The sequence below is a fragment of the Brachypodium distachyon genome, chromosome 5 (genome assembly GCF_000005505.3).
Source record: "Brachypodium distachyon strain Bd21 chromosome 5, Brachypodium_distachyon_v3.0, whole genome shotgun sequence".
NCBI classification, from domain to species: domain Eukaryota; kingdom Viridiplantae; phylum Streptophyta; class Magnoliopsida; order Poales; family Poaceae; genus Brachypodium; species Brachypodium distachyon.
The window spans coordinates 4,435,958-4,506,381 of NC_016135.3; the positions used below are offsets into that span (position 1 = coordinate 4,435,958).

The 70,424-nt window shown below is 43.4% G+C and overlaps 5 protein-coding genes and 2 long non-coding RNA genes across 8 annotated transcripts in view; 4 read left to right on the forward strand and 3 right to left on the reverse strand.

Annotated features, from left to right (window-relative positions):
- The first annotated feature begins 7,920 nt into the window (after positions 1-7,920).
- LOC112269445 lies at positions 7,921-11,014 on the forward strand. The gene is made up of 3 exons (XR_002961292.1): positions 7,921-8,597; positions 8,688-8,797; positions 10,642-11,014. It is a non-coding gene; the product is annotated as an uncharacterized LOC112269445 (long non-coding RNA).
- A 14,352-nt stretch (positions 11,015-25,366) lies between these two features.
- On the forward strand, positions 25,367-34,913 carry LOC100826414 (wall-associated receptor kinase 3). Its single transcript, XM_003581216.4, has 4 exons — positions 25,367-26,126; positions 30,707-30,975; positions 32,179-32,370; positions 33,471-34,913. Exons 1-4 carry the CDS (start codon positions 25,459-25,461, stop codon positions 34,595-34,597), a joined length of 2,256 nt encoding a protein of 751 aa, XP_003581264.2. The 5' UTR covers positions 25,367-25,458; the 3' UTR covers positions 34,598-34,913.
- A 149-nt stretch (positions 34,914-35,062) lies between these two features.
- On the reverse strand, positions 35,063-37,306 carry LOC100825789 (probable L-ascorbate peroxidase 3, peroxisomal). Of its 2 annotated transcripts, none has more exons than XM_003581214.4 (8): positions 37,095-37,302; positions 36,875-36,999; positions 36,672-36,787; positions 36,531-36,579; positions 36,317-36,399; positions 36,142-36,221; positions 35,553-35,655; positions 35,063-35,474 (listed from the first exon to the last, which is right to left on the reverse strand). In XM_003581214.4, exons 1-8 carry the CDS (start codon positions 37,211-37,213, stop codon positions 35,265-35,267), a joined length of 885 nt encoding a protein of 294 aa, XP_003581262.1. In that variant the 5' UTR covers positions 37,214-37,302; the 3' UTR covers positions 35,063-35,264. The 2 variants fall into 2 exon arrangements, with proteins under 2 accessions (XP_003581262.1, XP_010239709.1); XM_010241407.3 differs by having other exon boundaries at positions 35,101-35,474; positions 35,575-35,655; positions 37,095-37,306.
- Positions 37,307-44,411: 7,105 nt separating this feature from the next.
- LOC100845661 lies at positions 44,412-50,818 on the forward strand. The gene is made up of 7 exons (XM_010242436.3): positions 44,412-44,538; positions 45,409-45,807; positions 46,578-46,681; positions 47,249-47,339; positions 48,020-48,088; positions 50,054-50,158; positions 50,498-50,818. Exons 1-7 carry the CDS (start codon positions 44,412-44,414, stop codon positions 50,521-50,523), a joined length of 921 nt encoding a protein of 306 aa, XP_010240738.1. The 3' UTR covers positions 50,524-50,818.
- LOC112269360 lies at positions 50,615-52,340 on the reverse strand. Its single transcript, XM_024456032.1, has 4 exons — positions 52,316-52,340; positions 51,656-52,239; positions 51,371-51,430; positions 50,615-50,899 (listed from the first exon to the last, which is right to left on the reverse strand). The coding sequence occupies exons 1-4, from the start codon at positions 52,338-52,340 to the stop codon at positions 50,867-50,869; spliced, it is 702 nt and encodes a 233-aa protein (XP_024311800.1). The 3' UTR covers positions 50,615-50,866.
- Positions 52,341-52,410: 70 nt separating this feature from the next.
- On the forward strand, positions 52,411-56,364 carry LOC112269322. Its single transcript, XR_002961013.1, has 2 exons — positions 52,411-54,454; positions 56,019-56,364. It is a non-coding gene; the product is annotated as an uncharacterized LOC112269322 (long non-coding RNA).
- A 12,265-nt stretch (positions 56,365-68,629) lies between these two features.
- The window catches only part of LOC112269299, a 2,043-nt gene continuing 248 nt past the window's right edge, over positions 68,630-70,424 (reverse strand). The window contains exon 1 of the mRNA XM_024455770.1: positions 68,630-70,424. This exon is cut by the window's right edge and continues 248 nt beyond it. Within this exon, the coding sequence (XP_024311538.1) occupies positions 69,049-70,424 (1,376 nt within the window). The 3' untranslated portion in view covers positions 68,630-69,048.

A 70,424-nucleotide genomic window follows, 5' to 3' on the forward strand; every position in this document is an offset into this window, starting at 1 on the left:
TCGGGTGTTGTGCACACTTATTCATTGTTATTCACACAGGTTAGTTCGGAACCTTTAATATGATCGTAGGAAATATTTATCTAATATAATTATCTACTGGCATATTTAAAAGGGACTTCTGGATTCTGATCTCAGTTGTGGAATTTTATTTTATTTTTGAATAAGGAGCGATGCCCCAACCTGGCATACTACAGAGTTCAACAGTGGCATAAAAGAGGTTCCAGCGTTTCCTCTGCCGACATAAAACTGGAAATAAAATCACAGTAGAGCCAGGCCTCCAACCTGCTCTACCAAGTTGTGGAATTTTATGATCTTACTAAGCCCATGTGGCTTTGATATTTCGTGGTTGGATCCACTAGTAGAATTTGTCCAGGATGGAATTCAGATCTACAATCCAAATAATCTCCATTTTTCTTCTATCTGATTCTTTATTGAATGCTTATGGATTTTGGCTGATCTATGCAGACATAGTATCCAGCTTACATCGTTACAAATGTACATTAATTTATCTAGTTTGTTGGATTCCGGTTGCTCTCTGTTACTTTTCGGCAAAATGCAGAACTTGCTGCGGAACATCCGGATATTCAAGATTAGCGGAAGTTCCGGCCTCCAACAAGAACTTCCGGTGTGCCCGTTGCGGATCTGACTTGCCCTAATGCTCCTGCTATATATATCTCTTGTAAGCCGCCGTTTTGGGAAGAGTTCGCACGAGTTGCATCTGTAGAACCTCCCTAGCGTGTAAACACTCCACATATAGTGAGATTTCGCTGGCTGGCGCCCGTGGATTTTTCCCTCTAGTTGTTTGAGAAGGTTTTTCACGTTAAATCCGTGCTGTGATTTCTTCTTCGTTTTTCGTTCTTGCTTGTCGCATTCATAACAAGTGGTATCAGAGCCCCAGGTTCCGCCTAGGGTTTGCGACATGTCTACTTTGAAGTTCCATCTGCCGCAGCTGGACTACACCACACGATTCTCGTTGTGGTAAGTAAAGATGCGGGCGATTCTCGCCCAAACTTCAGATCTGGATGAAGCGCTTGATTCCTTCGGCAAGAAGGATGCAAAGGAGTGGACTCCCGAAGAGAAACACAAAGATCGTAAGGCTTTGTCATTGATTCAACTTCATCTTTCCAATAATATTTTGCAGGAAGTGTTGGAGGAGAAATCCGCAGCAGCCCCGTGGCTGAAACTGGAATCGATCTGCATGTCTAAAGATCTAACCAGTAAGATGCATGTAAAGATGAAGTTGTTCACCCATAAGTCGCAAGAAGGTGGATCGGTAATATCTCATATAACTGTTTTTCGAGAGATAGTTTCTGACTTGCAAGCTTTGGAGATCAAGTATGATGATGAGGATTTAGCCATCTTACACTTCTGCTCGTTGCTTAGTTCCTATTCAAATTTCCGTGATTCAATTCTTTATAGCCATGACTCTCTAACCCTTAATGAGATTTTAGAGGCACTTAAACAGAAAGAGAAGATGAAGTCTATGGTGCAGGCCGATGGGTCGTCCTCAAAGGCAAAAGCTCTGCAAGTTTGTGGCAGGACCGCGGAGAGGAATAACAACTACGGCAACCGAGATAAGAGCCGGGACCGAAAAGTTCATTCAAAGTTCCGAGGAAAAGATAAGTTCTGTAGGTATTGTAAGAAAAATAATCATGTTATTGAGCATTGTTATAAACTGCAGAACAAGGAGAAAAGGAACGGTACCTACAAACCGAAAGACAAGTTCGATGATAATGGTAAGGCCGCTGTCGTTTCTACCGACAGCTCTGAGGGTGATTGCTTTGCTATTCTTGTTGCTTGTGCTTCCCGCGATGATGAATGGATTCTTGATACAGCATGTTCCTTTCATATTTGTTGTAACATGGATTGGTTCAGTTCTTATGAGTGTGTGCAGACTGGAGATTTTGTGCGTGTGGGCAATGACAATCCTTGTCATATTGTTGGCGTTGGGTCCGTTCAGATCAAGACCCATGACGGCATGACACGCACGTTGAAAGAGGGGAAGCACATAACAAGCATGGCCAAAAATTTGATCTTGCTTAGTATCATGGACTGTGACGGGTACAAGTACGCCGGAGGGCGTGGACTTCTGAATGTATCTAGAGGTTCTCTCATTCACATGATAGGTGATATGAATTCTGTCAAATTATATGTTTTTAGAGGTAGCACTTTGCCTAGTTTTGCTGCTGCCGTTACACCTAATGATTCTGATGATTGTGCAAAAACGAATCTGTGGCATATGCGTCTTGGGCATATGAGTGAACATGGGATGGCAGAGTTGGTCAAGAGAGAGTTGATCGATGGCTGCAACTTAAGTAAGCTTGAGTTTTGTGAGCATTGCGTTTATGATAAGCACAAAAAGGTTAAGTTCATTTCTTCCGTTCATACCACCAAAAACATATTAGATTATGTGCATGCTGATGTTTGGAGACCCTCCCATAAGACTTCTATTGGTGGTGCTAATTATATGCTTTCCATTATTGATGATTACTCAAGAAAAGTTTGGCCTTATTTTCTAAAACATAGATCTGATATTTTTGGTGCGTTCAAGAAGTGGAAAGCTATGATAGAAAAGCAAACTGAAAGGAAGGTAAAAAATTTGTGTACTGATAATGATGGTGAATTTGTTTCTGATGAGTTTGAGGAGTTTTGCAGTAATGATGGTGTGATTAGGCACTACACGGTTGCCTGTACTCCACAGCAAAATGGCGTGGCTGAGCGCATGAACAGAACCATAATATCGAGGGCCCGTTGCATGCTGTCCAATGCAGGTTTGGGCAGGCGTTTTCGGGCTGAGGCAGCTTCCACCGCATGCTACCTTATAAATAGGTCACCTTCTGTTCCACTTGACAAAAAAACTCGCATTGAGGTATGGTCTGGTAAACCTGCTGATTATTCACAGTTGAGAGTTTTCGGTTGCACTGCTTATGCTCACGTTGATAATGGAAGCTAGAGCCTCGAGCTGTTAAATGCATTTTTCTTGGTTATGGTTCTGGAGTTAAAACTTTCAGGCTGTGGAATCCTGAAGCTAAAAAGATTTTGCTGAGCAGGAATGTTGTCTTTAATGAAAAAGTTATGTATCATGATACTTTGTCAACTGATGCCTCTCGCATTGAAGAGGAGAGACTTAAAGTATAGGTGGAGCATGTTGATGAAATTGTTGACAACGATGATGCTCAGGTTGATCATGGTAATGATGATGGGAACAATGATGATAATAATGATAATATTGTTTCACCCTCAACACCTGTTTTGCAGCAACCCACATGGTCTATTGTAGCTGACCGCCCAAAGAGGAATAAAGGTCCACGCCCACGTTTAATTGAAGAGTGTGATCTTGTTTATTATGCTTTGAGTTGTGCAGAACAGATGGAGCATGATAGTGAACCGGCCACATATAATGAAACTGTTGTTTCCGGCGACCGTGTGAAGTGGTTGTCTACCATGCAAGAGGAGAAGCAATCTCTTGAGAAGAATGGCACATGGGATGTTGTGCCCTTGCCTAAACAAAAAAAGGCCGTTCGCTGCAAGTGGATTTTTAAGAGAAAGGAGGGTTTATCTCCTAATGAGCCTATGAGGTTTAAGGCAAGGTCAGTGGCAAAACGTTTCAGTCAAATACCAGGTATTGATTATAATGATGTGTTCTCTCCAATGGTAAAACATAGTTCCATCCGTACTTTCTTTGGTATTATTGCTATGCATGATCTTGAGCTTGAGCGGTTAGATGTGAAGACTGCATTTTTGCATGGAGAGCTTGAGGAGGAAAGATACATGGACCGGCCTGAAGGGTTCATAGTTCCTGTTAAGAGGAGTTTGTTTGCAAGTTGAAGAAGTCCCTCTATGGTTTGAAACAATCTCCTAGACAGTGATATAAAAGGTTTGATTCATTTATGATCTCACGTGGCTTTAGTAGATCTCAGTATGACAGTTGTGTCTACATTAAATTTGTTGATGAATCACCTATATACTTGCTGTTATATGTTGATGATATGTTAATTTCTGCCAAGAGCATGAAAGTAATCACTACTTTGAAGGCACAACTAAGTAGTGAATTTGAGATAAAGGATCTTGGTGCTGCTAGGAAAATCCTAGGTATGAAAATTAAAAGGGACAGAAAATCTAGATTGCTATTTCTTAGTCAGCAAAGTTACATTGAGAAAGTTCTTCATCGTTTTAATATGCATGATGCAAAGTGTGTTAGTACTCTCATTGCTTCTCATTTCAAATTGTCAGCGTTGCAATGTCCTACTTCTGATGAACCTATTGAGTATATGTCACGAGTTTCCTATTCTAGTGTTGTTGGTTCCTTTATGTATGCCATGGTTTGTTCACATCCTGATTTATCATATGCTGTGAGTTTGGTCAGTCGTTACATGGCTAATCTCGGTAAAGAACATTGGAAAGCTGTTCAGTGGATTTTCAGATACCTCCGTGGCACATCCAATGCTTGCTTGAAGTTTGGCAAGACCGATGAGGGACTCGCTGGCTTTGTGGATTCAGATTTTGCTGCCGACTTGGATAAGAGGAGATCCCTCACAGGTTATGTGTTCACGGTAGATGGATGTGCTGTGAGTTGGAAGGCAACACGGCAACCAGTTGTTGCCTAATCTACAACCGAAGCAGAATATATGGCTATTGCTGAAGCTTGCAAAGAGTCTGTTTGGTTGAAGTGTTTTTATGCTGAGCTGTGTCAAGATGTTTCTTGCATTAACCTGTTTTGTGACAGTTAAAGTGCTATTTACCTTACTAAGGATCAGATGCTCTATGAGAGAACCAAGCACATTAATGTCAAGTACCATTTTGTTCGTGACGTTGTTGCACAAGGTATTCAGGAATTAGCGGAACTTCCGGATATTCAAGAATTAGCGGAACTTCCGGCCTCCAACCGGAACTTCCGGTGTGCCCGTTACAGATCTGACTTGCCCTAATGCTCCTGCTATATATACCTCTTATAAGCCGCCGTTTTGGGAAGAGTTCGCATGAGTTGCATCTGTAGAACCTCCCTGGCGTTGTAAACACTCCCCATATAGTGAGATTTCGCTGGTTGGCACCCTTGGTTTTTTCCCTCTCGTTGTTTGAGAGGGTTTTTCACGTTAAATCTGTGTGTCCTTGTGCTGTGATTTTTTCTTCGTTCTTCATTCTTGCTTGTCGCGTTCATAACAAAAGCAACTGTATCAAGCTGGTCATATTTTATAGCCTCTCAGTGGATAAGGCATCATCCAAAAAATTGATTATATGCTCCATGTTGTGGCAGCTGTGGTTTGCTTAGTTCTGATATCTGTGTAGTTAGCTCTATCAGAAAATGTACTTTTGTCCCCTGTCACTACGAACGGAAGTCTTCTTAGAACACATGGATATATTTAACAGTAGATTATAAGTGGAGGGATTCCGTATTTGCTGGGTGCCCATTGATATTTCAATGGTTAATTCAAAGGTGGTTCCTGACTTAAGTGTTTATTATCTTGCCTTAAATTATCCTATTTTGAGTTACTACTTAGTGTTGATCACGGTTCCTCCCTTTTCAAAAGAAAAAGGGATTCATGTTTTCTCCTTAAGTGTTTTTAGCTTTAAGTAGATAGGCTGATACGAGCATTGATAAGGTCTTCATGATACCGAGGCATGTAAGTTTACTTATTGAACATTCCTCAACTAATTTGAGTATTTATTTTTCGGGAGCGGCTATACCTCAGTCGATTGAGAAAAACAGTTTCTCAGTCGACCAGTTTCCCTCGATCAATTCTCTCCTCTAGATCCCGATCCTCTCCCCTATGGAGCCCATCGGTGTTCAGGGTGGATGGCTCGTGGGCTTTTCTTTCGTGGGCTGGCCTGTTTATGGGATTTGTGAGAGTATTTGTAGCTAGTATTTGGATATGGTTCTATAAAAGACAAAAAATAACTTTAGTTTCACATTAGTAATATTTAATTTTAATGTGCAACTTTCAAAAATTAAAATTGCACATCTGATTTTATATGCAACTTTAATTTTAAAAATTGCACGTGAAATTTAGTGTGCAATTTTAAAAACTGCACATGAAACTTAAAATTGCACAAGAAATTTTATGTGAATTTTTAGAAATTGTACATGAAATTTATATGCAATTTATTGAGACTGAAACTATACATCGCACATTTCTAAAAATGAAAATAATAGTCGTCCCTTGGTATCCTCCTAAAACGGGTCTCTCATTAATGGCAGCAGTTTTCAGATCACCGTGCAATGAGCATTGGACTCAAGTCTTTCTTATATGGTTGCAAGACCAATATAACACACAAAAAAATTCGGATAGTATCAACTTCAAAAAATTACAGTTGAAAAATTATAATTGCACTCATTTCCAAGTGAAATTTTATAAAAGTTAGTTGTAACCTCACGCACGGAAAAATACGGTTGAAACCCCACAGTTAGAATTAGAGTTGTATATAAAATTAAGGAACAATGAAACAAGAAAAATCAAGAGATAAAAAAGCAAATTGTAAATAAGAAAACGGAAATAATAAATAAGAAAAGAAATATAAACAAAATAAAAAAAGAAACGAAATGAAAAAAATGAAGAAGAAACATAAACAAAAGAAAGAAAAGAAAATAAACGAAATGAAAAGAAAAACAGGAAGAAGAAACATACACAAAAGAAAAAAAAAAGAAACGAAATGTGAAAAAACATGGGAGACAAGACTCAAACTTGCAACCTCTACATCCAAACAAGTAGACAACAGGTAGCCACTGCACTAACCCATTCGTTCTGATTTTACACAGTTTTTAGTCTATATATGTTTTTGTCTATCCCTGCTTCTACGCCCGCACGAATCTCAAAGATCATCCGACGGCGGAAAACACGTCGACTGAGAAAAGGACCATCTCCGGCGACTGAGCCCAAGCAATTCCGTTATTTTTCATATGTGCAGATATGTCATGTTACTTGATTCTGCTCATTTTGTTGTCGTGTTGGTTCTCTTTTATCAATTGATACATGTGAATGGCTTGTTTTTCCCCTCTGTTTTGCATGCAGGCGCCTCTCTTTTCACATGTGCCAGGACTGCTCATACAGATGAACTGAAGATTTCAAACCCTTGCTGCTTAGTTGTGTTACCGCACTAGGCAAGTGCACTTGATGTATAATTTGTATAACACCATCTGCATTTGTATCGTCATATGCTCGTGGATTCTGAATTGTAACACCATCTGCATTTGTCATATTGATCAGCAGCGATCTATCTGTGCATTTACCAGTATGGTTCGACGTTTGTCAGCTGCTGCTGCTATTGTGTTTTCGTTCATGAATCATACGCGGTGACCTACACAACTTGCCATACTTGCTCGTGAATCCCATTGTCTCCCTTGTGTCGTCCTGTTCCTTCCACATTCTCATACTGTGTTCACCACCTTCCTTTCATTCCATCCCCGCTCCTGTCGCGTCTCAGTCCCAAGAATACCGCGCTAGACGAAAGTAAAAAAAATAAATACAAAGGATCGGAAGTGTTGTGAAGCTTTTTCAAAGGACCAGCACGCGCCCGGGTCCTCGACGCGGCGGACACGAAACCCTCCGCTGCACCGCGAGCTGCCACCTGTGGTCGCCAACACGGAAAGTGCAGTCGTCCTCATCACGTGGACCAGCGAGGGGCCGTCGGACCCAGTGAGATCGTCCGCGGCGGCGCTGCGGCCCGCCGTCGAGGAGCCGTTGGGGTTAAGAACAACTAACATCTGATCGCATCTCCCGTCAATTACGCAACAAGAGGCTTGCCCCTCAACTCTCCGGTAGTCCAGTCCGGTCACCAAATCCATCACTACACGCCTGGTGCACGTCTCGTTAATTCTTGCACGAGATCATCGATCACACCTCTCCGGTTGGCACGTCTCGATCCGTCCACGGCTGAATTGCCTTGGCCTTCGCTACTGCGTGGCTGCTTCTTCTCTTGGCTTATCAGCTTTCTTACCCGTGTGTGTGTGCTGTGTCCTTGTTTTCTCCGTTGAGAGTGGGCACGCACAGCACAGCAGCAACACCTCCAGGCTCCAATGGCGTCCTCCTACAAGATGAAGGGATGGTGTCTTTGGAGGCATAGAAACTCGGTGGTCTTTGATGGAGCGCCTCCTAGAATCGATCAGGTTCTTCGGGTTATTAGAAGAGAGGGCAGTGCTTGGGCTAAGGTGGCGCTTTTCAAAGGGGCTAACTTTGGGTTTGGTAGCTTTGTGGTTTCGTGGTGGGTTGTAAGTGAGTAGTCGCTTGTTTGTGGCCTATGGGCTTGTAACCGCGTCGCGGTAACTCCTTCTTCAATATATAATACACATACTGTGTATTCTAGAAAAAAAAAAGGGATCTTCGAGAGCTTCAAGATCATATCGCAGATCTTCGGTGAGCAGAAATAGCTCCGGTGTTTCAGTTTCTGAATTCGACTGTACTGGTGAAGAGAACAGGACAGGGACAGGGACAGTGCAGTGCAGTTCAGGGCCTCCTGATCTTTGCTCGTTTATCTGAATTGTTCGATTGTTGCATTGCAGCGGCCAAGGAGGAGCAGGGGATGGAGATCGGCTCCCCAACGGACGTGAAGCACGTCGCGCACATCGGCTGGAACAGCTCGACGCTGCCGCCGGCAACCAAAGGGTACTCAAATCCAACCCTGAATATATGTCCAGTGCATAGAAAGTCTCTCTGGTTTCATCTGCCGAAATTGCGTGTCATCTCGCGTACTAGGTTTTCTTCGTAGATGGATGGCTCAGCCCTGGGAATATCATGCGATTTTTCGTCTCTGGGCAACTTGGCGCCGTCGGCAGCGGCGGCAACCTCCTGGGCTTCTTCCCAAGGTATTATGGTGGTCAGAGTTCAGACTTAAGACAAACCTACGAAAAGATGAACAATTAATTCTCTGTTCGGTGTTATTGCTTCCTGTGATTAACCGTGCATTGCTTTTTCGGATAACATATCCTAACTGTGCGTTGCCTAGGAAGTAGGAATGGTTCTGTGATTTTGTCAGTTAAGAACTGCTCCCTCCATTCCACAATACAACGTGTATAGATTTTTCACATTTGTTTTACAATACATCTCATTTTCTCTTGGTACCCGCACCCGACCAATAACTACACACATTAATTAATTATTAACTCAATATGAGTGGTCAGGCACTAGAAAACGAGAGTTGCCTTGGTCCAAGTGCACAAATCTATATGAGATGTATTTTGTAATAAAGGAAGTATATATATGCGGTTTGATTCTTGAGCAGATTTCGACCAGCACCAGGCCGCCCGAGACGCACAGTCGTCTCTCGGCTTGGTAGTTTCAAAGAACACAGCGCAAGACACAGGAGGTGTTAGAATTTGAGTCGTGGGCGTGATAGCCCAAACCCAATTTTAATAAATTCTGAATAATCTCAAAAGCCCATTCATTAAGTGGGATGAGGAGAGTGCAAATGGGAATAGTCCCACCTTACTAGCTTAGAGTGAGTGAGACCAACATATAAGAGATGTTGCTTCTCACCTATTGAGCAAATGAGCAAGGGAAATCCCCACACGCGCTCCGCCTCCTCCGCTCGCCTCGCATCGCCTCATCACGACGCGCGTGCGCCGCGTTTCGTGGATCGATTTCGAGTTCGAGCCGTGCCGTGCCGTGCCGGGTCGGTGCGGGGCCGGGCTTCGCCTGTCTCTTCGATCGGTACGCAACACAACCGCGCTAGGGTTTTGCCTGTCTCTCGCTTTTGCGCCGTCCTTGTAGTCTACTCCATGCCGAGCGCCGGCATGAACCAACGATCGGGAGAGCAGGTCTCTGGAACCTTTCGCCTTTGCGATCCTGTATGGGAGAGGGCGAATAAAGTTTTTGGGAAGCGCTCCGCGTGACTGCTCGCTTCCGTCACCACGGGTTGTCTACCGTCCAAGTCAATAAATCTTCCGGGATGTATTTCAAGATATGGCAATTAAAGGCCATGCTCTGGTTGCAGATTCTGAAAGTATTCTGGGTGACAGACGGCAAACCAGAGCGAGATTTATTTGAGAAAGCTCAGAAATTTTTTCAGGATGCCAATGTTGCCTTTAGAGGATGCATTCTGAGTGTTCTTTCTGACCGTCTTTGTGATGTGTATATGCACATAGAAGACGGGAAGGAGCTGTGGGATGCACGGGATGCCAAATTCGGTGCAACCGATGCAGGTAGTGAATTGTATAACATGGAGTCGCTGAACGACTACAAGATGGTGGATAACCGTTCTGTAGTTGAACAGGCACATGAGATACAGATCATTGTGAGAAAGCTCAAGCTTCTCAAGTGTGATTTACCCGACAAGTACGTGGCTGGGTGCATTATTGCAAAGTTACCTCCCGCGTGGAGGAACTTCGCCACGTCTCTAAAACACAAGAGACAAGAGATATCAGTTGAACAAGTGATAGCATCCCTTTATGTTGAAGAGAAAGCTCGGGCTAGGGACACCACTGAGAAGGCTGCTGATTTTCCGTCTAATGCCAATATGGTATAGAGGAACTTTCCTGGCAACGGAAAGAACAAAGGGAAGAAGACTGTCAACGTCGTGACCGCTAGCAACACTGACATATACAGTATTTTTCCTACTGTCCTTTCAGTATTTCAATCTCCATGTTGGTGGATTGATACGGGTGCTAATGTTCATGTTTGTTCTGACATCTCTTTGTTTACTTCTTACCAGCATGGAAGGCATTCAACTGTCTTGACGGGAAACGGGTCGCATGCAGCTGTTCGTGGTGTTGGTACGGTCGATCTGAAGTTTACTTCGGGGAAGATCGTGCGGCTAAGGAACGTGATGCATGTCCCCTCCATGAACAAGAATCTCGTTAGCGGTTCCCTTTTATGCAGAGAAGGTTTTAAGGTAGTTTTAGAGTCTAATAAAGTAGTTGTGTCTAAACATGGAAAATTTATTGGTAAAGGTTATGAGTGCGGAGGCTTGTTCCGTTTTTCCCTTTCTGATTTTAGTGATATGTCAGTATTTAGGTCGGATCGTGGTGGCGAGCATTTCTCCAATGTATTTGATGAGTTTTGTGCAGAACATGGTATTATTCACGAGAGGACGCCTCCCTATTCTCCCCAATCAAACAGGGTCGCCGAGAGGAAAAACCGCATGCTGACTGACTTGGTGAATTCCATGTTAGCCACTGCCGATTTATCTAAGACATGATGTGGGGAGGCGTTACTGACTTCATGTCATGTCCTTACAAACAAAAATAAAGAGAAAACTCCCTACGAGGAGTGCATTGGAAGAAAGCCATCACTTTCTTACTTGCGCACTTGGGGATGTTTGGCGAAGGCCAACATTCCAATTCCCAAGAAACGCAAGCTCGGACGAAAAATAGTGGATTGTATCTTTCTAGGCTATGCTCAGCGGAGCGTGGGCTATAGATTTTTGGTAGTTAAATCCGAGGTACCTGATATGCATGTTGATACTATTATGAAATCTCGTGATGCAACATTTTTTGAAAATATTTTTCCTATGAAAGATATGCATAGCATTGCTAGAATTTACTCTGAAATATTACCTGAGTCTAGCATACCTGAATCTAATACATCTGATAATGAATTTGAACATCTTGAGGATGATGTTGAGAAGGATGACAATGAAGCTGCTTCCAGGAGTAAGAGACGAAGGATTGCAAAATCCTTCGGTGATGACTTCATTGTGTACCTTGTGGAGGATACTCCCAAAACCATTGCAGAGGCATATGCATCTCCGGATGCAGATGACTGGAAAGAAGCTGTCCAGAGTGAGATGGACTCCATTCTTTCTAATGGGATTTGGAAGCTATCTGAACGACCCCACGGTTGTAAGCCAGTAGGCTGCAATTGGGTGTTCAAGAAGAAGCTAAGGCTTGACGGTACTATTGAAAAGTATAAGGCACGGCTTGTAGCAAAAGGCTACACTCAGAAAGAATGCGAGGATTACTTCGACACCTATTCACCCGTTGCTAAACTTACTACCATTCGAGTACTACTATCCCTAGCTGCCTCCTATGGTCTTGTCGTCCATCAAATGGACGTAAAGACAGCTTTCCTTAACGAAGAGTTGGAAGAGGAAATTTACATGGAACAGTCAGATGGATTTGTGGTAAAGGGTGAAGAGAGAAAGGTGTGCAAGTTACTAAAATCTTTGTATGGACTAAAACAAAAACCTAAGCAATGGCATGAGAAGTTTGACAGAACTTTAACTTCTGCAGGCTTTGTCATTAACGAGGCTAATAGATGTCTGTACTATCGCCATGGTGGGGGCGAAGGTGTTATTTTGTGTTTATACGTCGATGATATTCTGATTTTTGGTACAAATATAAAAGTGATAAATGAGGTCAAGTCGTTTGTATCAAATTGCTTTGATATGAAAGATCTGGGAGAGGCTAATGTTATTCTTAACATTAAGCTGGTTAAGGATGAGAGTGGAATTACTTTGTTGCAATCCCACTATGTTGAGAAGGTCTTGAGTCGCTTCGGTTTTACTGACAGCAAACCTTCACCAACACCTTATGACCCCAGCGTGATTGAGATACTCTCAAATAATCGGTTCCCTTATGTACTTAGCTAGCGCTACGAGGCCTGATATCTCTTTTGCTGTGAGCAAATTGAGTAGGTTCACGTCAAACCCGGGTATAGATCATTGGCGTGCACTAGAAAGGGTATTGCGCTATCTAAAAGGTACGATGAGTTATGGAATACATTATTCAGGGCATACAACTGTGCTTGGGGGACATTGTGATTCGAACTGGATCTCTGAAGCAGATGATCTCTACGCCACAACCGGGTATGCCTTCATACTTGGTGGTGGTGTAGTATCATGGAGATCTTGCAAACAGACCATATTGACGAGGTCAACTATGGAAGCAGAGCTTGCTGCTTTAGATACAGCCACCTTTGAGGCAGAGTGGCTGAGAGATCTTTTGATGGACTTGCCGGTGGTTGAAAAACTAGTGCCGGCTATTCTGATGAACTGTGATAATCAAACGGTTATTACTAAAGTGAACAGCGAAGTCATCAAAACACGTGAGGAGTCCGTCAGGAAATTGAAAAACTCCGGAGTGATAACTGTTACATATATTCAAACAGAGAAAAACCTGGCAGATCCCTTTACCAAGGACTATCATGTAATGTGATAGAGAGTGCATCGAGGGAGATGGGGTTGAGACCCATGAACATTGTGCCATAGTGGTAACCCAACTTATGTGATCGGAGTTCACATGAAGTAGGATCTGGGAAGAACGAAGCTGTCGGTATAACAGAAGAGAGTATGTTATAACCCTCTCTATGTGAAGATGTGCGACTCTCAAATTGCTGTAAGGCAGGTTGACGACATGCCTTAATGTGTTCATTGCGGCTATGAGTAGCGAAAGATGCTGTCCTACAGAGTATGTTTGAAAGAACACACCTATATGAGTCTGACTATCTAACGTCGCAGTCTATGAGATTTGGATGACCTCTAGTAACTCATGAAGAGACCATGAAGTATAACGCATATGCTCCACCCGCGGGGTAGACCACTGATAGCCCAGTACTGATTGACATTGAGTGAAGTCTATTTCACGTCAGCTTGCAATTCAAGGCTTAGTTCATTGTGAGTGTGGATGGATGTAACTTAAAGTTCTAGGCAGAATTTCAACTTAACAGTCTCTGCTGAAACACTAGTATATAAAAAAGTAGCGGAAACAGGTAAATGTCTAAATGGGTATTTTAGATCTGGTGGGGGATTGTTAGAATTTGGTGGTCCTGATCAGCCCAAGCCCAAGTTTTAATAATTCTGAAAATCTCAAAGGTCCATTCATGAAGTGGAATGAGGGGAGTGGGAATGGCAATAGTCTCACCTTGCTAGTTTAGAGTGAGTGAGACCAACATATAAGGGACGTTACTTCTCACCTATTGAGCAAGTGAGCAAGGAAAATCCCCACACGCGCTCCTCCTCCTCCTCATCCGCTCGCCTCGTCATGACACGCGCACGCGCCACGTTTCGTGGATCGAGTTCGAGTTCGAGCCGTGTCGGGTCGGGTCGGGGCCTCTTATCCTTTTGTCACGCGCGAGGTATTTTTGGAATCTGTTACGGACGCGTGCATATTTTATGGAGTCGGTTCAGGTTTCCTAAACCAAACCGACCTATACCTGCGTGACTATATATATACAGCCGCCCCGTCCCTCCGATCGCTCCATCCCGAGCGCCGGCGTGCACTAGTGATCGGAAGAGCAGGTCTCTAAATGGGTATTTGAGATCTGGTGGGGGATTGTTAGAATTTGGTGGTCCTGATCAGCCCAAGCCCAAGTTTTAATAGTTCTGAAAATCTCAAAGGCCCATTCATGAAGTGGGATGAGGGGAGTGGAAATGGGAATAGTCCCACCTTACTAGTTTAGAGTGAGTGAGACCAACGTATAAGGGATGTTGCTTCTCACCTATTGAGCAAGTGAGCAAGAAAAATTCCCACGCGCGCTCCTCCTCCTCCTCCTCCTCCTTCGCTCGCCTCGCCTCGCCTCGTCACGACGCGCCGCGCCGCGTTTCGTGGATCGATTTTGATTTTGAGCCGTGCCGGGCTTCTTACGCGTGCAGATTTTGTGGAGTCGGTTCAGGTTTTCTAAACCGAACCGACCTATACCTGCGTGACTATATATACAGCCGCCCCGTCCTCCGATCGGTACGCAACACAACCGCGCTAGAGTTTCGCCTGTCTCTCGCTTTTGCGCCGTCCTCGTAGTCTACTCCATCCCGAGCGCTGGCGTGCATCTCCGGAACCTTTCGCCTTTACGATCCTGTACGGGAGAGGGCGAATAAAGTTTTTGGGAAGCGCTCCGGGCGACTGCTCGCTTCCGTCACCACGGGTAGTCTACCGTCCAAGTCGGGCGGTGCTACATGCCGCTGTCTTCATCGTCAGGAACGTCGTCAAGTCAACTCGATCGTCATCACGGCTTCTTCATCTTCATCGAAATAGTACGTAATCCGTGATCCGATCTACTGTTTAGTTATGATCTGCGAGATTATACTATTGTTGATTGTGATATTGAATACCTCTAGTATATTCGAGATGCATATGTTAGTTGCTACTATAGCCATGATCTATATTATGAAATTATCATTAATTTGTTATTCTCGAAATTGCTTAATTTTTCAAGAGGAGGCGCCGCGCCGTGACATGCCGCGGACGCCGCCAGCTGGCGAATCTCCGGTGGATTGGTCGATGTCGGAGGACTCGGTAGCATCGGCTTCGTTGGCTCCTCCTCCTGCTGCTGCTGCCGGTGACATTGTTGGCGCCAGTGGCAGGTTCCAGTGAGTCCAGCTGAACTGAACCGGGGTCCGGATTGTACAGGCCAAGGATGCAAAGCGTGCCCGTGTACATGAAGTCGAGTCTGGCTTGATTAGCGTCAATTGTAAATGTACTACTGATTTGGAGTGCGGGTGAGAGTGTGCATTGATCTGTTCCAAAAATGGATTGACTTTTTTTTAACCTGATTGTAAGAAGTCTGACAGAGAAAATTCTAATCATTTCTATTTTCAAAGTCGATGATCCTCATGGTTGATTCTTTGTCTGATAAACAATTGCACATTTTAGAAACGGATTTGCTAGCGAACAGTCTCCTGAGAAATCGACGGCGGAAACAAACATAGATAATAGGGCGAATGACTCAATAAAACAGCAACTCCTACTTGGTTTGGTGGTTTGTGGGCATTTGTGCTAGTACAGAGGTCGCGGGTTCGATTCCCATCTTTTTTCTTTTTCTATTTTTGGTTTCTAATTTATAACTCCTTTCGTTTTGTAAAATAGCAATATAATAGTGAAATTCTAAAATTGCACGTGAAATTTTAGATGCAATTCTAAAATTGCAAGCAAAATTTTATGTTTAATTTAAAAATTGCACGTGAAATTTTATGCACAATTGTAAAAAATGCACGTGAAATTTATGTGCAAATTTATTTTTGATTTCTCTTCTATAGCTTGTTCTTTTGTCTACAAATTGAGCGTCCACCCCATGGCAATTCGTATATGTCAATAATACAAAATATTCTTCATTTAAAGAACTTATTTTTAAAAAAAATATCTGTCCAATTTAACCTGAAATTTTTAGAATCGCGCATAAAATTTCACTTGTAACTTTTAGAATCCCGCATAAAGTTTCACTGCAATTTTAAAATCGTGCATAAAATTTTGCCTGTAATTTTTAAAATTTGATTGTTATTATTTTTGTTGCATTTTTCCTTTTTCCATGGCGTTGGCTGTGCCGTGCGAGTGTGCTTTCGTCAGGATCGGTCATTTTTCAAACTTCAAATTTTTAGCAGCGTTTTAAAATTTATAGCAATACACATGAGAAACATATAAGTGGGAATTGGAATTATGTTACTATAAGGACGAATCCGTTTTATTGTAATCTCAAACTCCAAAAAAAACAAACACACACACATGTACACACATGCATGTACCGTTGCATGCATGCTAATGAGGCCGGGCTAGGCTGTCGACTGAGAAATAAAAGTTCTCAGTCGACTGAGCCCTAGTCAGTCCCTTTTAGAAATCATGTGTGACTCTAATTTATTGACCTAGAACTACATATGCCTCTCTCTTTTTGCAACTTTAGGCTTGATGAGGTGACGAGGCATGTCAATCTAAAATAAAATAATTTCTCGGATTATTTAGTTTTTTTCTGAGAGGGAGAAAACCCGGCCTGCCTGACATTCTTATGAGTCAGCCCAAGTGCTTCTCACCCTGCAGTCGTCAGTCCGGCCCAGCATGGCAAAGCATTTTCTGTACCACTGTGAACTGTCTTAGCCCAGCCCAGACCCACTGCCGCGACCGGCTTGACGAACAAAACGCGAGCCTCTTCAGTTCGTCTCGCATTTCAGCCAAGGGGAGATGACGACGCCGCTCCACGGACGCCAGCAAACCAAGGGCGACCGGCTCTCGGCGGCGGGGTTTTCCGCCGCATCGCCGGAGAATTACTACCATGTGTGTCTTTGTGAGTGTCTTCCACTCTTAGCTCTCCTTCCCGCTTCCCCATTTTCATTTTGGTTTCTGTACTAAGTTTTCTCATTTGGTGGCCAATGGTCGGCATAGGAAAAAATGTATTTTCAGCCTTCAGCACGAAGGGGATATTATCCAAGGTGCTGGTCCTCTCAGAAACCATATCACTGAATATTATCGGCAATTGTTTGGCCCGTCAGAACCAAGCTCTGTGTCAATGATTGACTCGAGATTGGATGACATTCCTCAGGTCTCTGAGGCTGAAAATGAGTTCCTCACGGCCCCTTTTACGGAGAAGGAGGTTAGGAAGACATCTTCCAGATGGAACACAATAAGGCCCCGTGACCGGACGGCTTTCCGGCGGAATTCTATCGGGTTTTTTGGGAGGTTATCAAGGATGATTTAATGGCTATGTTCCATGATTTTCATAATGGTACCCTTCCCATGTTTAGCTTCAACTTTGGCGAAATCACCCTTGTGCCCAAAGTAAAAGACGCTAATCGCATCCAACAATATCGAACTATTTGCCTCTTGAATGTGATATTCAAAATATTCATGAAAGTTGCTAATAACCGTTTGTATAGTGTGGCGGATAAAATCGTTCACCCGACTCAAACAGCTTTTATGCAAGGTCGTAATATTCTTGATGGGGTGGTGCTTTTACATGAGACCATTCATGAGCTCCATCGAAAAAAATTAAGTGGCGTGATCTTTAAAATTGACTTTGAGAAAGCCTATGATAAAGTGAATTGGTCATTTCTTTTACAGACCCTACGGATGAAGGGTTTCTCCTCCAAGTGGTGTTCTTGGATTGAGAGCTTCGTCTCGGGGGGGGGGGGGGGGGGTGTGGCTGTCAAGGTCAATGACGTCACTAGTAATTTTTTCCGAACTCGAAAAGGTCTGCGGCAAGGGGATCCTCTGTCCCCTATTCTTTTTAACATTGTGGTAGATATGCTTGCAATATTTATTGAGAGAGCGCGCAATGAAGGCTTAATTGGTGGAGTGGTCCCTCATCTTGGTGACGGTAGTTTGTCTATTTTGCAATATGCAGATGACACGATCCTCTTCATGGACCATGACTTGGAGAAGGCTCGAAACCTGAAGCTAGTGCTTTGTATTTTCGAGCAGTTGTCGGGCCTAAAAATCAATTTTCACAAGAGCGAACTCTTTTGCTTCGGCAAGGCTTTGGACTCTGCCCGGCAATACTCTGAGTTGTTCGGTTGCGCGATGAGTTCTTGGCCCATTCGTTACCTAGGCATTCCAATCCATTATCGGAAATTGCGAAATTCTGAATGGAAGGGGTGGAAGAACACCTTGAGAAGAGACTTGCGAGTTGGAAGGGTAAACACCTCTCGATGGGGGGACGGCTTGTGCTCATCAACTCAGTTCTTAGTAGCATGGTCATATTTATGATGTCTTTCTTTGAGATTCCACGTGGAGTTATCAAGAGGCTCGACTATTTTCGGTCTAGATTTTTCTGGCAGAATAATAGTCAGCAAAAGAAATATAGGCTCGCAAAATGGAGTATCCTTTGCAAGCGAAAGGACGAAGGGGGGTTAGGTATTCAGGATCTCGATGCCAAAAATACTGCGCTTCTTAGCAAATGGTTGTTCAAACTTTTGTCTGAGGACAGTATGTGGCAGGACTTGATACGTAATAAGTACATTGGTTCACAGGCTTTGTCTCAGGTTGAATGGAAACCAGGTGATTCCCATTTTTTGGGAGGTCTGATGAAAGCCAAACATTTTTTTTTCGTTTTGGCTCGTTCACTATTAAAGACTGCTCTCAAGTGAGATTTTGGGAGGATTCTTGACTTGGGGGTCATCCCCTCCCCAAGTCGTCCTCTCCAAGAGCAATATCCGGCCCTAACTCATTGTGCGCAATAAGAGTGACACCTTGGCTCATGTTCTCACTTCCTTTCCTCCGAATGTGTCTTTCAGGCGTAACCTTATTGGACCCAAATTGGTTGCCTGGACTGAGCTCCTTAATCGCCTTATTTATGTGAACCTATCCCCTGGACGAGACGAGTTCCGATGGAATCTGCATCTCAATGGCGTGTTTTCGGTCAAATCGATGTACCAGGCTTTGGTTCATTCCGATGTCCCGATTGCCAACGATGGGTATGGAAACTAAAGGTTCCTTTAAAAATTAAAATTTTCCTTTGGTTCTTGCGGCGTGGGGTCACATTAACTAAAGACAACCTGTTAAAGCGGAACTGGAAGGGAAGCCGAAAATGTATTTTCTGTCGTGAAGACGAGACTATTACGCACCTTTTTTTCGGTGTCGTGTCTCTCGCTTTGTGTGGTCAATGGTCCAAATAACTTCTAATCTTTTCCCCCCTCGTGATGTTACTCATATGTTTGGGTCCTGATTATGGGGGGTTAATCTAAGATTGAGACCGCTTCTCATGGTTGGGGCGGCTGCTTTATGTTGAGCAATTTGGTTCTGCAGAAATGATATTGTTTTTAATCGAAAGAACTTAACTTCTCCAATGCAGGTCTTCTATTCGTCCACTCATTGGCTCCGTACTTGGTCTACTCTCCTCAAACCAGTGGATCACCAACTGGCTTTGATGGCGTGCAACACTTTGTAACAATTGGTCAGGGACTTTTTTACCCACACTGGGTGACGGTTTAGTTTGCGAATTGAACATGCATAGAGATGTTATTTTTCTACCGTCGTAATTTTTGACTTTTGTTTCGTACTTGTGTGGCTGTGTGCGTTTCGACGCAGAGACCGGAAGTATGATACTCTTTCGTTGCATCGCTTGATATAGTTATGAGATCAATAAAAAGTTTCCATTTTCGAAAAAAAAGTAGCAGTGCTTCTACAAGCCTCCACGGGCCGCGAGACCTACCTACCACCAGCACCAACCTGTTAAATTACTTGCAGACTCGCAATAGGGGGACTAGAAAATTGCCGCGGGGCCAAGAAATTCGGAAAAGATCCAAAACCGCGGCAACTTTCGCAGTACGGTAGGGTAGCCAGTGTGGCGTCGTATGGGCGCCGGCTCGGCATGCAGCCTGTCGGAAACATCAAGTTGCGCAAGTGGTAGTATAAATTTGATTTTTATTTATTTACTTCAATCGAAACAGAAGAAAGATGCCACTGAATGGTGGGTTGTTTGTTATTTTATATGTGTGCTTGTGCTTGGTCTGGTCTGCATGCAGTTCCAGCCTAACTGTAAGTTCCTTTGTCTCTTTCAGAGCAGGTGATGCATGATGCTGATGCTTTGGTTGGCTAGCCTATGATGAATTGATGATGATAACTGATAAGATGCCACCAATGGTGTTCGCTGAACCTGTCTCGCTTCTGGTTCGTCCTCTGGTATTATCATTTAGTCTTCTTGCTGATTTAAGTATTGAACTAAACAGCAGAGGGATTTAGGTGCACCTTTCGCTTCTGATTAATGGTGAGTAGGAGATTAGCATTGACATTTTCAGTTCGGTGTGTTGTCAGTAGGTCTTCTTTTGCTCTCTTACTTCAGTGTCCCCGTTGTCAAATTACTGTAAATATAATGGTGCTGGCTTGATGTAAGGATTGCTTCAGAAGTTGATATCTCAATCCAACCTTGACAGATAATAATGTGCTCACCCAACTGTCAAACGTTCTTAGCTAGATAACTCTCATGTGCCAAATGATTTCAACCTTGAAATACATTCTGGTTGTCATCTCCAGTTTAAAGTAATATATATACATTCTGTTTGTTTTTTTCAATATTGCTCACTTTTACCTTCAATATCTCTGAACCAGTCCTTGTCAGGGATGTCTTGAAAGTGATCCGCTATCCTAAGAATTTCCCAACAACTTATTATCTTACATTTTACAATTGCCAGGTTGTCATTGAAAAGTTCGGCATATTCAAGATGAATTAAGGATAACAGTCAGACCTGCCAAGTGGGCTTGTTTAAGACTCCTACACTGTATTCTATGGAATGAGACTGTCCTGGCAGCGCTACATATCATTTAGCATGGAACATGTAAAATGCTAGAAATTGACAAACAACATAACTGTGACTTTTTCAGCCAAAGAGGTAAATGCACTGTCAGTAACTTGGCGCGTATGTGCAGATTAGTCACCATACTTGCAAAATGCTAAATTCGAGTGTTGTAACTTGGCACGTACGAGCACGCGAGGTCAAAAATACGAATCTGTAGGTTTCGACGCTGACGTGGACAACCACGTGGACATGCCGCCATGTAATGTTTGCAAATAGCCCCTCCTCTTCTAGTCTCAACATGGAACACATCCTCAAACACGTGGCTGTCCGTGGCCACGGCGGGCTCATCGGTGCTGCCGCCGCCGAGCCATCGGGCGAGCATCTCCAGGAAGGCGTGCTGCAGCGACTTCGTCTTGAAGTTGGCGGTGAAGGAGAGGAGGTAGAGGTTCCAGAGCAGCTGCCCGGCATTCCGACGATGGGGCCCAACGCCGGCAACGAACTCGCTGAGCTTGCATTACTTGCGTCAGGAGATGTAGGCCAACACGATGCTGCGGAGTTAGTTGAACTCAAGGTCGACCCACTCAAGTGCCGCAGAGTTGGGAATTGCCGGCGAGATCGGGCTGGAGAGGTAGTTCGACCTAAGGAGGAGATACCGGAGGCTAAGGAGGTGGCACTTGTCGGCGTAGGGGATGCACCGACGAAGGAGTTGTTGGCGAGGTCCATGTACTGCACGGCGGAGCAGTTGCAGAAAGAGCGTCACCGGGATGCCGCCGGTAGGCGGTTGGCGGAAAGGTCGAGGAAGTAGAGCTCCGGTAGGAGCCTGGTGCGGGCAAGTATCGTGCCGGAGAGGAGCTTGTTCATCAGGCTCAGCTGCCTCTCCCTGGCACGCACAGCTTCGATGGGATCTGCCCGCCCTTGCAGTACCTGTGACGGGAGATGCAGGTCGACGCGATGGGGCGGATGAGCTTCAGGAGGCGCGGGAGGAAGACGGTGGTCGCGCGCTGCAGCCTGCAGGAGGTCAGCAGCCTCGGGCCTGGGACGGCCTCAGGCTAGGGATTTGGAGGAGAAAGAAAATGAAACCTCTTTTTTTCATTCGTCATGATTTTGCAATTAACCCCTCGCATATGAATTCAAGGTCTTTTTTTTTAAATATGTCCAATTGTTTAAATAAGTCAAAAAAAATTAGTCCACGTCAGCGTAGAAACATACGAATTCGTATTTTTGACCTTACGTGCTCATACGTGGCAAGTTGTAACACTTGAATTTAACATTTTGCAAGTACGGTAACTAATCTGCACATACGTGCCAAGTTAATAGACCGATGGTGCATTTACCTCTCAGCCAAATTAGATGGACTATAATCACATACATGCGAGAATCCTATCCTTTAAAATGCCAGCACTTTGTACTTCTAGGAGGAATGAGGAATCTAAGGAATGTGCTTCACATTGCCTAGTATTGAAGGCGCACATGGGATTTTCTTATTATGTATTTATGTCAGAGAAAATATGTTGCTAGTCGCAACCTCTGTAATACCGTAACATGTATATATACTACTGGAGTAAACTTATTCAAAGCAGAGTAGCAGACTTTAAAAACTGGTTTTGGTTTAGTACGTTTTTCGATGATAGAGCAAATTTCACGAAACCATATTTTTGAGGCAGCTTTCTCACGGAGTCACAGTTAACGCAAAACCGTCCTCGAAACCACATTTTTTGTGTCAAACCTTCTTACTTAACCCGAAACCGCTTATTTTGGTGGTTTTGCTTCAATCCTGACCGGTGGGCCTCACCTTTCGCGTTAGCCCGCAATTACCCCCGGCCCCTTCTTCTCGCAAATTCAATAACTTTGTTCGCTGGCAGCCATCGACGGCGATGAAGAAATTGGAAGGAGTAGGGCGGGCACAGTGGGTATCGACGGCGGAGTACCTCGCCGGAGGTGGGGACAACGGGCTTTAATTTGAGGCTGCTTTGGGGTGGGATTGGGGAGGACTGTAGTGCTGTGTAGGTCTTGGGAGGCTCGGGGTGGCCTTAGTAGCCGCGGCGTCGGGACGAAGTCCATGGCGAGCGCGGCGGAGCTCTATTCGGGTGTAGCAGAGCGGAAAGGGAGAAACCGTGGGTGCCTGGGTGGCGCAGCGGTTTGGGCAATACCCCCGCCGGCCGCTCCTCTGCCAAATCGGCCGAGCTCCTCTCCCGAATCAGGTGTAGGCGTCGGCTGCGGAGGCGAGCGGCAGAGCAGCCACGGGCTTAGGCGGCGGTGCAGGCGCAGGCGGACGGGTCTGCGGCCTCCAGAGCGACCTCGACATCCCGGCCTCCTCGCTGTCGCTCCTCCTGCACGACCGCAACCTGCTGCAACGCTAGCTCGGGCCTCCTCTAATTGATGGCGTCCTCCCCCAACGCCATGGTGCTGCAGGTGCAAGGCCACGCCACATCCCAGATTCCTTGCTTGTACGCTGATTTTTTTTCTGAAATCTTGCGATAATTGATGGCTGAAATCTTGCGATAATTGATGGCTCGGTAGGATTCGTTGCTCGCTAATTCATGGCTAATTGGCTAATTGATTTTGTGCTAATTTCTGATTATACGGTTAATGCGGGCCAATGGGTTGGGTTTCCACTGCCACTGGGCTTTCTATTAATTTCTCTAAGAGCACCTTTGCCCCAATCCACGTCGAGGCCTCGGTGGCAGCTGACCTCGCGACAGTCCTTGGCTGCCAGGTTTCTTCCTTCCCTCGGTCCTATCTTGGTCTCCCCCTCTTCACGCACAAGCTGAAGCTCTCCGCTTTCGCTCCTATCATCGATAAACTTGACCGTCGTTTAGCCGGCTGGAGAGGAAAAATGTTGTCCATTGGGGGGGGGGGGGCTATTCTGGTTAGATCTGCCCTTAGGGCCATGCCCACTTATGCGATGGGCGCTCTTCTTCTTCCTAAGGGTATCTTGCATCAAATTGACAAACGCTCGCGTGCTTTCTTTTGGACCGGGGAGGAGCATGCAAACGAGGAGAACTGTAAGGTAGCCTGGCACGAAGTTTGTGCACCTCGTAAAAAAGGTGGCCTTGGCTTCTGGTGTCTTCGTACGCACAATACTTGTCTTCTCCTTAAGCACCTGTCTAAAGTTCACCAACCGGGATCTACCCCTTGGGAGCAACGCTTCTCTTCGTCTTATGGTTGGGGAGGCCACAGGGATCTTGGGGATTCTCACGCCCTCGATTCGACAATCTGGAAAGAAATTTCTGCCGGCCTCGAGTTCTTTCGTTCCATCTCCAAAGTTGAAATTGGGAACGGCCTCTCTATCGCCTTCTGGCTTGATCTCTGGATTGGGGACTTCACTTTGGCCTCCCGCTTCCCAGCCTTATTCTCCCACTCTCTTCGGCCTAATATTTCAGTGGCTTCCGCCCTCAACACCATTGCTAACTTAACCACCTTCCAGCCTCGGCTCTCCTCGATGAGCTTGGCGACTTGCAAACTATTCTGGCTTACGTGTCCTTAAACTCGAGGTACCAGATCATCGCATAGGATGATCAGATGGGAAGGTCCTCTCCACTTCCTTGGCATACTTGGCTGCCTTCCAAGACCGCCTGGATGACCAGATGGGAGATGCCGTTTGGAAGAACTACGCCACCAACCGCTGTCGCATTTTCATCTGGCTTGCGCACCGTGACAGGCTCGCCACCAACGATCGTCATTTTCTGACAAGTGCCCTTTTTGCAATCACATGGAGACGACTGGTCATTTATTTCTTCAATGCTCCTTCCTCCAACATTTTTGGCTGGAGCTTCAAACTATTCACCCGGCTGCTCCGTCTTGTTTTCGCATCGCCGACCTTTGGGAATTCAGTCGCAATGACAAGGTCCGCTCTACTGTGCTCATCTCGCTGCTATGGAACATCTGGAAACGCAAGAACGCCATGGCTTTTAATCAGGAACTCGAAGACCTTCATACCATGGTCCTGCGTTGCGCCAACAAGCTTCACCTCTGGGCATCCCGGTGCTCGACGGCTGCTCGACGGCTACTCGAAGGGTTCTAATTACTGATTGGGCTGTAATGTTGACACACTTGGCTCAACAATTGTAACCTCCATCTCCTGTAAATTCTAGATCCTCTCCTTCTGTAATTGCTATAAATTTATACTTGTCGCGTTCATAACAGTTATACTATTTGAGAGCTTCCTCAGAAACAAACAAAAGAGAAGTACCGTACGTATGTGAGGTGAAACTAATCAATACACGTGCGCATGGATAATCAAGGCAGTTGACGAGAGGACAAAGAAGGAGCGGTTGGCGTGCTCTGATCAACCAAGCTCACTCCGCCAGAGAGAATAGAGCTAGCTAGTACGACAAGTTGGGATGCGCGCGGTTAGACAATTATTGAACGGCTGCAGATGCGCATGTGTATTGAACGACAATTATTGGGCAAAGCATTTCCGGTATATATATTATTGGGCAAAGCATTTCCGGTATGTATATTATTGGACAATTATTGCGCGGTTAGACAATTATTGAACGACAATTATTGTGGCATGAGCAGAGTTATCAGTTGAACTAGCTAGCTACATCCTGTCCATCTAAGATTCTAGATATTCTGAGGGGCAAACCAGCCATGCCACAAGCGCTCTTCCTCCTCCTGGTTATGTCATGTGCCGCTCTCCTCGGCGAGGGTGTGTCGGGCTCCGGCGACTCAGCGTCAACAGCACCGGCCATGTTACCTGTGCCGCCGCCGAACTGTCCTAGTAATTGCGGAAAGGTAGACATCCCTTACCCTTTCGGCATCGGCGCCTCTGAGTGTTTTAGGGCACCCACCTTCGAGCTGACATGCGACGAGACGACGAACCCCCCGGGATTATACTCGGGTGACCTCTTGGTCGCCAACATATCGATGGAAACGGCAGAGATAACAGTGTACTACCGCGGCCTCACCTCCACGTGCAACGATCCGGACAACCGGACGGCGCCGCCCTCGAACGTGGGCGTACGATTAAGGTCGGGCACCGCTTTCCTGATCTCAACGGCGGGCAACACGTTCACGGCCGTCGGGTGCGGCGCGGAGGCGAGGATCAATGGCAACTACGGCACCTACCGCACCGGCTGCATGACCTACTGCGCCCGTGCGAGTGAAAGCGCGGGCGACGGCACGCCGTGCAGAGGCAACGGATGCTGCGAGGCATCTCTTACGGCTGACCTCAAAGAATTTTCCGTGAAGTGGGTGGACGACTTCAAAAGTCCAGCTTTCAACCCGTGCCAATACGCCTTTGTGGCCAAGAACGGCTGGTACGTACCTCAAACGTTTTTTCAGATTCCTCATAAATACATGCATTTGAGTTGAATAGAAAATCCGTGCAAATATATTACTCCCACACCTTAAAATATAGGATTTATATTTTTGTTGACCGTTAACACAAAGCCTCTAGAAAAAAGTACCAATAATTCAATGTCAAATCAAGATTTATGAAAATATAATTCAAAATGGATATAATGATCTTACTTTGAAACTGTATGCATTGATATATTTTTTTATATTAGGTTGGAATAGAATTTGACAATCAACAAAGATTATATGTCTTACATTTTAGATTTGTAGCATCGCACGCATACTATAATTAACTTTGAACATGTGTATAAATGACTATGTATTCAACTCGGAAATTGTCCCCTTTCATTATGCAACACACAACGGGCATACAAAGTCTTTTACCAGCTATAAACATATAAGGTAGAGGAGAATATAGTAAATTGCAGAGAAACACATATCTAGCTGCATGTGTAACAGAAAACCACGAACCCACGTAATTTTAACTGATACCCTACAAGACTAATGAATAACAAAACACCCAAAACTTGCAGTTTTGGCCAAGTTAATGATGTTGGCCCACCTGTCATACGCACAAGCCATTTATGTGGCTCAATTCTCACTCCCGACGGAGCCGTACCTTGAGCAGAAGCCGTTCACTTGTCCTCCCCCCCCCCCCCCCCACCCACCCCCACACCTCTCTCTCTCTCTCTCTCCCTCTCCGGCGATAGGATGGATCGTGGTGGAGGAGCTCGAGCCGCACCGGATCTTGAGGGGAGCCTCGTGGTGGAAGTGCACGAGTGCCCTTGACGGAGTCAGACGGGAACGCGCATGCGCCAGTCGCGCCAGCAGCGGAGCCATCGCAGTAGCTGCGAGAGAAAGGGAAAAACTCGACGACAAGCACAAGGAAGAAGATGGGGCGCGAGGTCTCGGAGTGCGGCTCGACGTGCAGATCTTGGCCCCGCGTGCGCGCTGGGAAGGGGAAGAGGATGGCGGCGGTGTATGCGAGGTTGCAGGGCCGGAGGAGGCGCGCGCCGCTCGCCGCCGGCGCTGCCCGCACCGCCCGCCTGCATGCGCCCCCGCGCCCGTCCCAGCTCTTGCGCGTGCGCCACCTGCCCGCGCGATGTTTCTGTGTGGGTGGGTGTCATGGAGGAGATGAGGATGGCGGCGTGGGACCTGGAAGCGAAGAAGAAGTCGAGACCACCGTCAGCGCTGGGGATGATGACACGGGTCGTCGAGCCGCTGCTGGAGGTGGAGCAGCATGCAGCGGTGCGACACGCTCTGCCGGTTCTGCACGACGGCGGACCAACCGCACTGGTCCGGGTAGGCCATGGCACAGCGAGCCCTGCCACCGCAGGAGTCACAGAGATGGTCGTGGACGGTGAACTTGACGGCATGGTCATATGCTCCCTCAACTCCATCGGAAGCCGGTAATTAGAGCTACACTCGACCACCACAGGCAGAACAATTCCCATGCACCCGCGTCTACCCTAACGAGCTCGTCGCCTCCTCCTCCCGTTCGCCGTGTTTCTCTTTTCGGTTGGGAAGGGGATATCCTAAGCCGGCTCGGCTCGGCTCGTGCCTCGGCTCAAGCCGTTTTCGTTGCACTTGATTCAGAAATTATGCTCTTGTGTATGACATGTGGGCCACGGGCGATTAACTTGGGCAAATCTGTCACTTTTGGTTTTTTTTGTTACTCAGCGTACAAGTTGTGGGTATCAGTTAAAAATCTTTGGGTTCGTAGATTTTTGTTACGAGAGGCGCTAAATATGTATCTTTATGCAATTTACTCAGAAGAATAAGAGAGAAAAGCAACAGTCACGCTACCTGGGAAGGAAACTCTCGCTGATGAGAGCCCTCGATCTGCACCCGACTGACTACCAGACAAAAATCTGCCCTACACTACAGGCCCTACTAAAAGTCGAAATCCAACTATTACAAAAATACCCACAGCCGGGCACAACAAAGTTTATGAAACAGTGGCAACAAAATTACTAGAGAATAACACTGCATTGAAGCATCAGTCAGACACGGCGCATCCAAAATGCTAGACGGCACAGCAACAGACATATCTCCTTCCCTTTTCCGACACATCATCTCTTGAGCATTGACCACCAGCTGCTTGGCACCTTCCTTAAGAAATTCAGCATCCATAGTCTTTTAAGACCCCGCCCAAGATAACAGAAACGAGCAAGTAGCAAAAATAATCTCAAGAGGAGATCTCAACGTCCATACTTATCAAAGGTATATAACCGTGTTCCTGCAATTCCAGATTGCCCACAGAACCACAAACCACCACAAATCTGTCCCCTGGAGGTAAAAAAGCATGCATCCATGAGTGATTTTTTGCCATAACAAGGTAGGAGTTAAAGAAGTGTGAAACTGAGAACCAGCCACCCTCCAAACGACTCTAGACACAACACAAGCGGAAAAAAATGGTTAGCAGATTCCATCTGATCACAAAAGCAACATAGGTGAGCCGGTCCAACTTTTCACCTTCATGTTATCCCTACGAGCACAACATCATGAAACATAAGCCAAAAAAGATATGAATTTAATGGTATTTTAGTCTTCTAGATCCACTTGTGATGAGCACCATATAAGTTTCTCTCTAGACACTTATACATAGATTTCACGGAATATTGACCCGTTTTATCCAGATTCCAAGCTACCTGGTCATCCTCATCACCTAGCTCAATACTTTCAAGCTTCAAACAAATCCTCTACCATTGCTCAGCCATCACAAGGGACATCCTTCAACTAAAACTAGTGATACCATGCATGGTGTTGCGGGTCTTGACAAGGATATACCAGCCGGGTACCCTTGGACCAACTTAAGGATAAGGCCGACTTAGTGTACAAGTCAGGCCCTGAAACTCCGCTCAGTTTAGGGACTGTCATATAAAAGAAGAAAGCCTAGTTTATATATTTCAAAAATTATGAAAAATAGATATTTGCTATGGAGGGCTTGCACAAAAGGGGCATTTGAAGACTTCGACTGTGGCTGCTCGCCAATTCGTTCTCAACTGGCCCACCATCAGACTCCGGTTGCAGTGTTCGCCGTCTTCGGTTTGCTAGTTGCTGCTCTTATGTTCAGATTATGCAAAGCAGCACTCGTGTTTACTCTCCTTGTGAGAGCCTTGTAATCCCCTAGTTTATTTATATATATTTCCTTCCAAATTTTTTTGGCTCAAATACACCCCGGATGGATTTGCTCCAAAATATAGGCGCTACAACTCTATCAAAATATGTTCCCAAATTAGAGAGTGGATTTTTTACTCTCAAGAGTGTTGGTCCTCTTACCTCTGCCCTTCAATTTGCATCGTGATCCGTGCCCAAAAGCACATAAGGGCATCTCCAATGGTGCTTGATACTAAATTTTTTCTCTCCCTCTTTCAATATGTTTTTTTCTTATTCATTTCTTTTTCTTGATGGACCCATCTGTCATCTTATTTTCTGTCTTGGTATCCGTGTAATACCTGTTAATTTTTTAAAAAACCACTACTTAGTTATTCATCTCTTCTTCACCTTGGCCACTAACTTTTTGGTAACAGTGTAGCACCTCTTGTTGAAAACGCGGTAATAACCTGCCTCCTCTCCCTGCCCCTCGGGTCCCAACCCATCACCCACCTCACTCGAGTTTTTTTCCTGGCGGCATCCCCTTCCCCTTCTTTGCGGCGGCGCAGCGGGCGCGGGCGCGGCTCCCGGCGGCGCGCGGGTCATCGGAGCTCCCTGCAGCAGCTCCATATGGCTGCTCCATGTGGCCGCGGTATGTGGCGTCCGGCGATTCTCAACCTGTGGAGGCGCCTCACATGGCGGCGGCGGTTATTGACTACAACGCGTCGACACCATGGCCCCTCTCTCTCTCTCTCTCTCTCTCTCTGTTTCTGCGTTTCTCTCTGGGCACTGTAGAACGCGGGTGCACTATGCTCGGGAGTAAGTGAAACTTTTCCTCCCAAATTATTGTGTTCCATGTTGGGTTCGTTTAAGGATCAATCACATGAAGACGCATACGCACACGACGATCACCGGATTATTGACAAGGACACGTGACGTAACCTCTTTTCTTTATTTCTCTGAACTCAAAACTCACGTTACAACCTAGCCGTATGTGCATGTATATATACACACCCGGCCGGCCACAACACCTAAACACACACGGATTAGTACTCACACGTGACTAACTCCAATCCTAATTACACAAGGACTCCAACACGCAGGCTAGCTTAAAAAAGAAACTAACTTGATTACAACTCACAAACTCACCTAATCCTAGTAGAACTCATACTCAAGATTAATTCCTAACATTCCATCCATCACCTATAACTTAATCTTACAAAAAGAAATAAATAAAGATCTTGTCTCCATTCATTCTGACTAAATATGATGGTATCTTGACGGTGTTTGGTAGCTTGTCAGTGTTTAAGTACTAATCGTTTCTTCGTAATCAAGAACCTGCTGCTACAAACCATAGCTTTATCATTAATTCTTTCTTTCATTTTTCTGAGATGAACCATAGCTTTGTTTAACTCATACTGGTGGTGACCGTTTTGTCAAACAGGTACAGTTTCAACAAATCAGACCTTACTGGGAACATGACATTCAGTGAAAGATACAAACAAGGCACAGTTCCAATTGTTTTTGACTGGGCTATTAGGGATGGGACGTGCACCCCACCATCAGATGGCAGTGACGAGGCAAAACCGGTTGTTCCTTCCGCCTGTATTAGCAAGCACAGCTCTTGTGCTAATGCCAGAAATGGTCCGGGTTATTTTTGCATCTGCGACGAGGGATACGCCGGCAATCCCTACACCAAAGATGGATGCACAAGTTTGTCTATAACTTCACCCTGGCTCTATTCTTTTTGGAATGAAACTTAACTTTAATTTTCACCCTGAAGGCGACCTTTGGAAGATTGGTATTTCATGGTAAATTTTCGGTATTTAAGTCGAAACTAGGACTAAAACTTTACCAAGAAATACTCTTCCAAATAGGGCTGTTTATTCTACTCCTAGAGAAATTAAATATAACTCTACACATATATACATCACTACAGAGTATAATTTGTCATAGCTGAAGTTTGGTTTCTTTTTTTGTAACACTGCTCTCATCAAATTTGGATCAGTACTCCCTCTGTTCCAAACTATAAGATGTTTTAACTTTGTCCTAATTCAACTTTTAAATTTTTATCAAGTTCATAGAAAAATCAACCAATATCTGCAACTCCAAATTAGTTTTATTAAATCTTTCATGATATACATCTTCCTGGTATACTTTTTTGACAGTATACACTTATCTGATATTATAGACGATATTAGTACATTTTTCTACTACTTTGGTCAAAAAAGTTTGACTTAAGACAAAACTAGAACATATAATTTGAAACAGAGTGAGTAGTAAATACTCCCTCCGGCCCATATTAAGTGACTTTCTATTACATGTATCTAGACGCTTTTTAGGTATAGATACATTCATATTTGGGCAAATTTGAGTCACTTAATATGGTACGGAGTAATGATTAAATACTACACCGCACATTTTTTAACACCTGGCATGCTTGCATGTACTTTAAATGACAACTATGACCTTTGTAGTGGCAAAAATCTTTACTGGTTGTAGAATTCATAAGCGGACAAATATTGGCAGCAAAATGGTACTTGGAAGTTTTTTTCCACTTCAAACAGGACTACGGTCAGCATGTAGCAACAACGGGAAAGTAGTGCATTATTATTGTATTTTGACTGAAAACAATAGGAAAGATTCCGACAAAGTAATGCATTATTACAGAGAATCTATGGAGTTTCAGTCACTCTATGCAAGAATAAAAGCTCAATAGCAATCACTAGTAAATCTCTCCGATCCATATTAATTGTTTCAAATTTGCCCAAATATGGATGTATCTATGCATAAAAAACGTTTAGATACATGTAATATGTCGACAATTAATATGGCTCGGAGGGAGTAACTTTTTCTTTCATTGTGTTTCAGACTTTTAGTACAATTTAAAGCCACTGATTTTCATACATTTTTCAGATATTAACGAATGTGATCATTTGATATCACCAAATTCGACATTCCGCAAGAAGTCATATCCTTGTCATGGAGGAACATGCCAAGATGTGGAAGGTGGTTATAACTGTAAATGTAGCTTCGGACGAACAGGAGACGGTAAAAGTGACAAAGGTTGTGAGGCCATAGTGTCCCTGGCTGCAATAGCAGCAATAGGTAAGATGTGTACATACTGTATACACTCCCTTGACTGGGGGGATTCCTTCCTTTTTGGAAAGAAAAAATACACTTCCTTGTAGGAGAAGATTTCATTACCAACATGTCGTTTTTTTAGTGCATAAAGGATGCAGTGTGATCCTATAGAACATAGCATGTCCATCTATACCAGATTTCCAAGCTTCAGTGGAGGTTTTCTGTTTCGTGACGGATAACTGGAGCACCAAGCCAAAAGAAAAATGATGTTGTTCCTCACGGTCTTGTTGACACCGAGTCACCGACACAAAAATTGGTAATTTCGTGTCCAGGTCATGTAGACCGTCAGATACATACAATATATTGTCATGCCCTATCCGCAGCGCGAAAACCATTTTTTCTGATGGGTTTGGCCATTTTTCTGATGGTTTTTCCCCATCACGTACTAAAGCTTGGTATTCTGGTAACGTTATATGTGTATGAAATCTAGGTTTGTGGCCTACCCCTATTCCTCGGTCTTATCGGTGGTGCCGATCACAATGCATATTGAGGCTAGGGGTGGGACCTCTTATACTGCTAATTCCAGAGTCCTGGTCTGTATGCAGATAAGATTCCAAGTTTAAACAAACTTGTTCCAAATTGAGTCCAGGTATAATCAACAACGACAACACAATTAACCTTTAATCGGACACTTATCGGTGATGTCCTAGGGGACACGCATGTGTGAGTCATGCGCCATAATTAAATAGTATACAATTTAATAATGTAGGTTAATTTCCATTAGGTCCTTCCAATTAGTATTCCAATTAGTATTGTACACGGGTAATTTTTCCAATATAAAAATATTGTATTCCAATACTAATCTTCCTTAAGTATTTACTTAAGTACACCTTGAGTATGTATAAATTCCTCAAGTACAAATTCCATCACGTAATCATTCCAAGTCAACAATAATTCCATATTGAGGTACTATTTCCAAATGAGATTAAGTAGTTGCAGAACATAAAATTCCTACAATACGCATTACCTACATGTTTTTGTCCTATGTAATCTTCTGTTAGTGCTCAACCTTACACGAACTGCCCTAAAACGGAGGCATTTAATGACATGCTATTTTTCAACAGGAACAATCAGTGGCATCTCATTGTTAGCGGTACTGCTGCTATTCTTGCACATGGATCGTCAGAGAAGAAAACTCAGAGATCATTTCAACAGGAACGGTGGACAACTTCTGAAAAGTATCAAGATTGAAATTTTCACGAAGGAGAAACTAGACCAGATAACAAAGAACTACAGTCACATTATTGGAAGAGGTAATTTTGGTAAGGTTTACAAGGGAACTACTAGTGATAACGTGCAAGTCGCGGTCAAACGCTCCATTGCCATCAACGAGGACCGTCGAAAGGACTTGTTTGCGAATGAGATCACAATCCAATCCCAAGTTAGTCACAAGAATTTAGTGCAACTATTGGGATGTTGTTTGGAGAGCGAAGTTCCGATGTTGGTTTACGAGTTCATTCCCAGAGGGAGCCTTTACGACGTGCTTCATGGTAAAGATGGAACAGGAAGAACACACCCTCTTCCGCTTGGAGCACGTTTGGACATTGCTATCTACTCTGCAGATGGCCTTGCTTATATGCATTCAGAGGCTAGCCATAAGATCCTCCATGGTGATGTGAAAACTGGCAACATATTACTCGATGATGAATTTGTGCCAAAGGTCTCGGACTTCGGGACATGCAGGCTCATGTCCATTGGGAAAGAACACACCAACTTTGTGATAGGGGATAGTAGCTACATAGATCCTGTGTACATGAAGACCGGCCTTCTCACGGAGAAGAGCGATGTTTATAGCTTCGGAATTGTTCTTCTGGAGCTCATCACTGGGAAGATGGCAAGGTATGATAAGAACAATAGCCTTCCATTAAACTATATTAAGGCTTTCAAAGATGGGACTACAAAACAGATGTTGGACACAGATATTGCGTCCACTGATGAAGACATAAACTGCCTTGAGATGGTTGGTCGGGTTGCTGTTAAATGTCTTGAAGTTGACGTGAATGATAGGCCCACCATGGCCCAAGTTATGCAAGAACTTAAAATGCAAAAAATTCAGTGGTTGCACAGCCATGATAAGATTGGGGATGCTGAGATATGTACTACCTCCGTTTCAGTATACAACTCTCATCTCCAAAATCCTGAAATTTCAGTATACAAGGCCCTTCTCTCCTCCCACCCACTCTCATCTTAAATCATCCAGTGCATGTTCTACAAAGTTTTTGACTAGCAATAGCAACGCATGAAAAGGGTAATTGATACATGATGTTTAATGCTTTGTCCAACTCTTTATTAGGCTCTCTTTGGTTACTGTGATTTTGAAGATGAGCCTTGTTACCGAACAGAGAACTTAATATGTCCTCTATGTGTCCCCTAGCTACACCCTGTTGTGAAGTTGTCGAACTGTTTACCAAGGTTTCTGTACTAAAAGTGTGTCAATGCCTTTAAATTGCGGCGTTGAAGCCATTGTATCATGTTACTGAGATAAATGCGTAAACGTTCAACTGGAATGGCAGCAAAGTGCCACTAGTGTACTGTAAGTATGTAAGCTCTCTGGTGTATCTTTACTTCCAGACCTGTACTTCCCCTGGGTACCTGCATCTTCGTTTACATAAGTTAGAATTAGAAATGTGTAGAGACCTCCTCCAGGTTTGCTCAATAAAAAGAAGTGTTGTTTATAACTTGAAACATAATTGATTCCTCATACAACTGCAAATTATCTTATTTCATTTCTGTGCGACATCACAAACACAACATTCACAGTCCATGTACAGACACACAATTGGACAAATCTGAACGTTAACTTTGTTTCCCAGCACCCATCACAGAGTAAGAGGAATCGTGACGATGTACAGATGGAATCAGTCAAGCTTCTTGTTGGGTCCGTGTAGGTAAGCCCAAGCCACGACAGCAGCAGCAACCGCTACCATGGTTGCAGTTCTCGTCAGTAATCCCTTCATGTTGCCTCCGGACGATTTGTACGCCAGAGCAGCAGCGCGAGGAGGCTTGAAGCCGAGCTCGGAGAGCTTTTTGTGCGACTCCGCATAGTCCCTGAAGAAGGCGTCCTCGTCCTGCATGCGCAAAATAAGTTGTCAGTTGTAGCTAGGCGGCATGGGTCTGAAGAACTCCCCATCTGAACTCTGGTGTACCTTGGCATATAGTTCCACATACCGGCGGAAAACGGGGTCTTCCACGAGAACCTTGTCCGTAGGCAGCTTCAGGAGCCCATCAGTTTCCCCTTTCAGAAGCTCACTGCAGCATATGTAATTATATTGAGAAAAATATATTTTTTGTCTCTCAATTTGTTGAAAAGTATGCAAATAGTGTCTCAATTTTTTTCATACACTTTTAGTCCCTCGATTATCGAACCGGACAACAATGATTTTTCCCCTCATTTGAAGTGGTATTAGTGCTGATATGTTATGGTTCTGGCCTTGAATTACCATACTGGCTTAGGTTTCTTTGGTGGAACCAATTTGACTCGAGGCAAAAAAACGAAAAGTGATGCCAATTTGACAGGCTAACATGATAATTGCTAGGCCAAAACCATGGTGAGATGACACTAATACCACTTTGGATGCGGCGATGGACCATTGATGTCTGGTTTGCGTACTTTTCAACAAGTTGAGAGACGACAAATATACTTAGGAACTCCTGATTAATGTTGTGGTGGCATTAATTATACTCTACAGTCTGAAACTAATGAGCATTCGATGAATATGTTGTGTTTAATCTTACACAAAATAAGAGTTGTCGAACTTAAGAGGATCCTTTGTCCAAGCACCGTCGAATCCCGATCTATCCGGACGTGCCTTCCCCTGAGAATGTGTGAAATGCAGAACAAGAACTTGTCAGCAAAAGAAATGGGGGTTGCTGATGAACCGTTATGTGAACAAGATGTTTGTTGCATTACCAGAGTATGGCCACCGGAGAGTGCTACGATGTCTTTGTCAGACAAACCCATCCGGTAGAAGACATCCCTCAGGTGTGCAGCACCTTGTGACATGATAACAGAAAGAATGCAACATTTTTACCACACTAAAAGTTCACCGGTTCAAAATTACAACCTCTGTTCCAAATTATAAAATACATAATAAATTAATAATAAAAGGAATGCACCTGGTTACCTTGCTTAGCATCTGGCAAGCGTCCTTCCTCCGGGCAAACTGAAGAATCCTGGTATACATACGCGAAAAGCGAAACTAAGATGCTTAGACTAGGATGCTTGGTTCTGTAATAAGGAAACGACATTGTTTCTGTTAACTTACCCTCCTGCCAGGAACGAAATCTATTGTTGGTCCACCGGTGACTTCAACGGCCACAACTCCGGCAAGCTGGTAGAGGTCTGCATATGTGATCTTGGGGTGCTTTTGCTTAATCGGTTCTGCAACACAGGGAATTGGAAAGGTTTATTTACGAGCATCAGACTGCTTGAAAATCACTACTTCAAAAATTATAAGTGCTGGCCAACCTAGAAGGTCGATGGCGACCTTGAGCCCTGCATTTGCAGCGTGGCTGTGCTCCTCCGGGAACCTGATCGAGCCGTTGGGCCCTCCGGTGTTGGTCTTCTTGTCGTAGGTGCCAGCATCATGCCATCTGCACCCATGATCAAGCGAGAAAATTTCTAATCAAAACCTGACAACCAACATTGCTTAAGCGAGAAATGCTATGGCTGTGAGAATCGTAAGTACGCGAGGCGGAGCATGATGGGAGCGCAGCTCTTGCTGGCGATGAGCGCACGGAGGTCCCGCCGCGCCTTGTCGATCTCCGCCATGTACTCTGCGTTCACCACCGGTGCCACCGACGACATCTTTGTGCGCAGTTAATTGCTTACTCGAGATCTCTTTGGAAGGAAACAGAGCAAGCTCTACGTTGGAGTTGTTGGTGAAGGATAGGAAAAGCGGCGCAGTTTTGTAGGAAGAAAAGGGAAGGAATGGAATGGAGTGGAGGTGTGGAGAAGGCATGGGATAACTCCGGATGAAAGCAACGTCTTGATCAAGGGATTCGATCGGGACCGAGTCATTTTTAGTCGACGGCGTTAGAACTCTCTACGAGTTTCTCCTCCTGTGCATCATAACCGTGTCACGTTGTAGGAAGGATCTCCGTAGGCACAAGAATTTCTGCCTGATTTGCCCAAATGTCTCGTAGTCCACGAGCAAAACAAGAGACTTTTGGATCCCGGGCTTCAGTAAACTCAATTCTCTCAAAATTCAAAAAACTTAATATGCTCTCTCTGTTTCAAAGTAAACTCCTTCTGTGTTCTCTATTTTTATTAACGGAGCGTCTGGGTCTCAGTCGAGTGAGAAACAAGTGTCACGGGTCTTCGACTGATCGATATCCTCTCGTTTTCCTCGTGTTAGTGTATTTCTCCTTTTCTTTTTTATTGGGCTGACTGTGTGTCTTGTTTTAGGATTGATGAGCTGGGCCACATATGGGCCTGTTTTGGCCACAAATAAAAATCCTAGGCATGATTTTTTGAAATTTGCAGATTGAAAAGACTTATGTTGCACATGAATTGAATGTGAAGCTTTCCAAAATATTTTATACAAGACATTTTCACCGCTCATGACAACCCTGAATTATGTTTGTGTTGTTGAGTACCATGTCTGGTTGCCGTCGTCGAAAGAAAAACAAATACATACATTCCTTGCATAGCCTAATTCCTCAGTTTACGTTCCCTCTGTGTTTCACTTGATCTGGAAAAACTGATTTGGGGACAATCTATGACCCGTACATAGCAAACATTTGTTCTGAGAAAACAAAACACTTGTTTTGAAAATAAATAAAAGGCAAACATCTGCTATTTTTTCCCATCATTCTGATTAGAGGTCATCAATTAATTAATTTCTGCAAAGAAAAACTATCAAAAGACACTGTGCGGACTACTCCAAAATGAGAAAATACAACAGTGCACTATTTCAATCAACAACACACGCCCAAGACCAGCCTCGCCTTCCCATTAAAAAAACCGCTTGTTGATCTATGATTTTCGGTCCGGTATTCCTTATAATTTGGGTGTGTATAAGGTAAGTAGTACGAGATATAAAAAACACTTAAATCTTAGTCATGTGTAACTCATACACACAAAATTCAGTTGCACATCACGAGTCTTAATGTGCAACTAGTCCCATAAAACAACTAATTTCACAACATGAGAGACCATGTGCAACTAAATTAAAAAAACTCACTTACACATCACGAGTTTTAATGTGCAACTAATCCAATAAAACAACTGAATTGCACAACACGAAAGATCATGTGCAACTAAATTAAAAAAAACTCACTTGCACATCACGAGTCTTAATATGCAACTCATAACCTAACAACTAAATTGCACGGCATGAGAGATCATGCGCAACTAAATGGCACATTAAGAGGGATGATGTGTGATTCACAGGAAAAAAAACTCAATTATACGTCAAATGTCTTAATGTGCAACTCACCCTTAAATGAACTCAAGAAATATGACGTGAAACTCAGCGAGGAAACTCAATTGCACATCAAAGGTCTAAATATACAACTCACCCTTAAAAAAACTCAATTTCGCAGCAAGAGAGTTCATGTGTCCAAAAAACCCAATTACACGTCAAAGGTATTAATGTGCAACCCACCTTTCAAAAAATCTCAATTGCACATCAATATGAGACATGGTACAAAAATAAAAATTAATAATAATCAGTTACTAGAAAACTATTAATGAATAAGTGAAAACAATTATGGGCACAAATGTACCGATTATTATCAACAAATACATGTACAATTGACACTGACGCATAGCATGTAAAAAGAACTCCCATAGAGCATATGTATAGTAAAAAAACAAGGGAAAAACAATCATATGAGGCCAGCACAGCTGAAGCCTTGATCGTAAAAAGAAATAAAACCAAAGAAGAAGCAAAGTATAAATAAGAAATAGAACAAAAAAACAAAAAGAAAAAAGAAGGCAGGCTAGTGATCGAACTTGCTACCTCTAGCTCGTTTATTTACAATTGTCAATGTATATATTGAGAAGCTCATTGTATCTGCTAAACAGTTGCACGAATCTCGAATCTCGATGTACGATTGGACAATTCACAACATCGACCGAGAAATAAGAATTTCTCCGGCGACTGAGCAATAGCAAATATACACTTTCCATGCAATTTATAGTATTCGTTTCATTATTTCCCTACTTTGTACATTCATCAATGCCTTGAAAAGAATGAGCGTACAAATTCTTTTTGATGAACTAATACGATGGCACGTGACGGACTATTTCTTTATTCAAATTTTAATTAGGGTGAAATATGTTGTACGTCCTAATTTTTTTAAAATGTGTCAAGCTAGTCCCCAAACTTTGGAAATGCACATTAGGTTCCTAATATTTTTTCATAAGTTGTTCATCACACACGTACTAGTTATGTATGCGCTCGTCTGACCTGGTGATGTGGCTAGCCACATAGTCTAGGCCCATCTGGCCGATTGAAAGGGCATTTCTCTCCTGGTTAATTTTGGTGGTGATGACAACATGTGTTGTGGACTAATCGTGCGTTAAGTATTTCAGATTTGATATCAAATCGCGCAAAACGATTCGATGCCCTCAAGTTGGAAAACGAAGAGTAGTGGAGTTTTAGCGGCTTTTTCGGTTATTGAGTCGTAGGAACTCCGTACTATTAAGAGGGAGTCCACATGGGAAGGTAATGGGTGAATCGCTTTTCACGTACACAAACAAACATCTTACATCCACATAAAGCCTACCCAAAAAGTGAGAGAGAACCAACTTTAGAGCCTAACTGGTGTGCATTTGCCTGCCCAGGTCCAGAAGTTCCGGTGGGGTTCTGGTACCACGGAACTTCCGCCCAACCTCCGGACCAGGTCTGCAACGCTACTGGAATCCATTGTGGATTTTCGGAAGTTGAGCCGGAACAGGGCCAGAACTTCCGGTCACCCGGAACTTCCGGTGACAAGCGGAAGTTCCGCCCCTGGAACTCGCAGTGCATAACGGTTAGATTTTAGGGAGTCCAAATATATACCCCTTCGTCCCCAACGGGTTCCTAGCCCGAGCACCAAGCAAAGAACAGCCCCCTCTCTCTCCCAAGAACTCCCTAAGTTTCATTCTACTAGATCTCCCTCCAAAAAGCTTCCCCCTTGTTGATTCTTTGAGGATTGGAGGAGAAGACCTAGATCTAGGGTTTTACCAAGTCACAAAGTTGATTCCCCTTGTTTCTCTTGTGGATTTCGTTTCTCTTGGGCATTTGGGAGCTCTAGACGGAAGTGGTTGCCTTGAGCTCTTCCCTTGGGAATTGTGGAGCTTGAGGATTGGATTGGGAGCCTCCAATTGAGTTGTAGAGCTAGCCCCGGTCAAGTTTGTAAAGGTTTGGTCTTCGCCTTCAAGGAAACCATTAGTGGAGCTCACTCGCCTTTGTGGTGCCGTGAGAGGAGAATAGAGTGAGCCTTTGTGGCGTCTCTACCTTTGTGGTAGAGCACTCCTCCAAACAGAGACGTACACCTACCCCAATCGGTGGAACTCCGGTGAAATCTTCGTCTCTCGTGTGGTATCCATTCTTACCCTTTACATTCTTGTTATCTAGTTGCTTCGGCTATTGCTTCGACTATTGCACTTCATCCTAGGGTTGCATTACCTTTAGAGAATTTAGTAAACCCCAGGTTAAGTGTGTGTATCTTTTTAGAAAAGAAAAAGAAAAAGATTAAAATTTGTTTGTCGCCTATTCAAACCCCCCCCCCCCCTCTAGCCGACCATACCGATCTTTCACCGATGCCAGATGGAAGCAGATATGGCAAATAATCTTTTTTCATAAGGAAGCAGATATGGCCGATGCCAGATGGATTTCTCCCTCTGTCCCATATTAAGTGACTCAAATTTGTCCAAATATGGATGTATCTATGTATAAAAAGCATCTAGATACATGTAATAGAAAGTCATTTAATATGGGACGGAGGGAATACGTAGAAACACTCTGTTGCCTATGCACCGCCGGTGATTTGGTGAAGCGAACAGAGAGAGAGGGAGGGGCCGGGGGTCAGATGTGAGAAGAAGACAGGAGTTGTTTTGCAAGATACCCATTGAAAGGTTATCCCAAGATGGCCCTTTTGACAAGGGGAGAGGCATAGATCCTAATTGTTAGACTTGTGTCAAGGTCTGGCCTTATTTTGTGTCCCAGTAGCTAGCTAGGCAGATGTATATCCATGTTCCCATTATAGATTGAAGGCCCTGCTCTTTGCAATGTCTTAGAACGAACGTACCATCCATATTTTGCTTCGCCGACTTGCTAACAGTGTAGTTGGAGCAACCGTGCATAACTTGGGCTGATAAAAATATTGGTCTGGATTGTGCAGTAAAATTCAGTACTCCCTCCGATTCTAATTGTTGTCAAAATACTACATGTATCGTTTCATTATATAAACTTGTATAATTCGTTGCCACTTTGCCATTTAAATCTTTGCCTGGAACTGTAGGGTTCGAATCAATGATTGGCTTTTAATCAACATGTCTTAATTTTGTGCAAACTTTGTATGTCAATCATATGTTAATTTTGTGCAAACTTTGTATGTCAATTATATGTATTAATTTTGTGCAAATCTCTCTAATTTGTCAATCATATCTGAATATGTCTAACTGTGTATAAAGGAAACTGGAACTCACAAATGTGTATCTGTCACAAGGAACAGACAAAAATGTTGAAACTCACACCATCTCAAATGGAGTACTCTCTCAACTATTTTTTTAGGAAAAGACTTTAGGAGAAACCTCTAAAGTATATTGTGAGCAACATGATTTGAACCAAGAGGTGTTTCACAGTATCCTCTCAACTGGTACATAAGTTCTTAATTCATTTCATACAGAAACTGAACCAACAATTTTCGCATAAAACAGATTACACTATCTAATAAAGCAGCCATCTGTAGACTTACAAGTACAAATACAGACCACAACATAGCTTCATAACTAATAAGATTTTCTTTACACTATCAAATAAAGCAGCCATCTTCTTGTGGTTCTTCATGTCTTCATATCTGCATGCCCTCTCAAACATGTCAAACCCTTCATCTCCTCTCAATTCTAGCCTCTGACTTGCGCTTCTACTCGGCTCAGCCGGCCGGCACAATCCCGTTGTGCACCAAAAATCATAGCCACCCTTTCCATTCTGTTCTGGTAGAAATGGCTTCAACTCACAAAAATCAAAATCACAGCCACCCTCCCAAACAAATCAACAAAGGACAAGCTTCAAATCATAGAAATGGCAATGAACAAGGGGAAGTTACCATATGGTTCGGGCACTTGTAGAGCTGTCTGTTCTTATTGCCATTGACGGAATTCTTACACCCTTTCCACCCGCACGATGTACATTTGATGATGGGGATTTCCCTCGTAGGCACGTGGTACGGGATGGATCTATTTGAGCTGGAGGAAGCAAGCATTGCCCGCGGCGGCAAGATAGGGAGGAGGAGACAAAGATCGACTCCGCGACAGGGCAAGAGGAACAAAAGCCAGGGATTTGAGGGGGCGAGTCGTTTTCGGAGTAAATTTCACAAAACCATACCTTTTGGGGCTAGGTTTTCAGTCTGACACAACTCTAGGGGTTTGCAACAGAAACCCACAACTTCAGGGGTAATCATTTTCAGAAAACCCAAATCCGCCTGATTAGCGAATTTGACAGCAAAACCGACAGACCGGGTCCACATGTAAGGTCTGATGTTTTTTCATTTAACCCCTTGTTTTTTTCTAATTCCAGGAAAGATGCGGTCCACGGAAGAAGACAAGGGGTCCAGGGGAAAAAGAAAAAAGTCGAGGGGTTCAGTGAAAAACACATCAGACCTTACATGTGGACCCGGTCTGTCAGTTTTGCTGTCAAATTCGCTAATTAGGCGGATTTGGGTTTTCTGAAAATGATTACCCCTGAAGTTGTGGGTTTCTGTTGCAAACCCTCAGAGTTGTGTCAGCCTGAAAACCTAGCCTCAAAAGGTGTGGTTTTGTAAAATTTACTCTTAGAGTTAAGAAGGAAGAGAAGCGGGTGAAACGGTAGGGGGAAAAAGAGACGTTTCCACCCTGCAAAACTACGCAGTCCGGGGCGCCTGAAAATCGCCAGCGTGACAGTGAGCTTTAGCCACGCGGCGGCCAAACCACTCTCTGACTGAAATTAGGACTAAATTGAGCAAGCTAGGTTTAAGGTGCCGCTTCTGCAAATCGCAAATTGAAGGACTAAATTGAACCAACTTTTCAAGTACAGGACTGGGGATGCTCTTCTGCTTACTTAGCTTCTAGCGTCTAAAAGCCAACAAACTAAGGACGTGTTTGCTTGTTGATCGGGGCGGGGCCGCTCATTTGTAGGTGGCGGAACGAACCCAGTAGCTGTTTCCTTCGTGAGTATGAGCTGAGCGCGCTCTACCTGATTAAATTTCCATTCCATATCCTGGTTCCGCCGGCTCGTCAAACTTTGCAGAATCAAGCGGCTCATGAACGGGTGCGTGCGATGACCACGCCTGATCAAATACTGTAGTTACTACTGCCTGAGCGGCCCCGCCCCGATCAAAAAGCATCCTAAAATAAGCAACTCATTTAGCTCGAGCCGAATTTCGTAAGCATAGTTTGATGTGGTTCTCTTCCTGGGCGAAACTTGTACAAAGAGAAAGTTGACATGGTATCACTGTGTAGAACGAACGGTTTCAAAATACCATTCAAATAATCACTCATTCCAAATACCATTATAGTTCAATTTACTCATGCCAAACTACCACTACCGTCAATTGATTGTTAGTCAAACTGTTAGAAAGATGGTAGTACTTGTGTTATCGCAACATTGGCCTTCTCCTTATCTGAAGAAAAAAAAATACCCAGCTTATCCCCGACCTCAACTCCACTCGTCCCCATCTTGGCTCCCGATCATGGCGGCAGCGCCCCCTTCCAAGGTAGCGCATGTGCAGCTCATGCCCCGCCGCTTGTGAGGGATTCCCGGCCGTGAAGCTCCGTCGTGCCGCCCGCCAGCCCCCGCAGCTCCGCGACTGAGCCCATGGCAGCTCATGCCCCGACTCCCATCTCATCTACGGGGTCCACCAGGTGCCCCCGCGACACGCTGTTCAGGCCGCTCTTCTTCACCCTCTCCGTGGAGCTATTAGCGAGAGCAGATTGGGATTTCTGTGGGGAATTTTGACACGATTGGTGGTTGATTTATTACCGGTTTGCTGGCGGAGGGATTGGTGGTGGTGGTGGTACTCCATGATGTGGAGGAGCACCAATTCGGGTTAACATACGGCCGGCGGCGATGGCGATGCTGGCTTGGCCCTCCCTTCTTCTCCTTCGATCTAAGCTCTCCTCTTCTTTCCTCCTCCTCCTTGTGGGTGTTAGGGGCTGTTAGTCTCTGGTGGTATTTTGGCATCAAAAATTGAATTGTAGTGTATTTTGGAAAAGTATGAAAGGCTGGAGGACTTTGTACCAACCATTCTAGTGTGGTTGGATTTTGTTCAACAGTCCACGGACTTTCCGCACATTTTTGGTATGAGTGGTTGTTTGAGTGGTATTTTGGATCCTTTGGTTTCATGGAGTGGTACTATGGTCCTGTTTGGTTGGGATTAAAATGGCTTTCTGATTTTTGGCTTATAAGCCACAAAAGCACCTATTTAGGTGTTTTTGATTTTGGCTTTTTGGCGAGAGATTTTCGGCAGTGAAGCTCCGTCACGCCGCCCGCCAGCCCCCGCAGCTCCAGCGAGAGTAGATTGGGATTTCTGTGGGAAATTTTGAAGCGATTGTTGGTTGATTGATTACCGGTTTGCTGGCGGAGGGATTGGTGGTGGTGGTGCTGCATGACGTGGAGGAGCACCAATTCGGGTTGACATATGGCTGACGGCGACGGCGATGTAGGCTTGGCCCTCCCCATCTTCTCCTTCGATCTAAACTCTCCTCTTCTTTCCTCCTCCTCCATGTGGCTGTTAGTGGTATTTTGGCATCAAAAATTGAATTGTAGTGTATTTTGGAACGAGTGGTATTTTGAATCCTTTGGTTTAACGGAGTGGTACTATGTAAATTCTCTCTCGTACAAATTCCCGTGCACTTTGCCCTAGTCGCTTGTCCAGTATTGACATCACATTGCCACCCGACAGCCCGGACCGTTCTCTTCCCGACCCTGCCTCATTTCCCGGATCCCTTACTGCCTCTTCCACGAGCGGCGGCCGCGCTAGGTCCGGGCGCCGCCGGGACGCAGCCCCTTCCCATCCCGCCGGCCTGCCTCAGACCATACCGTCGAAGACACCTTCTCCCCGGGGCCCGCTGCTCCGCTCGTCGGACTCAGCCGCCGAACGCCACCTCCGCCAGGGAGGCTGCTTCTTCTTGGGCCGGCGAGCTAGCCGGCGCCGTGCCATGGAAGGCCGCCGTCTCCGGCGCTCTTGCGCTTACACTGTCTTTTTCTTTCTGTAAGTTACCTTGGTCGTTATCCTCTCCCGGAGCAGTTGTAATGGTAGTGATTTGTCTCTCACAGTTAGAAGATGACTCGACTCCTTTTTCTTTCAACGAAAAAATGGCTTCGCTTTCATTAATTACAACTTTACAAGTTCTATTATGCAACTGAAATGAAATGGTGAACTAATAAATTTGTGATATGTATTTGTTGCTGTGCTACATGATAGAGGCAGAAGAATGTACTAGTAACATTAGTCGTAACATGACAGATGAATTTAGTTCTTTTGTCGTTGCAGTAAGATACAAACAACACTCTACAATAATACTAGAGGGGGATGCTGATATCTCAACACTTTGTTGCAATAGTAATGGTCCATGTATGCCAGTCTTATATAAGGTCGTTGTACAATTGACAATATTATACCGTGTTTCTTAATATGTTCCGGTGCTTTATGGAGCATGACCGGACCCGGTCCTAGTCCTAATAGTTTTGAGTATCCCAACAAGTTCATCAAAACGAAATGCAAGCTCACAACGTGGTCTGTGTCTTCTGCATAGGCCATGTTACCAAAATGAGCGATTGATATGCAGAGGCTGGGTTTTTGAACTTGTGCGTTTCATTCATTTAATGCCCATTATAAAAAAAACAGAAAGAGTGATTCTCAAGACTGGCACAATTCTTACAATATGGCCAAAATCACATTAATTAGCCGGATTATACATGTAGTTTTGAGTAAAAACTTGCCCTTCATGGAAAGTATCATGCCGTATCCCGTACCTGCAGTTGATGGTTTGGTCAATGCGAAGTCTGGGGCGAACAAACCAGAATTGCTTCCCAAGGAGTTTACCACCGTCATTGATGTTGCTGGTTTTCTCTCTTCAGGCCAGGTAATTCAAATCTCAAATCTTGTATGAGCTGTTTTGATGATTCAGTTTTCAGAACTTACGAAATTTGGTTTCTGGCAAACAATGGGTCTCTAGAAGCTAGAACCAACATGCATGTACATCAGTACAACAATAAATGTGTCATGGTGCTGCAGAAACATATTTGACCCAAACATGTCATGGTGCTGCAGATACACAACTGTACATTGAAGAGCAACATATTTTACCCAACTTTTAGAGACTCCTTTGTGGCCCAGAAGTGCTATTTGTATATAGAACTCTCTTAACTGTCATGAATCTATGGAACGGGCACCTAAAATTGTTTTAAGCTTCTATTCCAGTGTATGCTATGCTAATTTGATTCAAATATCATGCTTTAGATTGGCATAAGTAGTTCTTGAAATTCTTTAACACTTGACTTGATAAGGATACAAGTAAACTTCCGTAAGTGTACAAGTAGAATTGTAGAAACACTTGCCTATAAATTCCTAGTTTACTCTAAAATGTGCTTCAGAGTGTAGTCTTACTCTGTCACCCTATTTTAGTTGCTGACAGTTTGGATGTTCTTAGGAAAATCGTTTGCGTCAAGAGATAGAAGACCTGGAGAAGGACACTGGGTATAAATTGAGAGTTCTTGCACAAAATTATCCGGATACACCAGGTGAATTTTGCTTCTTATTTCACATGTTGTATGACTCTCACCTTAGGTTTTGTTATTTAATTAGTCACATGTAGCTATTGTAGGCGTTCGCTCAAACTTGACCACATGGATTTATTGGTATATCCACTAGAAGTATCTTTAGTGGTCACATGAACAACATACCTGTAGTCTTATTGTTGAAACTTGAAAGAATTTCCACAATGCATTCATTTTAATTTTTGCTGACATGCGATTAGAAACTAATGGTTAATGATACATACTAGGGATAAAGCTTATCCTATAATGGTATCTTTGGCAAGTATAAGTCTGGTTCATGAATGCAGCTTGGTAAAAGTATCTAATTGAGTAATTGGACCAGGAACTGATGATGCCCTGTGTTTCTTCGACTTCTGAAGAGTTTATGATTGCTGACTCTTCCCCAACAATCTCTACATCCTTTCGATTAATAACCATTGTATAAAATAGTTATTTCTCTCTTTATGTAACAATCATTTACTTTCAACAAGTACATACAACTAGACTTTGATAACCATTGTGATAATCATTGGTCAGCATGACACGCATAAAAGCATAAGATGTTATCATATACACATTTTTAATCTTCTCTGTTAAAGATAACAGGACGGATTGGTCTGTATTGTTATCATTGTGATTTATTTTCCGTCCATAATTTTTTGCAGGATTGGCTATCAAAGATTTTTGGCAATTTGATGACCGAACTATCGTCTTTGTTGCAGATCCCACCTTTGGTAATATATACTTCTGTTTCAAAGATTAATCCTCATACTCCCTCCGACCCATATTACTTGTCCCAAATTTAGTATAAAGTTGTACTAAATCAGCGAGAAATAACATGGGTCAGAGGGAGTACTAGATTTTGTTGTACCTCTATGTCATGGCTATTTGGCTTTGCATTGCATGATGGATCAGTGCAATATGTGTTGATGTGGAGTATAATGACAGCTGAGTAGCAAAAACGCTGAACTCTCAAATAATTGGAAGATCTGTTATATTAAAGTTTGAATATGAAGCAGTTTTCTAAATCAAATATGAATAGTTCTGAGATGAAGTATGGTTTACAGATATGATCCACGCCAACCAATGGTTTCGCTCGTACATGCAATTGATGACACCAGCCTAAAAGGCATACTTAATGATATTTTTTCTCTCTTGACATTCATCGAACTGCGTGTTATTTTGGATTAAAACGAAACGTCAAGATGATGCAGGATTACAATAGACTAAGCAACACATGCCGGACTGCTACCCTGAAAAGCCAAAATTAAGATAAGCTACAGCTAAAAACCAAAGAGAAAGCTAACCAGCAGAAAGTCTCCCTCCTGGAGTGGCATCAGGGGTCCTGGCATGCTATACTTGATACTAATGTTGGTGTATGCCTCTTGTGCCTACCTATTGTCACTGCACAACTAGCCCTGTTTGATCAAGATTGCTATTGCACCCAAGTTTGTGTACTAGGGCATGTATGATGCATGCATATGATCCTGATCCAGCATCCCCGATTGATGTGCTGGCTGGTCGAGAACTGAGCGTCTCCGCTGGATAGTAGTGTATGTGCTAGCCCAGCTCACCCGTCGTTTCAGTCTTCGTCTCCGCACAGCGCAGTGTTTGTGTTGTTCTTCTAAATAAAAATGCAGGCAGCTGCTATTGGCTGGCCTTGAGACCCTCAGTGCTACCGTTCTGATAACTGCATTTGTTCTATGATAACGTAACAATTTTGATAATAAAACTGTACTCATTTTAAAGCACTTGTGTTTGTATTACATACCTTCTGAAATTAGACACTGGCATGCACTCGTGCTTTTTGATAGGACAAAAATGCTGAATGGCGCTTTCAAGGCATAAACAGGCCACTGTGTCGGATGCAATGAGGGAGGGAAGATGGATGACGGGATTTCAGCGTATTTCCTCAGTTCAGGAGATTGACCAGCTCGCGAAGCTTTGGGATAAGCTGCGTTCCATGCAGTTCACCGCAGAAGCAGACTCTATCAGATGGAAAATGGCGCCGAATGGTGCCTACTCGGCCGGTTCTGCATACACGGCTCAATTTATCCAAGTAATCCCGCAGCCTCTCTTCTCCACAAGGTCTGGACCATTAAGGTTGATGGTAAAATTCAGTTCTTCTCGTGGCTCTTGTTGCAAAATCGACTATGGACGGCGGACAGATTAGCGGCCCGGGGATGGCCACACAACGCTGTTTGTAGTCTATGCGATCAATCCCCGGAAAGCGCGGCACATCTCATGCTTGGATGCTCATTCACAAAGGAAATTTGGCACTTGCTTTTTTCGCAATGGCCTAAGATGGCTCGAGCTGCTGGTGAGAGCTCCTCGCTGAGGTCATGGTGGAGAAAGGTGACCTCAGGGCTTCGTAGTGTGACAAAATCTAAAGAGATGGCCTTGGCAGCATATGTTGTTCGGCATATTTGGAATGAAAGAAATCTGAGAGTTTTCCAGCAAAAGGAAAGGACAGCTGTGGCACTTTGTAGCTTCATCCGTGATAGTTTTAGCCTCCTTTTGGAGGCAAAGGAGCTGTAACTTTGTCCTTCTTGTACAGCCGAGCTGTTTTATCAGTCTTGGATCCGTTTCTACCTTTGGTGTTTTTAGCTTGTACTAGGTTTCATTCTTGCTCTTCTAATTGAAATGGCAGTTGCACAGGTTCGTCAAAAAAAAAATGCTGAATGGCTCTATTTTTTCAGGTAATATTATAAACTTCAACATTGGTTCACTAATTGATCTAGACATTCTGCAAAGCTTTTGGAGTCGTGCTTCAGGGAAGTATGGAAACATGTTCTACTGGAAAGGTAAAATTCTGTTCTTTGATGTAAGAGATTTTTTTTGGCAGGGATCTTTGATGTAAGAGTTGACATGACATTATACACAGTTTTATTTTTGCAATGACTAAAAAATGCAGTTAACGTGACATTGCCATCATAACAGTCGTGTTTGTTTTTTTCATGCATGATTGGAATCTGCATGTAGTTTTTTTTTACAAAATTGTGCTGCAAGCCCCTGAAATATTCTATCTTGTCTATTAAATTGCTCTAAATCAACAAAAGAATGGTACAAGTTCTTGATTGGAATCTGCACTTAGTGTTATATAGCCTCTTTTGACCATGGCTTTTTCTTGGAACATGGAACAGGGAGAGGATGCATCAACGTGCTGTGATGGCAATCTCCCGCTGTCTCAGAGAGACCACGGGGGCAAATAACTGTTCCGAGGTACTATTCCAGAGGATGAAAGTTCATCACGCTAGGTCAAAACATGACACACTGTTATATGTGTTTCATCGAAAGAAAAAAGGATAAATCCAGCAGCAGATGCTATGTACAGGATCGAAATATCTCAGTTTACAGAGCAACTCTTTGTACTTAGAATTTTTCATCCGGTCTTTGTACGGTAGATCACCTGTACCGTTGGATTCGTGCATTTCTTAGTAGCATTAACACCAGTTACCGACGAAGGAGGAGCTGCCGTGGCCTGTGCATATGCGTTCACTCATCAATCTCTCTCAGTCCTTCCACTTCCCATGCAAACCCGAGCCCTGTGCACAATTGATATAAAGTTAACATAAAATAATAGGGAGTGCCTAGACATCGCGATTGAGAAAAATTATTTCGCAGTCGGTCTTATTTGTGCAAAAACAATGTTTCTTTTGTTACTTGTGTCAAATATTTAAGCTGTGCTATGAGCCGAATTGGATCTTGTTTTTCTGATTTTGTTTGTGTCAAATGTTTTTGGGAGTTTGAGATTACAACAAGAAACATTCGTTCTTGTAGTAACATAAATCTAGTCCCCACTTATAAAAAAAGCAAAAAAATAAAACGGTCAGGACGAGAATCGAACCAGCGACCCCTGCAATAGACCTAACAGCTGGTTTGGTTGGTTCATTCCTGCATTTATCTAAATCTATTTCCGCCGTCGACTGAGAAAACATGTTTGTCAGGCGACCATTCCTAGCAAATCCGAAAATAATACGGGCAAACAAGCACAAATCCATATAAAGTTAACTCACCCTAAAGCCAAGGCGTGTGACGGGAAGGGCGCCGGACTGAGTCGGGGACAAGGAGCCCTGCTGCATGAGACAAAACATGGCACACACATGAATTAGCACACACATGGCGTAATTAGCACAAGGGATCGAAATACACTCGTACGACTCTAGCATATGGCCCTTTGATCTAATTGCTGCATGAATCCCAGACGCACGCACAGTCTAGCATCGATCGGACTCAAAATCGGATACGCACAGCACAGCGCTTTGGAAGGTGAATGAGGTTTGGGGTGATCTGATGCTTACAGGGATTTGGGCAGGAGAGGCCACCACGAGCGGCTGGTCGATGGCGCGGGTGCTGGGGACGGGATTGGGCTCCCGAGGAGGCGAGTCCGCACCGCCCTGCTGCTGTTCGGCTGGAGCGGACGTGGCGAGGAGGACGAAGGGGCTGTCGGCGGCGTGGTGGAGGAAGGGGCCGCCATCTTCGGCGGTGAGGAGGTAGCGTGTACCGGCCGAGGAGGTCGATGCAGACGCGGAAACGTAGTAGGGCGCGGTGGATGATGCCAACGAGGAGGCCGAAACGAGAGGAACGGCGTAGCCGTCGATGATGAGAATCCCGTCGCCGATCTCTGTCCGGCCGCTCAGATTGTCGTCGGAATCGGCGTCGTCGCCGTGGAGCTGCTGCACGGCGTCGCCGGGGAGCGGCTCCTCGTAGTTGGCGTCGTCCTGCGCGGCGGGATGATCGTCGGCGGCGCCGTGCTCCTCCGCGGCTGCCCCGCCGCCGTGCTGATCATCCGCGGCTGCCGGCCCGCCGCCAATGTTGTACAGCCATGCGCCCGGCGGCGGTGCGGTTCGTCTGGCGGGGTGAGAGCCGGGAGGGAAGATGTAGTCTGCTTTTTCCGAGCCTCAGGCGCCCTTGAGTTTCATAGGCCGGTGCGCCATTGGCCTCTGTTTGAAAATTTGAACCCAAAATTCGGCGGCGAGTTTCCATATATAACAACCGGGCCCGGTGCCTGCCGGCGTCAAATCGCCCGTCCACGGTTGCTTTGAGAATGATGTTTTTTCTGGTATATTCTTCTTTCTCCGCGCGTATGTATATCCCAATCCCTCTTTACACGCGAATACACGATACGACTCATATACACCGATGCCAGCTCTCTCCTCATCGCCTCTCTCTCTTTCTCGCTGCTGCCCTTGCTTGCAGTCGTCGCCGCCGCCTCCGCTGCTCGCCCCCTCTTGTCCCCTCTCGCCGCGCAGATCGAGCCGCCACCGCCGCCTATTCCCTCTCGCCACCCCCATCTGCCCCGTTCCCGTCGCAGCTGCAAATCCACCGCCGCTGGTCCTCCCTGCAGATCCGTCGACGGTGCTCCTCCCTGGCAGGGCCTCCCTAACCACCTCCCTTGCGAGATGCGCGGGCCCTGGCCCTGTCCCCCTCCCCCTGCCACCTCGCATAGATCCGCCGCCATACTCCTCCTTCCTCTTGCCATGCTCTCTTCCTCTTTCGTCATTCCTCAATTTTGCAAGAACCCTAGATTTTCCTCTGTGTATTTTGCCAAAAAAATCATGACGAATCTGCGGTTGTCATGCTCTCTTCCTCTTTCATCCCGCCTCTTTAAGTTTTGCAAGAACCCTAGATTTCCTCTGTGTATTTTGCCAAAAAAATCATGACGAATCTGCGACATGTGCTCTGTTGTTGCCACCTGTTGTTGTGCTGCACTGTTGCTGCAATGCGACAATTCTAGGATTTTTTTTCATTACTTTCTATTGTTTGTAGATATACTCGATTTGCTGCACTTGTAATCATCGAAATACATACAAGTGTCGTGTATGTTTTATTTTGAAGTTACTTAATGCTTCAAGTACACATTCTATATGCTAGATGTTACTCCCTCCGGTCCTAAATTCTTGTTGTGGTTTTATTTCAAATTTGAGCTAAAACCACGACAAGAATTTAGGATCGGAAGGAGTACCTAATATCAAGTTTGTTGTTGTAACCCGAGAAGAAAAAGGTTGCTTAATGCTTGAAAGAAGCATGACTGTTGAGTTTATCATAGTTCTATAGAAAAGTATTGACACAAGGCAAACAGCTGACCTAGGATGTTGCTATTGCTTGCAAAGGATCCAGTTGTACTCCCTTTTCAACATATAAAGGACCATAAAATGCAAAAAATTAACTTGCAGACGCTTCTGAGACCGAGGAAATTGATGTGGAAGGTCTGCTGGAATCATTGGAACAGAAAGTTGATTCGAGTTCTAGCATGCCAAAATGCATTGTTTCGAAGGTATGCTGTCTTTTCGTGGGTGGTGTTTCCTCTGGAGTCTCGACCCTGTTGTCTGTAAATAAATTATCATAATATCATGGAACTAGGTTTACAGTTACAGGATGGGAGCTGTTGTGCATAACTCTAAAAACCAGGAACTATGTAAAGTGAATGTGAAGTTCTTTGGCCTGAGATAAGTAATAAATTAGTGCCTTGCAAAGACTTGACAATCAAGAGCAGTCGGCATCTTTATGTTTGTTTTTAGTTATGTAGATAGGTAGTATGTAGCCTGAAATATGTGGATAAAGGCATGGTTTTCAAAGCGTCGCCTAGGCGTCAGAGCGCCCGTCGACCTCAAGGCGTTGTCGTCGCCTTAGAGTTCTGTCTAAGGTGTCCACCTTGGCCATTTGAGGCGTCCAGGGCGTCTCCTAGGCGGAGAAGGCGGCGCTTTGGTCGATTCTGGACGCCCCTGGCAGATCGAGCGGGAAATTGAGGGGCGGGGCAGGAAACTGAAATTGGCGGGGATGGAAGAGAAATTGGGGGCCAGAGAGAGGATAAACAGAAGGGGGGGAGAGAGGGGAACATGCCTGTGGATTCAATCGAGGGGACAAGAGGGAGTGAGAGAGGAGCACTCTCCTCTCATGGCAGCAGGAGCTTGCCGCCAGAAGGCAGATCCGCCCCTCCTCCGCCGGCATCCTCCTCTCCGGCCAAGCTCCTCCTCTGCCGGCCTTCCCCCTCTCCGGCCAAGCTTCTCCTCTGCTCTCCTCACCTGCTCTCTGCCCTCTGCTCTCTGCCCTCTGCCCTCTCTTTTCCCCTCACCTGCTCAACAACCAGGAAATTCAAGGTACGAATCAGGTTTTCTGTCTACTAATGTCTGCCATATTAGTTCCCCTAGCGCTTTGCAAAAACTGACTAAGGCGTCGCCTCGCTTCGCGCTTTGAGCGCCTAGGCGTTGAGGCGCCCCACCAACGCCTTAGAACGCCTGGACGCTTTGTAAACCATGGATAAAGGGGATGGTAGAGTGGAACCTAAACTATCAAAATAGATTATGCTAGACGTTTGTTGCTTTATGGTCTAGCCTACTTTCTATGTAAAATTTCCTAGTAGTATCGGGTGGGGGGTTGTTGTACTCTTTAAATTTGAGAAGGTGTACATATCCAGTTTTGGCTCATTGGATGCTTATCGGATGTTACAGAACATTTGAGATGATCCCTCTATCAGGTCTTCTTTGCACTGAATTTGAAACGAATATGATGGAAGTAAAAATGAGAAACAAAATCCAAATATGTATCAGTTTTTCAGTGTTTTTTTTTTTGCGAATAACAATAATATAACTATTGGTATTTAGGTATAGTACTCCAAAGATATGACCGCACAAAAAGATTTGTTAGTTATAATTGACCCCATAAGCAAACTTCCTGGCTTTACCATGATCTTTTCCGTTTGTAGTTGTCGTGGTCTGTTTGCTATCTGCTTGAATCAGTGACTTGGACACTCCCAGCTAATTATATCAATTGCTTCTTTCAGAAATCCTACCTACTATGTTTGATCTCACCCTTTATATTTTCCATTTGACGTGTTTTCTAATTGCCTATTTCTGTTGTTGTTTAGTTAATTTTGAGAATAAGTGCAGACGCGTGTAGGCTCAATTAGTGGGAGGTTAAATTTATGTAAGCTGAGTTTATACCCAGCTGATAGATACAACAGGTGCTGAGGATGCATTCATTGGAGTTGGTTTATATGTTAACTTCCCGTTTGGGTGCAGATTATGTATGGAAGTTTCATTGAGACACTAATGTTATTTTGATCGGTAACCATTGAAATTCTATTGAAATATTTGATTGAGACACTAATGTTTTCATTTTTGAATATATATGAAAGTTTCATTGAGACTAATGTTTCGACCGGCAACCATCAAATTTATTTTAGTTTGTAAAGGGCTGGATCACCACTTGGGCTGTAGTCTCACACTGCGACCAGACTGTGCTTCAGATGTCAAATCCTCTTCGCTGTTCTATTGTATTAAAATATAAGGTGCCCAAAGTGCTTAACAGGTAGAGAACATAGAAATGCTATTGGTCGGATTTGCTTTGCTTTTTCTTCTGAGACTCATTCTGAGGCTCGCTGATACGAAGTTTTCATAGTAAAGTGGAGGTAGTCATTTACATGTAATGGTGGCTATGGTTCCTTGGAAGCCCGGTGCGAAACAAAAAAACTGTATGTCGTATGTTATATGTGTTCTGAAGCTAGTTCTTTCCGAAACTAAAAATTGTCGCTTGTGGATGTTACACACAGAGACAATATTTTGTTAGGAAGCCAATTTTGATTGCCTCCAAACTCTAACAGCGTTGGATTGTTTCCTCCTGACCGTGCCCAAAGACAACATTTTTTTTCCTTTGGTTGTGCAGAGATTTGGATCTTGGGCTACAGGCTTGCGCTGAAAGAATATCTGACGGCAAGAGGCATTAATTCTGAATTGGCAAGCTCGCTCTTCCAAGCAGGAGCGCGTCCAGTACGTGAGGTGGCTCAGAGCATTAGAAGCGATGTTCATCAAACACCGTTGAGTTTGATTTTTGGTTGGTGTGGCTTGTGGCCACATGGATGTTGGTACTTCATTGATATTACACCACTTTCATTGGACTAATGTTTTCATTCACCAATACATATGATTAGAATAATGTATGAAAGTTCCATTGCGACAATGATGTTATTTCAATTAGCAACTATCGAACTACTATTGAAATATTTGTTTCATTGATCAATATATATACTCCCTTCGTTCCACAAAAGATGTCTCAAGTTTGTCAAAATTTGGATGTATCTAGCCACGACTTATGCATAAATGCATTCAAATATAGTTAAAGTTGAGACATCTTTTATTGGACGGAGGGAGTATATGAAAGTTCCATTGAAGCACTAATGTTTCAATCGGCAATCACTGAAACGCTAATGGTTCAATCAGCAACCATTGAATTTTTTTCTATATGATTAAAATTATATATAAAAGTTTGATTGAGACACCAATCCACAACCATCGAATTATTCATATATCATTACAGTTATATTAGAAATGTTACGATTGTCAATAATGTTTTATTGAGAAACTAAATTATTTCAAGAGCAACCATTGAACTATTATTGATGCACAAGTTTCATTGAGACACTAATGTTTTCATTGTCCATATATATGAAAGTTTCTTTGAAACACTAATGCTCCAATTCAGAACCACTAAATTTTTTCCTACATGATTGAAACTTTATATGAAAGTTCCATTGAGACACGAAAGTTTCAATCAGTGGTTTGATCGATGTTTCACTAAAGTCTGAAACTTTATTGATATATCATCAAAATTTCACTTATGTTTCAGTGAAACCCCATTTACGTTTTCATTGACCATATATATTAAAGTTCCTTTGAAACACTAATGTTTCAATCCACACCCATTGAATTTATTGCTATATGATTGAAACTTTATATGAAAGTTCAATTGAGACAGTAAAGTTTCAATCGGTGATTTGATCGATGTTTTGTTGAAGTCTGAAACTTCATTGATATATCATTGAAATTTCATTGATGTTTCAATGAAACTCCATTTATGAAAGTTTCTTTGAAACACCATAATCTTTGAAACTTCATACATTTATGAAAGTTTCTTTGAAAACACCATAATTTTTGAAACACTAATGTTTCAATCTACAATCATTGAATTTATTCCTATATGATTGAAACATTATACGAAAGTTCCATTTGAGACTCTAAAGTTTCAATCGGTGGTTTGATCGATGTTTTTGTTGAAGGCTGAAACTTCATTGATGCATCATTGTAATATGAAATTTCATTGATGTTTCAGTGAAACTCCATTTATGCTTTCATTGACCATATATATGAAAGTTTCTTTGAAACACCAATGTTTCAATGCATTACCATTGAATTTATTCCCATATGATTGAAACTTTATGTGAAAGTTCCATCGAGACACTAAAGTTTCAATTGGTGGTTTGATCGATGTTTCGTTGAAGTCTAAAACTTCATTGGTATATTATCGAAATTTCGCTGATGTTTTCATTGACAATATATATGAAAGTTTCTTTGAAACACTAACGTTTCAATGAAAACAGAAATAGGCCAGGAGTAAATACTGAAGACATGCTGCTATTAATGACATTATAAGAGTCTTTGAGCTGATTGAGATTCCTATAAAGGGTATGACTTATACTTGGAGTAATATGCAAGACTCTCCTTTGCTGGAACAATTAGATGGGTTTTCACTTCTTCTCATTGGACTCATAATTTTCCTAACACCTCGGTGAAAGTTTTAGCACGTCCTGTGTCTTCTGATGACAGTTGAGACTAGCATTCCTAGAACAAAGCTTTTTAGGTTTGAAAACTTTTGGATCCATCATGCTGGATTTAAAGATACTGTGGCTTCAGCCTGGCAAATCCCTGTTTATGCTAAATCGTCAGATGCTTGTCTTATGGGAAAACTGAAAAATGTCAGAAGAACTCTTAAACATTGGAGTAGAGCTTTATCCAAATTATCTCTGTTAATTGGTAATTGCAATAAGGTACTTGCCCACTTGGATAGTATTGAGGAGATCAGAGTTTTGTCAACTCCTGAAAGGAACTTTAGAAAAATTCTGAAAAAACACATTATTAAACTTCATTCCTATCAAAATGAATACTAGAAAAAGCGCTGCACAATTAGATGGACACAATTTGGAGATGAAAATATGGCTACTGAGAGACATAGAAGAAATGCAATTGCTTCATTACAACTTCCTGATGGGCAGGTGGTAGAGCTGCATGAGGAAAAAGCTGAAGTTTTATTCCAGTCTTATAAACAGAGACTTGGAGAATCTGATGATCACTCAATGCTTTTTGATCTAGATGAGCTGATTAAGAGAGTGGATGGGCTTGAAGTTCTTTCAACTCCTTTCTCCAAGGAGGAAATTGATAATGCTCTCAAGAAAATTCCTATTGATAAAGCTCCCGGCCTAGATGGCTTTCTCAAAACTTGCTGGGATATTATAGCTAAGGATATTTATAAGGTTATCAAAGACTTTTAGGAAGGAAAGATTAACTTAGTAAGTCTAAATAACTCCCTCATTACATTAATCCCAAAGGAGCTTAACCCTATGGGTCCGAATGATTATCGACCAATTTCTCTTTTAAATTGTTGTCTCAAACCGTTGACAAAAATCATTGCACACATATTGCAAAAGAAGATTCTAGATATTGTTCATACAAACCAATATGGCTTTATTAAGGGAAGATCTATACAAGATTGTCTTGCTTGGGCCTTTGAGTACTTGCATCAATGTCAATCTCCAGGCAGAGAAGTGGTGATGCTTAAGCTAGATTTTGCAAAAGCTTTTGACATGATTGAGCATGATGTTATTCTGGAAATGCTAGAACATATGGGCTTTGATGAAACTTGGATAAACTGGATCAGGATTATTCTGTCCTCGGACAATCATCTGTTCTCCTCAATGGGGTTCCTGGGAAAAGTTTTAAATGCTTAAGGGGTGTTAGGCAAGGAGACCCTCTTTCTCCTTTGTTATTTGTTCTTGCTGCTGATCTGTTATAGGCTATCATCAATAAAGAACATCAACTTGGAAATTTAAATCTCCCTTTCCAAGAGAGGGACCTTTTCCAATCATTCAGTATGCAGATGATACTATCCTTGTATTGCCTGCAGAGGAGGATCAGCTTAGACATCTTAAAGAGATTCTGCAAAAATATGCTTCATCTAGTAGGCTCAAAATTAATTTTCACAAGTCCAATTTAATTCCTATCAATCTTCATGCAGATACAGCAACTGAGCTTGCTGACATATTTGGATGTACTGTGGCAGCCATGCCTTTTACCTATCTTGGATTACCTTTAGGGATAGCCTAAAAAAAAATTACCTTTAGGGACTACATAGTCAAATGTGACTGATTTTCTCCCTTTAGTTGACATAATTGAGAGAAGGATGTCAACTACAACAACTTTATTGTCTTATGGAGGAAAACTGACCATTATCAATTCTGTTTTATCCTCTTTGGCAACATACACAATGTGCTCACTACAACTGCCTGTCAGAATTGTGGATCATATAGATAAGATCAGAAGGAGGTGTCTGTGGAGTAAGAAAACAACCAATGGAGATTCTAATAATGCTTTAGTTGCATGGGACAAGGTGTGTAGACCCAAAAAAACAAGGAGGACTTGGAGTGATAAACCTGAGGATAAAGAATCAAGGATTACTTCTGAAACATCTTTTCAAATTCTTTAATAAAGAAGATATCTCCTGGGTAAATCTTTTGTGGGAAATTTATTATTAGCAGGGGTGCCACACGCAATGAATCCCGTTGGCTCTTTTTGGTGGAAAACAATTTTAAAGTTAATACCTTTGTTTAGAGGAATCTCTAATTGCAAACCAGGAATGGGAGACTCAATCTTATTGTGAAAAGATACTTGGTCTGATAATGTTCCTATTGATACAAAGTTTGCTTGCCTTTACTCATATGTCAAAGATGAGGACATATCCATTGAAAATGTTTGCAACCTTGGATCTATTTCTACTGGGTTCTACACTCCTATTTCTCCAGAAGCTTTGAATGAAATGCATGAATTGGATGAGCTTATTATTGCAGCTGATGTTTCTTTGTTCAGAAAAGATGAATGGAGTCCTACTTGGGGTTATCCCTTTTCTGCTAGAAAATTTATTACTTTTGCTTAAGAAGAATTAACCCTCCTTCACCGTTCAAGTGGATTTGGAAATCAAAGGTTACTCTCAAGGTGAAGGTGTTTACCTGGCTTTTGCGTAGTGACAGACTGAATACCAGAAATATGCTTTCCAGAAGAAATTATGTTATTGACTCAAGCCTGGTTTGTGTGCTATGCCATGATGGATGTGAAGAAACTTTAAATCATCTGTTTTTAGAATGCACTTTCAGTAAAAGATGTTGGCAGCATCTTGGCATAGCTTGGCCTGTTGGTTCCTCCTGTGTTGAAGCCCTCCCTTAAGCCAAAGTTCAATTCAATAATCCTCTCTTCTTTGAAGTATTTTCTATTGCTGCTTGGAATATATGGAAGATAAGGAACAAACTAATTTTTGAGAGGGATCGTGCTAGTTTTCGAGGCTAGCTCCACAAATTTAAAGCTGATCTTACTCTTCTTGGCTTTAGGGTGCCTCGGTCCCTTTCATCTTCGTTTTCTGTTTTGATAGACAGACTTTAAAATAACAGGGGCATGTCCCTGGATGTATATTTGTACTTTGTAAACATCTGATAATTAATATACCACAGTAGGAGCCTCTCCTACTGTTTTCAGTCAAAAAAAACACTAATGTTTCAATCAACATCCATTGAATCTATTCCTATCTGATAGAAACTTTATACGAAAGTTCCATTGAGACACTAAAGTTTCAATCGGTGGTTTGATCGATGTTTTGTTGAAGTCTGAAACTTCATGATATATATCACTGAAATTTCATTAATGTTTCAATGACACTCCATTTATGTTTTACTGATAGATCATTGAAAATTTTGACATGTTAGGGTGTGTTTGAGACAGCTTCAGCTTTACGGAGTTGGTGGAGCAGGTCATTGTTAGCTTCATTTTTTTGTGAAGCTGGGGTTATGATAAATTCAAAAATGAAATAAGATTTTTTTAGGGACAAAAATGAAATAAGATAAAACTACAAAACATTTTCCAAGTACTTACAACTCCAGCTCCACGAAAAGTGGAACTATGAATGTCCAGCTCCACCAAATATGTGGAGCTGAAATTGTTCCAAACACACGCTTAGTAGTCCAATGAAATTCCCATGCGTTAATGATAATCAAAGACACCAACGAAAAATCAACAAACTTTCTAATTTCAGTGATACGTCAATGAAACTTAAATGGAATGTAAATGAAACTCATTAATATAAATCTGCAGTGGATGTCATTAAATATTGTCCTTCTGCTGAGATGGCTGAGAGTATCGCTTGCCTGCAGGGTATCAAAATCGCTAGGCAGCATTCCTTATCGCCCATGGTTGTGGAAAGCGACTGTAGCTTCTTGATCCAGGCCCTCAACTCCTCGCTGCCGAATTGTTCGGCTACCTGTTATGTGGTGGGAGACATTCTTCATGCTACTACTTTTGATCCGGGTATCTGTTTTCAGTTTACGAAACGTGAGAACAATGTGGTAGCTCATGAGTTGGCTAGTTTTTGTAGTAAGAGTTGTGTTGGGGGTGTGTTAAGTAATGATGTGCCTTCCAGCGTGTTGAGCCACGTCACGAATGATTGTATGCAACTCGTTTCTTAATTAATACACACCCTTTTCTAAAAAAAAAGGCATCCTTACTTACCACCACTTTGTCATTTTCTTTATTCAAAATGATGTTTCAGACAATTCCTCCAATTCTGACTTGGCCAACTTATCCTTCTGCATTTCCATAGCCCATAGGTGACACATAGTCAGGCCGCAATAGAAGAGAATCCGTATTAGCAATCACATATCACACCTCTTACAAAATTATACATTGTAAATTCCAGAGAGAATTATTGAAGACCAATCAAGTCATGGATTTTGAAACAGAAAGCATTGTGTTGGATCTTTAATTTTTTAGATTGTATTAAAGGCATACTTTTGTTTTTTCTTAATTATCACTGCTGTGTTTGTTAAGATACGATGCCCTTATTTTCTGAAACCACGAGCACATGAAGCAGAGTTGGGTTTTGTGAACGATAAGAAAGTTTCAAGGGTGTCACTGCCTGCTTCCCTTACAAACTGCAAGTCGGTGCACTAAAACCTTTGTGTGCCTTATACTATGAGTATTAAGAGGGATAAATATACACATTACATCAAGAGAACACAACACAGTTACAAAGAAGATTTAACTGTACAAGAAAGTTCGGTACTGTTAAGAAACCTTGCGCGTCGAGCTCAATCGACGCACTATGCTGCAGTCTATTTAGGATTCAACGAATGAGGTCATCTGGACAATTGGATCGGTTCGTATCAACTGAATAACAACAGGAGTTTGATATTTATAGATCGCATTTGCATGGAAACCTGTAAACGACAATAATGATACTATAAATATGCTCATAAGATACTATTTCATAAAATCCACTGTTTGCCTTCCATGCAAGTACCGAGATGGCATTGAAGGATGACATAGTAAGGAAATAAGAATGTGAAATAGTGTGGTCATCATATAACTATATAAGTTGCGGTGAATTAGGTTGTAGTTTGTAAACATATTAATTGACATCTTTTTTGACAAAGGTTGTTGATATCGACTATAACGAGCATGCATGAATGGAACATCCATATTTCGTTGGAGAAGGAAATGATCATGGCTGTAAACAAGAGCTTATATTTGCTTTGTTTTCTCAAGTTCATTGGATAATTTTTTGTGTCCAAGGGCTTGCCCTCTAGAGATGAGTTTTTGCATTCATGTTCCAGGGCATAAGCATATATAATGTGCCAATGCATTAATGAAGTCAGTTGCTAATAAGCATGTTATATGTTTTCGGTTTTGCTAGCGCACGGGCGCCTGCTTTTTTGAAGAAAGCAGGCGATTTCTGGTCCGTTGGATCTTTCTTTACGATTCGTGTAAATTTTTGTTGGGCTTTTGTTTTCGGTTTCTTTTTTCTGCTCCATGCCGTCCTGTCTCCCTTTCTCCTGAAGTCGAGTCTCTTGAGGATAGGGCATGGAGGTGGGAGGGGAGAGAGACGAGAGGTCTCGTCTCGTCGCCGGCGGGAGTTTTGCTCGAGGGCAGCTATCCGGTACATGAGCTCCTCTTCCCTTTCCATATCTCTCTAATGGCTTGCTTTGATTTGTTCTGTTGGGGTCTGGCGCTCTGATTTCTCCCCTGCTCGTGCGAAGCAGAGGGGAGGTGAGGTGGGGTTTGGATTCATGCTCGCCGGCGGTGAGATCTGTGATTTTTTGAGCGGTGAGTTCTCCTGCCGAAATGGTTTGCGCTTAGTCGCTGTGCTGCTGCTGATTTTTGGTTGGTTTTTTTTCGGGCGAATGCGTCGAGTCGCAGGCAGTGCAGGGGCTGTGTTTCTACTCGTGGGCGCGATAGTTTTGCTCACCATTTCTGGTGAATCCTCCATCTCATATTCTAATTTGGTTTTGCCTTCTTATGGGTCGTTTTTGTTGCTCGAGATTTCCCCTTTTCTGCAGCTGATTTTTGCTGTTTCCGCCGGATGATGTGGTAGGCGAAGACAGGAACTCCATCCTCTATTCGTCGGCGTCGGTATCTCCTTTTGTTCTGTGAGTTGTTCTTCTCTACCATAGCGGGAATGGCGTTTTGGTTGCTCTAGTGCCGTGGATTGAACTCTGTACTAAAGTTATGTGTTTCAAATTGATTTAGAGGTGGTGAAAGCACTGGGTGTGTATATTATGTTTGGGTTGTGGGCTGTGTATGCAAATGAACAACCCAATGAACAGAGGTGCTGATTTCCCGATGCTCATGTGTTAGATGAGGTAGCCTTGTGCATGTTCATTTTTGTGTAGCTAACTGGGGAGCATGCATGTAGGTCCTGTGTGCTGCTCACTTTTGTGTATCTAATTGTGCATGCATGTATGTCAAACTTCTGTCAACTCGATCTAATTTTGTTCATGAGTAATTTCTCTGACGCTCTGACCCTTTCTCTGTTGTTTTAGCTAATTGAGCAAACCTGTAAATGCGAGGTGGTTTTGTAGTTACTGTAAACCCGTAATTGGGCTATGTGTTGTTTCATCTGTCTTATATCCGAGTTACATGTGCTAATATGGGCATCTAAGCTCTGCTTGTGTTTTCCACTGCAATTGCACTGCCATTTTACTTTATTTGCAGCACTCAAATATTTGCAATTCCCAGTGTTCCCGCTTGCAATTTTAGTTTTTTGACCATTCATTAATTATGTTAATTTGAATCTTTGACAAAAATAGAGCTGGCTATCTAAATTCAATTTTTGGGCACATTTTTCTTCTCCCTCCGTCCCCATAATAAGAGGCACATACGTAATCCTAGATTATCAATTTGACTAATTAAATATTGATTTTTCTTAACAAAAGTTACATCATTGAAAGAACTTTTTAATGATATAATTTTTTAACCATTTAATTTATATATTGTTAGTTAAATTGATGATCTAAGGATGCGTGCGTGCCTCTTATTATGGCACGGAGGGAGTAGAACGCTAGTAGGTGTTATGATGCCAGAGTTGTTCTAATCCAAAGTGAACGTTACAGATACTGTTAGGTGTTCTATGCAGATACTGAATTTTTATAATCAATACTGTGCAATTGTCCTTTGTTTTTGAACACAAATAGATACAATGAAGCTATGGGAGAGAGTCATTGAGCACCGCTTAAGACGTATGACAAGCGTGACCAAAAATCAGTTTGGTTTCATGCCTGGGAGGTCGACCATGGAAGCCATTTTCTTGGTACGACAACTTATAGAGAGATACAAGGAGCAAAAGAAGGACCTGCATATGGTGTTCATTGACTTGGAGAAGGCCTACGATAAGATACCGCGAAATGTCATGTGGTGGGCCTTAGAGAAACACAAAGTCCCAGCAAAGTACATTACCCTCATCAAGGACATGTACGATAATGTTGTGACAAGTGTTCGAACAAGTGATGGCGACACTGATGACTTCCCGATTAAAATAGGACTGCACTAGGGGTCAGCTTTGAGCCCTTATCTTTTTGATTTGGTGATGGATGAGGTCACAAGGGATATACAAGGAGATATCCCATGGTGTATGCTCTTTGCGGATGATGTGGTGCTAGTCGATGATAGTCGGACAGGGGTCAATAGGAAGTTAGAGCTTTGGAGACAAACCTTGGAATCCAAAGGGTTTAGACTTAGTAGAACTAAAACCGAGTACATGAAGTGCGGTTTCAGTACTACTACGCCCGAGGAGGAGGAGGAGGTTAGCCTTGATGGGCAGGTAGTGCCTCAGAAGGACACCTTTCGATATTTGGGGTCAATGCTGCAAAAGGATGGGGACATCGATGAAGATGTGAACCATCGAATCAAAGCCGGATGGATGGAGTGGCGCCAAGCTTCTGGCATTCTTTGTGACAAAAGAGTGCCACAAAAGCTAAAAGGCAAGTTTTATAGGACGGCGATTCGACCCGCAATATTGTATGGCGCTGAGTGTTGGCCGACTAAAAGGCGACATGTTCAACAGTTAGGTGTGGCGGAGATGCGCATGTTGAGGTGGATGTGTGGCCACTCAAGGAGGGACCGAGTCCGGAATGATGATATTCGAGACAGGGTTGGGGTAGCACCGATTGCAGAGAAGCTTGTCCAGCATCGTTTAAGATGGTTTGGGCATATCCAGCGCAGGCCTTTAGATGCTCCAGTGCATAGCGGACGGCTAAAGCGTGCGGAAAATGTCAAGAGAGGTCGGGGTAGACCAAACTTGACATGGGAGGAGTCCGTAAAGAGAGATCTGAAGGGCTGGAGTATCACCAAAGAACTAGCCATGGACAGGGCTGCGTGGAAGCTTGCTATCCATGTGCCAGAACCATGAGTTGGTTGCGAGATTTTATGGGTTTCACCTCTAGCCTACCCCAACTTGTTTGGGACTAAAGGCTTTGTTGTTGTTGTTGTTGTTGTTGTCTAAATTTTTCGGAAGTGAAACAAAGGACAAGAGATTGTTTTCAAAGGAGGATTGCAATCCCAGCTCTTCTTACAAATGCAATTGCAATGGATTTTTCTTTTAATTGCATCCGAGCTGCTATGTTTTTGCACATGTAGCAAAGTGGAATTGCAGTCTTTTTGCACCAGTAGTTAAGTTCAAATTGCAATGGATTTATTTTTGAATTGCATCCAAGTTGTTCTGTTCTTGCACCTGATTTTTTTTATATTTTTCTGTACCTTCCAAACCCTAGCTTTACCAAGATCCAACCAGTGAAATTTGCACGGAATGTATTTTAAGTTGCACTCCTTAATTCGAATTGCACATCTTCTCTTGTTTCAATGGCAGCTATTTCAAACCACAATTGCACATATTGCGTTTCTATCCATGTTCTCTTTGTTTTCTTAGTTATCGAATATATTCTATGATTTTCTAAATTAATTGCACTTCTTCTCAAAATTATTTGCACTGCTTCCTCTACTGCAATCCAAGCTTTATACATTTTAGCAATTTTGCAATCTAAGCGCTTTTGATATTCATTGTCAAATTGCAGTGCACTTTGAAGTTAATTGCACTAGTAAACTTTTGCAGTCTCAAGTGTTCCAACTTGCAATTGCCCTTGTAAGGTTTTGTGTTGTTTTGGGTTTATGTGCAGTAGTTATTTTATTCAAATTGCAGTACCTTTTAAATTACTACTATTGCAATTCCAAAGTTTTCAAAATGCAATCGCATTTTTAGGTTCTGCATATATTTTTTTCATGTTTTTCTAATATGGATTTCATTCAAATTGCATTGCATTTTTTTTTAAATGGAGTCGTACTGTTGCAACCTCAGATTTTGTCAAATCGCAAGTAAAAAAAATTGCACTGGCTTTTAAACTTAGTTACATTCCTTCGACTGTTTTGTCACTGTTTTTTTCATTGCGCTGAAATTTCTGCACTGAAGTACACTCATGATTTATTTGTTGAATGTTTTTTTAGATGCAGAAATAGTCACAAAAGGTGAATTTTTTGGTTTTTTTCATATGCCTCAAATTTCTGTGGAGGGTGGAGTGTGGCACAGGGAATCTAAGAGCTCACATCTGAATGATAGGTGTTTCCCATTGATTTTTATGCCAGCCTGCCTGCATGGTTTAAGTTAGCTAATTATCAGTTTTCTCAATCATCTAATTTTGTCACCTAACGTATATGAAAGGACATGTCATGGGCATATGTCCTTGACAATTGGAGAGCGAATTTTTATATGTTTGATGACTGAAAAAACAGATGATGTTGTTTGCTGAAAAGATAGGATGTATCTGGGGTAGCACGGCAAATTGTTGACACTTGATTTTCTAAATACAGATGTGAAGACATTTTTCTCTGAATTTCTGCTGCTTTGACACATGAAAATCCCCTTGGTGTTTGAGGTATGCATTTCTGAAGTCTATGTTTCCCTTTCATTTTAGGTCCTGCTGCTAGCTAGCTGCTCATTAATCTATCTCCACTGTATGTTTTACCTATGAATTGAAAGCCTAGCTTTGAGTTTTATTATCAGTTTGTTGAGTTGTACCCTTTTCTTGATCTATAAACTGAAGACTGATGATGATCTATAAACAAAACTGCAACGTTTTAACACAGGATAACATGCATGGCTTTGCATGATTTATATTTGGTGTGAATGTGGTCTTGTGTGAATTTTTTCAAAACCATATCACATATGAGTTCAAGAAGTTTTTCAAACCATTACATATTCATACTTGATGCCTGCTTTTGTGTAGTAGCTGGTAGTTGTCAGGGGAAAATAAAGGTTATTTGTACTATCTACATGCCTCGGCAGATTCTATTTGGGAATGCGTACATGGATAAGTGTTCAGCAAGCACCACTAGTATTCAGTATTTGTTTTTGGTAGTTACCTATGTTCCAGTGAGCTCTTGTGTGAAGTTGAAGGGAAATTTTGTGAGTTGTCTACATACAGGGGTACCTATGAATAGCATATGTTGTTTCACTTCATCAGTAAGATGATTTTGTTTGGATAAAGAAAACTATCTCTTTGTTGCGGAACATGTCCTGGTACTCGTGGATAGCTGGTTACTGGAGCAGGGAGAGCGGGGGGATATCTGGTTCTTGTTTTCTAATTTGTGTTGCTGTACCTGTCAGCGTCATACAAGATTGCATTTGTCGCTGATATGGTGCTTCTTGACTGTATAGGGATATAAACCCACAAAACTTGTTGGTCGACAAGGAGAAGCTGCTGAATATTGCAGATCTTGGGCTTAGTCGAGCTTTTATTATTCTGACGAGAAGTTACACTCATGAGGTGCTGCTTACTGATCCAGCCATTGTGAAAATTTAGGAAAGAGGGAATACAGTAGCAGCTAGCAAACTTAGTAAAAGCACTTGGTTAAGTTATGAGCATCTAAGCTCTGCTTCTGTTTTCCACTGTGTTGAATGGTTTGTTAGCTTTAATCTTCATTTTGTTTGTTCATCAGATTATGTTATCCTTTTGTGTATTTTTGCTTTTGAATCCAATATACAGAGCCAGTTCATGCAGTCATTTCCTTTTGGCGTGTTTGGGGTGTAAGGGCGCAGAAAATAGCCCAGTCAACAATTATTGGAGGGAAAACCATATGAAGATGCTATTTTGTTTTTGTCCACTAAACCTTAGATCAATGGCTTGTAAAAAAGTGTCTGGTTTTACAAAATAAACCAGGCGTCTGGTTTAAAGACACAAAACAGGCGCCTAGGGGATAGACAGACCCATATGTTTTTGTTGAACTTATTGCGACGCGCATTGCAAGATTACTAGGGAATACCATACATAAAGAGAGAGTCATCTCAAGATGAGTTGAACGAGAGGGTTGGGCCCAGAGTTGATCATTGTTTTCACCACCATTTCATCATCAACGCTCCACGGACATGCTTGCTGGCCGACCATCTCCCAGTCCCAGAGACCATTGTATCGGACATGACCATCCCTGCACAGAACAATGCGTCGCAAGAAGGTGCACACGCTCACGAGATACTTGAGAAACACTGCGTGGCGCTGCTGGAAGCCAAGCATGACCAACTCCTTGAGGTGATGGTGCCCAAGCTGAGGGCGTAATTTCCATACACGAATGAGCATGCTCCCGTAGCGGTATTCGGGCTCGGGCTCCTCCGAGTGAGGCACATGGATGTGCAGGACCTCGAGAGACGGAGCAGCCATGAGGAGGCCGCGTGGCCATGAGACGTCCCAATTCAAAGGCAGGTCAGCGACAAGGAGCCTTTTAAGGTGGAGCAATGGCTTGTCGGGAGGCTTGGGCACAACCCATCTTCTGAGCCCAGTGAAGCGGATGAGGAGGTTTGTCATGGCGGGGGACGTACTGAGGAACTGGTCCAACTTATCATTACCCTTGGTCTCAACTATGGAATAATCTTCTAGACAGAAGGTGAGGTTGGTGTGCATGAGGCTGGGGAGCGAGCCGAATTCGACCCTGACGGTGTCGGTTAGGCGGCACGCCAGGCGAGCAAGCATTGGGAGGTCTCGCAGGTCGATCACCAGGAAGGAGCACTCTTCCAGGACGAGCTCCCCCAGCTGTGAACACGGCGCGTCAAACACCACAATGCTGCAAATCTCCGCGCAGAGGCAGTATTTGAGGTGCAGGACCTGCAGCCATGGGCACTCGTTCAACAGCATCGGGTACGCTTCGTGGGGCGTCGAAGCGGGCATGTCTCGCAAGACGAGCGTGGTGAGCGCGCCGTAGCTGTGCAGGTCTGGCGGGAACGCAGAGTGCTTGCCCATGGTCAGGCTGCGGATGCGCGACTTGAGGTTGTCGTCGGGGACGATGAAGCTGTACACGGCCGGCGGCGTGGACCTGAGGACGACGACCTCGAGATCTGTCACTCCCCATGCGCCGACCGCGGCAGCGATCAGGCGGTTGACGCAGCCGCCGTCGGACGTCTGGAAGAACTCGAGACGCAGGGTCTTGGTGCGCCGGCGGCCGTGGTGTGGCAAGATAATTAAGTTGGTGACGCCGTGGATGAAGGCCGTCATGGCAAGGGACTCGCATCTGGACATGAGAGCGTCGAGCATGGTGGCCGTAGCCTCGTCGCGTGGCAGGTGGCGCTGGCGGAGGGCGACACTCCGGCTGTAGTGCGGCGGGAGTATGTCGCTGACCCTCAGGTCCAGCGCCGGCCGCTCGCGAGGGATGCGCGCCCATCGCCTGG

Bases quoted from the DNA above. Each gene is read 5' to 3' on its own strand.
- LOC100826414 (XM_003581216.4), top strand. From the start codon at position 25,459: ATGCCACAAGCGCTCTTCCTCCTCCTGGTTATGTCATGTGCCGCTCTC. The intron at 30,976-32,178 runs GTTTGTCTATAA...TACATTTTTCAG, and splicing joins CACCAAAGATGGATGCACAA to ATATTAACGAATGTGATCAT. The intron at 32,371-33,470 runs GTAAGATGTGTA...ATTTTTCAACAG, and splicing joins GGCTGCAATAGCAGCAATAG to GAACAATCAGTGGCATCTCA.
- LOC100825789 (XM_003581214.4), bottom strand. From the start codon at position 37,213: ATGTCGTCGGTGGCACCGGTGGTGAACGCAGAGTACATGGCGGAGATC. The intron at 36,580-36,671 runs GTAAGTTAACAG...TATGTATACCAG, and splicing joins ATTTCGTTCCTGGCAGGAGG to GATTCTTCAGTTTGCCCGGA. The intron at 35,475-35,552 runs GTACACCAGAGT...TTGCGCATGCAG, and splicing joins ATGTGGAACTATATGCCAAG to GACGAGGACGCCTTCTTCAG.
- LOC100845661 (XM_010242436.3), top strand. From the start codon at position 44,412: ATGGCAGCTCATGCCCCGACTCCCATCTCATCTACGGGGTCCACCAGG. The intron at 48,089-50,053 runs GTAATATATACT...CTATTTTTTCAG, and splicing joins TGTTGCAGATCCCACCTTTG to GTAATATTATAAACTTCAAC. The intron at 50,159-50,497 runs GTAAAATTCTGT...AACATGGAACAG, and splicing joins AAACATGTTCTACTGGAAAG to GGAGAGGATGCATCAACGTG.
- LOC112269360 (XM_024456032.1), bottom strand. From the start codon at position 52,340: ATGGAAACTCGCCGCCGAATTTTGG. The intron at 51,431-51,655 runs GTAAGCATCAGA...TGTCTCATGCAG, and splicing joins CCTCTCCTGCCCAAATCCCT to CAGGGCTCCTTGTCCCCGAC. The intron at 50,900-51,370 runs GTGAGTTAACTT...AATTGTGCACAG, and splicing joins TCACACGCCTTGGCTTTAGG to GGCTCGGGTTTGCATGGGAA.